The 59,109-nt window shown below is 41.8% G+C and overlaps 2 protein-coding genes, 1 non-coding gene and 1 pseudogene across 4 annotated transcripts in view; 1 reads left to right on the top strand and 3 right to left on the bottom strand.

Moving 5' to 3' along the window:
* Positions 1-17,605, top strand: part of VSTM5 (V-set and transmembrane domain containing 5) — a 33,519-nt gene extending 15,914 nt beyond the window's left edge. Inside the window, exons 2-5 of the mRNA XM_025357953.1 lie at positions 15,031-15,357; positions 15,471-15,611; positions 15,742-16,066; positions 17,562-17,605. Of these exons, the coding sequence (XP_025213738.1) occupies positions 15,031-15,357; positions 15,471-15,611; positions 15,742-15,785 (512 nt within the window). The 3' untranslated portion in view covers positions 15,786-16,066; positions 17,562-17,605. The remainder of the gene's footprint in view (positions 1-15,030; positions 15,358-15,470; positions 15,612-15,741; positions 16,067-17,561) is intronic.
* A 5,477-nt stretch (positions 17,606-23,082) lies between these two features.
* Positions 23,083-53,235, bottom strand: MED17 (mediator complex subunit 17). Of its 2 annotated transcripts, XM_025357238.1 has the most exons (13): positions 52,703-53,235; positions 49,605-49,771; positions 47,434-47,517; positions 46,987-47,206; positions 43,899-44,035; positions 43,728-43,812; positions 42,708-42,860; positions 40,938-41,068; positions 39,752-39,936; positions 35,230-35,367; positions 29,098-29,215; positions 26,852-27,011; positions 23,083-24,555 (listed from the first exon to the last, which is right to left on the bottom strand). In XM_025357238.1, the coding sequence occupies exons 1-13, from the start codon at positions 52,950-52,952 to the stop codon at positions 24,344-24,346; spliced, it is 2,040 nt and encodes a 679-aa protein (XP_025213023.1). In that variant the 5' UTR covers positions 52,953-53,235; the 3' UTR covers positions 23,083-24,343. The 2 variants fall into 2 exon arrangements, with proteins under 2 accessions (XP_025213023.1, XP_025213024.1); XM_025357239.1 differs by lacking the exon at positions 47,434-47,517.
* Positions 40,165-40,265, bottom strand: LOC112607515. Its single transcript, XR_003115852.1, has one exon. It is a non-coding gene; the product is annotated as a small nucleolar RNA U13 (small nucleolar RNA).
* On the bottom strand, positions 42,995-43,189 carry LOC112607543 (annotated as a pseudogene).
* Positions 53,236-59,109: the final 5,874 nt, after the last annotated feature.

The raw sequence follows: 59,109 nt of genomic DNA, 5'->3' as shown, positions 1-59,109 counted from the left end.
TTTTTTTTTTTTTTTTTTTTTGAGACGGAGTCTTTGCTGTGTCGCCCAGGCTGGAGTGCAGTGGCACGAACTCGGCTCACTACAAGCTCCGCCTCCTGGGTTTAGGCCATTCTCCTGCCTCAGCCTCCCGAGTAGCTGGGACTACAGACGCCCGCCACCTCGCCCGGCTACTTTTTTGTACTTTTAGTAGAGACGGGGTTTCACCGTGTTAGCCAGGATGGTCTCGATCTCCTGACCTTGTGATCCGCCCGTCTCGGCCTCCCAAAGTGCTGGGATTACAGGCGTGAGCCACCGCGCCCGGCTCTAATTTTTTTAGAGACAGTCTTGTTCTGTTGCCCAGACTTCAGAGCAGTGATGCAATCATAGCTCACTGAAGCCTGAAACTCTTGGACTCAAGTGATTTTCCCCCCTCAGTCTCCTGAGCAGCTGTGACTACAGGTATACACCACCACACCTGGCTTTTTTTTTTTTTTTTTTTTTGAAGATATATGGTCTTGTTTTGCTGCCCAGGCTGGTCTTGAATTCCTGGCCTCAAGCAAGCCTCCTGCCTTAGCCTTCAAAAGTGCTGGGATTACAAGCATGAGCCACTGCACCTGGCCATAAGAATTTATTTCTTACAGTTCTAGAGGCTGGGAAGTCCAAGATTGAGGGCCACATCTGGTGAGGACCTTTTTGTTGGTGAGACCTCTCTATAGAGTCCTGAGTCAGCAGAGGGTATCATGCAGTGAGGAGGCTTGCTGAGAGCCAAACTGCCTTATATAACAGACCCACTCTCATGAGAACCCACTAATCTATTAACTCACTAATCTATTAATCCATGAATGGGTTAATTCATTCACGAGGGCAAAGCCTTCATGACCCAATCACCTCTTAAAAGCCCCACCTCTTTATACTATTACACTAGGGATTAAATTTCTTTTTTTATTTTTATTTTTAAATTTATTTTTCAGACAGAGTCTTGCTCTGTCACCCAGTAGCGTGATCTTGGCTTACTGCAACCTCCGCCTCCTGGCTTCAAGCAATTCTCCTGCCTCAGCCTCCTGAGTAGCCGAGACTACAGGTGTACATCATCACATCTGGCTAATTTTTGTATTTTTTTGTAGACCCGGGGTTTTGCCATGTTGGTCAAGTTGGTCTCGAATTCCTGGCCTCAAGCAATCCATCCGCCCCAGCCTCCCAAAGTACTGGGATTACAGGCATGAGCCACCACACATGTCCAGGGGCTTAAGTTTCAACATAAGTTCTGGGGGACAGACATTTAAACCATAGCAAAGAGGATGAGCCCTCAAAAGATACTGAGAAACAGCAACCAGAGAGATGGGAAGAACGGCTGGTGAGTGTGGTGGGGCCAGAGCTACCACCAAAGCAGAAGGAAGTGTCAGCAGCATCCCAGGAAGAGGAGGGAGCCTGTATAGTAACTGTGGGAAAAGGAAGTGTCAATTTATGTAGTAAGATTGTCTGGCAGGATGGGGCCCTGTTGAGTTTGGTGATCTTGAGTCTACCCTGGAAACAGCGTGCTTTGTTGTGCTGAAGAGTGTCTGCCAAGGGACATTCTCCTGCAATGTTGGCTATTCATGTACAGGCAGAGAGAGAGCAAAACATTGTTAGTCCCAGGACTAGGGCCTTTCCAGGTAGATATGATGAAAAGGCAGAAAGTACTGGTGTTAAAAAGTGCTTAGATTGTGATGGGCGATGGAACTGAGGCTGGGTAGGGAGGGAAGTGAGGAGAATGGATTGGGAAAAGTAGAGGGAGTCAGAGTGGAAGGACTGACAAGGCCAAGGGGAGGAATTGAACAGTAAACAAGGAGAAGAAGGTGTAGTTAAAGCAGGCTGCTTTACTGGAGGCTGAGGTTGACTAGAGGGAGGATGTTCCCATAGATGAGATCACTGGATGGGCTGTCCATGGGTATGCTGGCGGGACACAGGGTGATGCTGTAACTTGCAGTAAAAGGAGTCAACATGTTTAAAGAATGAAGAGAAAGGACTGGGGACAGAGAGCTCACATTGTTGACGGGGGAGAGTGTGGAACAATCTCAAGGGAACAAGTTTTGTTTTTTTGGCAAGAGGTTGGAGAAGTGATAGTTTATACCAACATTTTCCGAAAGAAATATGCAAGGCTCACATGCAAGCCACATGTGTAAAATCATTTTATTTTTGAGACAGGGTCTCACTGTGTCACCCAGACTGGAATGCGGCTTACTGCGACCTCTGCCTCCTGGGCTGAAGCTATCCTCCCACCCTCAGCCACCCAAGTAACTGGGACCACGGTGCATGCCACCATGCCCAGCTAATTTTTGTATTTTTTGCAGAGATGGGTTTTGCCATGTTGTCTAGGCTGGTCTTGAACTCCTACGCTCAGGCGATCTGCCTGCTTTGGCCTCCCAAAGTGCTGGGATTACAGGCATGAGCCACCACGCCCAGCCACATATGTAATTTTAAATGTTCTAGTGGCCATATTAAAAATATAAAAAGAAATGGGTAAAATTAACTTTGAATATATATTTGGTTTAACCTGATATATCCAAAAACATTATCATCTCAACATGTAATCAATGGAAAATAAGTTATTAATTAGATGTTTTATATTCTGTATAACATACTAAGTACTAAGTCTTCAAATTCTGGTGTGCGTTGTACACTTAGAGTACATCTCAGTGTGGACCAGTCAGTTTCAAATGCTCAACAGCTACATATGGCTAGCAGCTACCATATCAGACAGTCCAGGTCTAGACTTTTGCTTTTTGTCGTATCTTTCTCCCAAGTCTTCACCAGCACTGAGCCATGTGCTATTTTGGGAAACATTAAAGAAATGTAAAACTCCACGTCTATACTTAAGTGCCTTACCTTATTAGGGGCAGCTGTGGGACCGTGAAGAGAGACTTGGGTTCCAGTCTCAGCTCTGAATTTTTACTTAGCAAAGACTTGGACACTTAAGTCTCTGAGCCTCAGTTTTCTCATCTGTAAAGTAGTGATCAAATAAGCAAGTGCCTTGGAAGGGAAAAGCATAGTGCCTTAGTCCGAGTCTCCTGCCTGCCTTCACAGACTAAGGTAATGCTCATGGAGTTGTCCATTGTGTATACGTAAAAAACATTTTCAAATGTGAAAAATCTAAGGCTCAGACTCAATCTTGGCATGCAGTATTTGTATTTTTATGGTCACAGTATATTTATTTTTTAAGTAATTTACAAACTTGCTAAAATATTACTATTGTTCAAAAGGATATAGAGTGAAATGTGAAGTCTTCTCCCATTCCAGACACCCCTTCTCCTCCCCAAAGACAACCACAGCTCCTGGTTTTTAGAATAACTTAGAGATATTCTATGCATTTATATGGATAACTGTGTGTCTATCTGTGTATGTGTGAGTGTGTGTGTATACACATATAATTACTTTATTCAAGCGGAATCATTCTCTATACACTGTTCTGCCCTGTACTTTTTTTTTTATTTTTGAGATCATCTAATGTCAACACATATAGATTTGCCTCATTCTTTTGAACATTTTTGTAATATCCCAAAACATGAATACTGATATGTTATTTACTGGTTCCTTACAAGTGAACACACAGGTGCATCTCCAGTCTTTTGCTGCTACAATTGACAGTACTGTGCCTCATGACAACACTGACAGATATATCTCTGCATCTATGTGCCCATCTTATCTGTAGGATAAATTATTAGAAGTGGAATTTCTGGGTCAAAAGGTATGTGCTATTTAAATATTTTTACAGATTGCATCATATGCCCTCCAAGCAGGTTCCACCTATTTACAATCACCACAGTAATGTTTGAGAGTAACCTCCATGCACTCCTGACAACATAATGTTATCAAACTCCTTCATCTTTGCCAGTCTGATAACGGCCAGGTCAGTCAACTTTTCCAGCCTTGGTTTCACTGGGCTGTGATAATGGTGTATAACATCTGATATCTAACAGGTGTTAACCAACAGAAATGGTGACTGTTGCTATTTTCGAGTGATTTTCCTGGTTTGGGTACAAATTCTGAAACCTGCTAAAGGAAACAGCCTGGTAGCCTGCACCTAAACCTGCATCTGTTTACATTGTTTGGGTTGGCTGACATCTGGGTGACTTCCCAAGACCATTAAACAGCAAGATCATGGGGAGCCCCCTCCAAGATAAGCTGAGCTTTGGTTTCTGAGCAATCAGGCACTGAGAGGGGGAATTACCACCTGGGCTCACCGGAGGTATGGGTACCTGTGAACTGTGTGCCCAGGCCAGCCATCAGCACTGTTCTTCACCACTAAACAGGGAAGCTATTACTTGGGGGTGCTGTATTGACCTCCTACACAAAGCTGTGTTTCCCAAATTACTGACAGGCAGGTATTTCAAGAATGGCATGAGTTGGGCAGCAACATGGATATTTTAATTGTGGCTTAAAACTGTGCCGCCGGTAATCCCAGCACTTGGGGAGGTTGAGGTGGGAGGTTTGCTTCAGCTCAGGAGTTCGAGACCAGCCTGAACAACATGGTGAAACCCTGTCTCTGGTGCACACCTTTTGTCCCGGCTACTAGGGAGGCTGAGGTGGGAGGACTGCTTGAGCCCGGGAGGTGGAGGCTGCTGTGAGCCATGATCGTGCCACTATACTGTAGCCTGGGCAACAGAGCAAGACTGTGTCTCAAAACAAAAAACGAAAAACTGCCAGGTGCGGTGGCGCACACCTGTAATCTCAGCACTTTGGGAGGCTGGGGTGGGCAGATTGCTTTGAGCTCAGGAGTTCAAGACCAGCTTGGGCAACATGGCGAAACCCCATCTCTACAAAATAAATAAATAAATAAATAGGCGGGCATGGCCAATATGCCTGTGGTCTCAGCTACTTGGGAGCTGAGGCTAGAGTATAGCTTAAGCCCAGGAAGCAGAGGTTGCAGTGAGCCAAGATCCCACCCACTGCACTTCAGCCTCAGCAGTGAGACCTTATCTCAAAGAAACAAATAAACAAACAAAAACCAACCAAACAACAACCTGTGCTGTTTCTCCTGCTGTTTGACTCTCAGCGGACTTGAAGCTGGGAAAAGGGTCCCTCCAATGCCTTCCCCAGCTAGATCCAGTAACCCTGAGCTCAGCGGAGATACTCCCTTCCTGCTCTCTCCCAGTTGACAACAGTTTGACAGGCAGGGCACACATCACCATTCGTTCATTCATGCAAGTATATTTTGAGCATCTACAAAGTGTCAGGCCCTGTCCTGGGCACTGGGAGTTCAGAGATGAATAGGACAAGAATTCTCTCTACAAAGATCTTGCGGTCTTGGGCAGACCTGCCTACGCTTGCCCACTTCTTACTACCCCTTCTCTCAGAGGCTGGCACAGGGCGGCCAGGGGAAGCAGGGTACCACTAGCTGTTCACGGCTGTTTAGGCTCCAGCCTTAGGTTCTCCCAAAGAACAAGCACCTGTTGGGGGCCCAGAGCAGTACCTATGATGTATGTAAATGGTAAGATTATGAATTCTGCCAGACTGTCCTTCCAGAAGCCCTGTTCAGATCATGTCATGGCCCTATTTGAACATTCTCCTGGGTCCTGTTCTGCCTCTGCCCTGCCCTCCCCCACCCTGCCCCACACTCTGTCAGCTTCCTTATCTCATGGCCACCCTGCACTTCTTAATCACCAAGTCCCAAATCTGAGGAGCCTTGGATCCCTCCTGCCTTCCTGGGTCGTCCTACTTTTCTCTCAGCTGAGACTGGGCTTCCTCCCTTTCCCACACTTGAAAAACCTTGTTATTTATGCCCCACCTTAAATGAGTGTCTTTTCCCTTCCCCGGCTCCTGCAAACTTCCCTGGCTCATTACCAGGGCAGTAAAAAGTACTCAGGGTTTGAATCTCTGCTCAGTCACTTACTGTGACATTGGGCGAATTACCTAACGTCAGGGAACTGCAGGCCAGCACCCGATGAGCCTGTCCCCAGCTGTTGAGGAAGCTGTGGCAAGTGCAGTGCTGAGCTCAGGGACAAGAGTGAGATCCCAACTGAAATGGGGGTGCATGGGATGCTGACCCCAGGAGATGCATTAGGGAGCTGGAGCATTAGGCATTGCTCAGTGCCCAGCCTGTTTCTGGGCCTTACATGTGTCATTGACCCTCATCCTCACAGGAGAGCTGAGGCTCTCATAGTTAAGAACTTTCTCCAGATCTCCCAGCAAGGAGGTCCCAGGGTAAAGCCTGGGTGTGTCCTGCCCACATCAGGTGTCTCCCCTACACCTCCCTGCCAATTGAAATGATCCTTTTGTAATGTCACTCGTCACTCACCTACCCCACTGTAACAGTTTTCTGAATTAGGACTCCTGAACCTTAGGCTCTGAAACCAGTATATGCTAGCTGCTTAATTAAAGGCTTGATAAGGATGACAATGATGCTTAGTTTGTAGTTCTCAGCTGCATCTGATGATCACATTTGCTGAATAAGTTGTTTTCCAGATAAATGAGGTGAAAATGAGTTATCCTAATTAAGATGTATCTCTATAACTCCTTAAATGCAGAGACTATATTGGCAAGATATTTGTCCTATCATTAGCTGATATTCTTGTCATCTCAACAGATGTAATTGTCATCTCAACAGTATTGACCTTTGTTGTGATTTCAAGAAATATATCCCCCTTCTGAATAATCAATTTTTTAAAAACTGAAAAGTACAACCTTTGTAATTTATTTGTAAGAAAAGGAGTACGTAACCTTTCTGAGTGTTATATTCCAGCCCATTGCTCGGTAGGTGGTTTCAGCTTCCTAGTACTTTTACTATTTCCTCTTGACAGCTTTCTGATTAGTTACCAGAGGGTCTCACCATCTTCAGGAATTCGGGAAGCCCTTTGGTTCAGGTTCCAGTGACTTCTGCCCTGCTAAAATCTTCCACTCTGTGACTTGTTCTTTCAGAGAGGCTTCCACATCTATCTTGGAAATGCCTAGAAATTTAGTTCCTCTCTGCTTTTCACAAATAATCCAAGTGAAGATGCAAAGGTAAACTTTTAAACTTTAAATTTTGGGCTGGGCGCAGTGGCTCTGCCTGTAATCCCAGCACTTTGGGAGGCTGAGGCAGGTGGATCACGAGGTCAGGAGTTCGAGACCAGCCTGGCCAACATAGTGAAACCCTGTCTCTACTAAAAATACAAAAATTAGCCAGGTGTAGTGGCATGTGCCTATAGTCCCAGCTACTTGGGAGGCTGAGGTGGGCGAATCGCTTGAACCCGGGAGGTAGAGGTGGCAGTGAGCCAAGACCATGCCATTGCATTCCAACCTGGGGGTGACAGAGTGAGACGCCATCTAAAAAATAAAAAAGTAAAATAAACTTTAAATTTTGCTGGCCAAGACTGCATAGTCTAATCAGGAGAACTTAAAAAGACTTTTTAAAGTACAATTTTTTTAAAATTATCAACTCAATAAATAACTGAAAAATTCAAAATTATATAAATAGCTTACATGGAAAATAAAATTATTCTGCCATTTGATCTCTGAGGGGCAATCCCTGTTAACAGTTTAGCATATATTACTCCAACATGTTTCCATTTTTCCATACCTAATATGTATATACTAGCACATATTTACACAACTATAAATGGGATCACATTAGGTATGCTGTTTTGTACTTTTTTTTTTATTCTTTGTTTTTTTTTTGAGATGGAGTCTCGCTCTGTCATCCAGGCTGGAGTGCAGTGGCGCCATGTGGGCTCACTGCAAGCTCCGCCTCCCGGGTTCACGCCACTCTCCTGCCTCAGCCTCCTGAGTAGCTGGGACTACAGGCGCCCACCACCTCACCCGGCTAATTTTTTGCATTTTTAGTAGAGATGGAGTTTCACCGTGTTAGCCAAGATGGTCTGGATCTCCTGACCTCATGATTCCCCCACCTCGGCCTCCCGAAGTGCTGGGATTACAGGCGTGAGCCACCGCACCCGGCCGTACATTTACTTTTTTAAATTTAGTAACATCACAGATGTCTTTCCTTGCCCATATAAAGCTCATTCTTGTTAATGGCTGCCTGCTGTCCTTTTTTTTTTTTTTTTTTTTTTTTTTTAAGACTACTCAAGAGCAGTAGTGAGAAGGGGAGAAAGAGCAGAATAAGGGGTTTCATCTGTAACTGACTGTGAACAATCAGTTGAGATAACTCACTACCTTCAGACCAGCCCATCCATTTTCTAAGTGAAATCTGATGTACTGAACCAACCTTCTTGAATAGAACACTTGAGCCAGGCCTGAATATTCGCCCAGTCACTAAGTTTCTCTGGACTCATTCTGGATTAATTTTAGCATGAGATGCAGAGGTGGTTACTCGTTAATTCAACTTTTTAAATAACTGACAAGCAGTTTGCTTTAAAACCATGAATGTTAATTTTTCATCTTTGTTATAGATTATTATTATTATTATTATTATTATTTTGAGATGGAGTTTTGCTCTTGTTGCCAGGCTGGAATGCAGTGGTGCGATCTCGGCTCACAGCAACCTCCGTCTCCTGGGTTCAAGTGATTCTGCTGCCTCAGCCTCCCAAGTAGCTGGGATTACAGGCATGTGCCACCACGCCCAGCTAATTTTGTATTTTTAGTAGAGATGGGGTTACTCCATGCTGGTCAGGCTGGTCTTGAACTGCTGACCTCAGGTGATCCGCCCGCCTTGGCCTCCCAAAGTGCTGGAATTACAGGCATGAACCACCGCACCCGGCCTGTTATAGATTATTTATTCCTAATTATATGTGATAATCTTTGACAGAAGGAGAAACCACTTTTTTCCTAACACCTAGTTAAATGCCTGCTTAGTCTGTCTAATTAAGAGGGAGTTTTTCTCAAGTCTTAACAAATTCAAGATTTAAATTATATCAAGTGTCTTTCCTGACCATGGTAATATGAAACTAGAAATCAACAGTAGGAGTAAAATTGGAAAATTCTCACATACCTAGAAATTAAACAACACACTCCTAAATAACCAATGTGTCAAAGAAAAAAATGAAAAAAATCTAGAAACAAAAATGGAAATAGAGTATACCATAATTTATAGGGTGCAGCAAAAGCAGTTTTTTTTTTTTTTTTTTTTTTTTTTTGAGACGGACTCTCGCACTCTCGACCAGGCTGGAGTGCAGTGGCCGGATCTCAGCTCACTGCAAGCTCCGCCTCCTGGGTTTACGCCATTCTCCTGCCTCAGCCTCCCGAGTAGCTGGGACTACAGGCGCCCGCTACCTTGCCCGGCTAGTTTTTTGTATTTTTTAGTAGAGACGGGGTTTCACTGTGTTAGCCAGGATGGTCTTGATCTCCTGATCTCGTGATCCGCCCGTCTCGGCCTCCCAAAGTGCTGGGATTACAGGCTTGAGCCACCGCGCCCGGCTGCAAAAGCAGTTTTAAGGGGAAAGTTTATAACTATAAACGCTTACATTAAGAAAAAAGATGTCGGCCCAGGCGCAGCGGCTCACCCCTGTAATACCAGCACTTTGGGAGGCTGAGGCAGGTGGATCACGAGGTCAGGAGATTGAGACCATCCTGGCAAACATGGTGAAACTCCGTCTCTTCTAAAAATACAAAAAAAAATTAGCCGGGCATTGTGGCAGGCGCCTGTAGTCCCAGCTACTTGGGAAGCCGAGGCAGAAGAATGGCATGAACCCGGGAGGTGGAGCTTGCAGTAAGCTGAGATCGGGCTAGAGCAAGACTCCGTCTCAAAAAAAAAAAAAAAAGTCAAGTAATCAACCTAACTTGACACTTCAAGGAATTATTAGAAAACTAATAGAAAAAGAAGAGCAGAAGAAAAGAAATAATAAAGATCAGGTCAGAAAACTAAAGGTTTGTTGATTTTATTTATTTCTGAATTTTTATTTATTTTTAATTTTTTTAGAGACAGGATCTGGCTCTGTTGCCCAGGCTGGAGTGCAATGGCATGATCATAGCTCGCTGCAGCCTGGAACTCCCGGGCTCAGGTGATCCAACTGCTTCGGCCTTCCAAGTAGCTAGAACTACAGGTGTGCACCACCACACCTGGCTAATTTTTTGCTTTCTGTAGATATAGGGTTTCACTAAATTATACCCAGGCTGGTCTTGAACTCCTGGCCTCAGATGATCCTCTCCCACACTGGCCTCTTGAAGCACTGGGATTACAGACATAAGTCACTGAGCCTGGCCCTTATTTCTTTTTCTTTTTTTTTTTTTTTTAAATCAACTCTTAGTTTTGTACATCTTTTCTATTATTTTTCTAGTCTCTATTTCATTTATTTTGGACCTTGACCGGGTGGTCAAGGCTGCAGTGAGCCAAGATTGCACCACTGTACTCCAGCCTGGGTGACAAAGTGAGACCGTATCTCAACAACAACAACAAAAAAAAAAAAAAAGAAAGAAAAGAAAAGAAAAAAAAAGCTGTCCCATTTACAATAAAATCAAAAACAATAAAATATTTAGGAATAAATTTAACAAAGAAGGCAAGAAGTCTATATGCTGAAGACTATAAGACAATGACGAAGGAAACTGAAGACACAAATAAATCGAAAGATACCCTATGTTCATGGATGGGAAGAATTAATATTGTTAAAATGTCCATATTACCCAACGCGATCTGCAGAGTCAATGCAATCCGTATCAAAATTTCAATGGCATTCTTCACAGAAATCAAAAAAGCAGGCCAGACGCAGTGGCTCACGCCTGTAATCCTAGCACTTTGGGAGGCTGAAGCAGGTGGATCGCTTAAGCCCAGGAATTTGAGACAAGCCTGCACAACATGGTGAAAACCTGTGTCTACAAAAAGTACAAAAGTTACCTGGATGTGGTGGTGCACACCTATATTCCCAGCTACTTGGGAGGCTGAGGTGGGAGGATCATCTTAACCCCAGGGAGGTCGAGGCTACAGGGAGCCATGATTGTACCACTGCACTCCAGCCTAGGTGGCAGAGGGAGACCCTGTCTCAAAAAAAAAAAAAAAAATCAAATTCATATAGAAGCACAAAAGATCCTGAATAGCCAAAGCAATCTTGAGAAAGAAGAACAAAGCGGAAGGCATCATGCCTCCTGATTTCAAAGCAAATTGCAAAGCTATAGTAAACTGAAATGGTATGGCACTGGCATAAAAACAGGCACACAGATCAATGAAACAAAATAGCCCAGAAACAAAGGCATTTATATATGGTCAACTAATATTTGACTAAAGTGCCAAGAATACACAATGAAGAAAGGACTCTCTTCATAAAGGGTGTTGGCAAAACTGAATATTCACATGTAAAAGAGTGAAATTGAACCCTTATCTTACATCATTCACAAAAATTAACTTGAAATGGATTAAACACTTAAGCGTAAGACGTGAAACCATAAAACTCCTAGAAGGGAAAATAGGGAAAAACTTCTTGACACTGGTCTTGGCAATAACTTTTTGGATGACACCCAAAACACAAGCAACAAAACCAAAAATGAGTAAGTGAGACAACATCAAACTAAAAACCTTCTGTACAGCAAATGAAACAATCAACAAAATGGAAAGGAAATCTACAGAATTCAGAAAAATAATTGCAAACCTGGAAAGGGGTTAATATCCAAAATGTAAATGGAACTCATACAACTCAATAGCATAAACCAAACAACAACAAAAAAGAAACAAATGATTTAAAAATGGGCACAAGGACCTGAATAGTCATTTCTCCAAAGAAAACAATACAAATAGCCAACAGGTACATAAATCGGTGCTGAACTGATCAGGGAAGTGCAAATCAAAACCACAATGAGATATCACCTCACTCCTCTTAGGCTGGCTATTGTCAAAAAGACAAGATGACAAATGTTGGTCAAGATATGGAGAAAGGGAGCCCTTTCACAGTGTCAGTGGGAATGTAAGTTGATATAGCTATTATGAAAAAAAGTATGGAGATTCCTCAAAAAAATTAAAAATAGAGGTACCAGCCAGGCATGGTGGCTCATGCCTGTAATCCCAGCACTTTGGGAGACCAAGGCGGGTGGATCACCTGATGCCAGGAGTTCGAGGTCAGCCTGACCAACATGGTGAAACCCCATCTCTACTAAAAAGACAAAAATTAGCTGGGCAAAGTGGTGGACACCTGTAATCCCAGCTACTCGGGAGGCTGAGGCAGGAGAATCGCTTGAACCTGGGAGGCGGAGGTTGCAGTGAGCCAAGATTGCGCCACTGCACTCCAGCCTGGGCAACAGAGTGAGAGCCTGTCTGAAAAAAGAAAAGAAAAGTGCCGTACAATCCACCAATCCTACTGGGTATATATCAAAAACAACTGAAATCAGTGTAACAAAGAGATATCTGCATGCTCTTGTTCACTGCACCATATTCACAATAGCCAAGACATGGAAACTACCTAAGTGTCCATCGACAGATGAATACATAAATAAAGATATATATGAATATTATTCAGCCATATGAAGAAGAAAATCATGCCATTTGTGACAACATGGATGAACCTGAAAGACATTATGCTAAGTTGCTAAATGAAATAAGCCAGACATAGGAAGACAAATACTGTATGATCTCACTTATATGTGGAATCTAAAAAAATTGAACTCATAGAAATACAGTAGAATTGTTGCCAGAGGCTGGGGCCAGTGGGGAAGAGGGAGATGTAGATCAAAAGGTCCAAACTTTGAGTTATAAGATGAACAAATTCTGGGGACTGAATGTTCAGCATGAGTGGTGATGGATATATTCATTAATTTAATTGTGATCATCATTACACAACAGAGATAAATCATCAGGTTGTATACCTTGAATGTATACAATCTTTGTCAATTAAATTTGAAAAAAATTTTAAAGAAGCTTTTCTAGGCTGGACACAGTGGCTCACGCTTGTAATCCCAACACTGGGAGGTTGAAGCCAGAAGTCCAAGACCAGTGCCTAGCAACACAGAAAGACCTCATCGCTACCAAAAAAAAAAAAAAAAAAAAAGGCAAGAGGTTTCTCTGGTCCAGAGAAAATATAAAAACCAGCAAGAACCAATCAGCCAGTTTCCAGTTGTATCAGCATCTCAGAAAATTGGAGTTGTTATTTTTATTTATTTTTTAGTTTTGCAGTTTCCTGGGCCAAAGTAACCGAAATGCTCAAAGTGAAGTTCCATGAGGGTGTGAAAAGGGCTGGTAGTCTCCCAGGATATCAACCTGTTAGTAACCTTGACCAACGTGGTTAACAGAATGTACACGAAATGCACAGAGGTTATAATATAGATTTTTCACTAGTTCTAAATATAGTTCTCTAAATCTTACAGCAGTAATCACTACTGCAACTGCTCATATTTGAGGTCAGAGAAATCAGGAAACATAGATACATGATTGATAGATAGTTGCAAAGTAGAGAGATGGGCTGGGCATGGTGGCTCACGCCTGTAATCCCAACATTTTGGGAGGCCGAGAAGGCAGATCACTTGAGGCCAGTCTGGCCAACATGACAAAACCCCATTTCTACTAAAAATATTAATGCAAAAAAAATTTGGCCTGGCGTGGTGGCACACGCCTGTAATCCCAGCTACTCAGGTAGCTGAGACATAAGAATCACTTGGCCGGGCGCGGTGGCTCATGCCTGTAATCCCAGCACTTTGGGAGGCCAAGGCGGGCGGATCATGAGGTCAGGAGATCGAGACCATCCTCGCTAACATGGTGAAACCCCGTCTCTACTAAAAATACAAAAAATTAGCCCGGTGAGGTGGCGGGCGCCTGTAGTCCCAGCTACTCAGAGGCTGAGGCAGGAGAATGGCGTAAACCCGGGAGGTGGAGCTTACAGTGAGCTGAGATCCGGCCACTACACTCCAGCCTGGGCAACAGAGCGAGACTCTGTCTCAAAAAAAAAAAAAAAAGAATCACTTGAACCCAGGAGGTGGAAGTTGAGTGAGCTGAGATCGTAACTCTGCACCCCAGCCTGGGCAACAGAGCATGACTGTCTCAAAAACAAAACAAAACAAAAAACAAAGTAGAGATCCAGGATTGGAATCAAAACTGTGCTGAAATCCCTCCTCTTCCATTTACTGGTTATGTGGGCATGTTGGTGTGCCTATGTAAAAAATAAAAGAGATGGCTGGGTGCAGTGGCTCACGCCTGTAATCCCAAAACTTTGGGAGGCTGAGGCAGGCAGATCATGAGGTCAGGAGTTTGAGACCAGCCTGGCCAACATAGTGAAACCCCGTCTCTACTAAAAATACAAAAAATTAGCCAGGTGTGATGGCAGGCGCCTGTAGTCCCAGCTACTTGAGAGGCTGAGGCAGGAGAATCGCTTGAACTCAGGAGGTGGAGGTTGCAGTGAGCTGAGATCAAGCCATTGTACTCCTGCCCAGGCGAAAGAGCAAGACCCCATCTCAAAAAATAAATACAATAAAATAGATAAGGATTGTAAAGTAGATAACATAGTAACTGGCACAGAAAGTCTTAAATATAGTTCTCTTCCCTATGTTAGCTTTTAGATGTACCTAATTTTTCAAAACACCCAAGCATCGACATTCCTATTAGGAAAAGGCTCATGTTTCTTGTTGCTGTAAATATTTGGTCATTCACTTATTCATTTACTCAGCAAACATTTATTGACCAACCACCATGTGTCAGGCATTGTACTGGTTTCAGGGACCATAGGGATAAAGAAACATGATTCCTGCCCTCTGAGGTCTGGCCTGGAATTTGACCTCTGTTTTCTTCTTTATTCCAGTCGTCTTAAACTCTGCACTTTGTTCTGTGTTAAAGAATAACTATGTCACACATTGAGGGCTTGAGTGAGAGGGAGTGATCCAGAGAGTCACGAGAACAGTCCTTGGGCATCAGAAGGGCTCCCATATACTAGGAGAGAACCTCTGTAGTCCACCTTGCTACAAAGGTGTCAGATTCCTGGTTGAAATAAAAGGGAGCATTCTACACAGAGTTTCTTCAAAATAGAAAAAGGTTGCTCTGTGTGTAGAGCTCTCTATCTCCAGGGAGCCTTGTGTCTTGTTTAGCATTATCACTTAAGCACCAAAACCTAGAACAGTTCCTGGTATATAATAGGCACACAATAAATATTTGTGAAATAGATTAACGAATTATATAAGTTCACTTCAGTATAAAGCCATATATATGTGCCCAACATCCAGCATATCATCCTGCAGGTCAGGGCGTGTCCCTGTACATTCCTCAGGCCACCATCAATGCCACCGTCAAAGAAGACATCCTGCTCTCAGTTGAGTACTCCTGTCATGGAGTGCCCACCATCGAATGGACGTATTCGTCCAACTGGGGAACGCAGAAGATCGTGGAGTGGAAACCAGGGACTCAGGCCAACATCTCCCAAAGCCACAAGGACAGAGTCTGCACCTTCGACAACGGCTCCATCCAGCTCTTCAGTGTGGGAGTGAGGGATTCCGGCTACTATGTCATCACCGTGACGGAACGCCTGGGGAGCAGCCAGTTTGGCACCATCGTGCTGCACGTCTCTGGTAAGACATCCCCGGGCCCCGGGCACCCCTCTGAACGGTGAGTGTGTGGGAGGTCGATTTCACAATATTAAAAGAAATGTTGTCTTCCCCCTTCCCTCACCCTCACTCCATAGAGATCCTCTATGAAGACCTGCACTTTGTCGCTGTCATCCTTGCTTTTCTCGCTGCTGTGGCCACAGTGTTAATCAGCCTCATGTGGGTTTGTAATAAGTGTGCATATAAATTTCAGAGGAAGAGAAGACACAAACTCAAAGGTAACTCCCTGGGCCTTGTGATAATCCATGAGTGGTTTTGAGGCCAGAGGTGGCATGTGTTACCTTGTTCTCACCAAGAAAGCACTATGTGGCTTGATTTCCAACTCATTGACTTGTCTTTGTTTTACAGAAAGCACAACTGAGGAGATTGAGCTGGAAGATGTTGAGTGTTAGCCAAGGCTGGGCCTAACTGCATTCCTACCTCAAGAGGAAACCATTCTCCAACAAAAAGAGCAAGCACAGCTATTATACCCACTGTGTGTGGTCCTGTTGCAGCCCGCTCCTGACAGGACAGCAGGAGATTAACAACATTGACTGCATGGAGTTGAGGACTGTGGATGGACAAAGCTAGTTTTAGGACTCACGCCAAGTTCAAGGAGAAGAGTGATTGAGGCCTTGAACCAGGAGCTTTGCTTGGCTGCAGCGTCACAGCCGTGCTGACCCATAACCAATGGGCGAGTGCACGCGTTGGCTGCTTGCTCACGACACTCACTCTGGCGTGCAGCATGGCCTGTTGTCAGAGTCCCTGTATCAGAGGCCAGAGGATTTCCAGATGGGTGTGCAGCCAGCATTAGAACATGCTTTCTGTGCTCCTATCTGCTCTGCAACTGCTGTGCCTACCAGTCCCCCATCTGGTATCCCACAAGCAAGCATGATTGTGGGAGCTATCGTGAGAAAACCTGAGGCTTTCAGACAATCTGCTGCCTCAGAGCAGAGGTGAAGATACTGGGGGTGGGGGTTGGTGCTGTTGTGCTGCAGTGAGCTGCTCAGAGGTGAGGCCCGGTGGCTGGGAGTTTTATGGGGGAGGAGCTCAGTGGACTCCTCAGAGGCCAGCTTTGCATACAAGGAATAGAGAGAAAATTGTCTTTCTTTTCCTCCCTCATTCCAACGTTAATTGGATTTTCCCTCCCATGGCTCAAACTTAGGCCACTGAAGTAAAACAACAGCTCATCTTAATTGGATTTTCCCTCCCATGGCTCAAACTTAGGCCATTGGAAGTAAAACAGCAGCTCATCTCTGCTATTGGCAGCACCTGGCCTCCTGAAGCACTGGATGCCACCTGTGTGAAAGCTGAGCTTGCACAGTGGGTGATGCAGCTGGAAAATCAGTCATCTCGGGCTTTGGATCTGTCCCCCTCAGACACTAATGCTTCAAGTCTCAAGTCAGGCCCTTGCCCTCTCCTACCTGGGCTGAGGAACGCTTGGCCTTTGCCTACCTCACAGTCAGGGTATCAAGAGAAGCCCACAGTATGCACAGAGTTCTCTGAGCAACTTATGAAAAGCATGAGGCTTCAAGGATCTGGAAAGCTATACTGGAAAATGCTATTCTGGGTATTAGAAATTGATGAAATCACCTAAGGTCTTGGGGCTACAGGTGAGATTTGAGGACTGGACCACAGCTGGCTGTGGCCATTATTCCCTCAGGTTGTTGGTCACCATGTCCACCTGTTTCTCCATCCCAACTTCCATTTGACAAGCTCTAAATGGAGGCATGGATTTATCTTCCATTCTCTTCTCTCTCCAATATTCATAGCTACAGACCAAAAGTACCACCCGATGATGATGTGTTCCTAGTCCTCAGCTACAAAGTCACCCATGCAAAGGTTAAGAAGTGCTAGAACATTCCTTCCTCTTCTCCCTCCTTTCAGGTCTCCAATGTCCATATCTTCTCTATGTCCTATGTGGCAGAGAAGGATTTGCTTGGATAAGTTACAACCCTTTCCCTCAATATTGAATCCAGAGTTGTGGGAAGGGATCTCTCAGAATAGTCAGACAGGAACTGTCAGTATCCAGAGCAGGACTCCCATAGCACTGCTTGATTCAAAAGGCGAGAGCAGCTGGTCTACACAACAGATGTGTAGCTCTAGCACCTGACAGGTAGAAGATACCCTCAAGGCGCCTCCTGTAGACACACGCGTAAACTCACACACTGTGCCCTTTCCCCGTGCAGCAGTCAAAGGAACCAGGCCCTGGGCCAGGACAGTTTCCAGTGCTATGAAGAAACGAGGTGAGGAGTATCCAAGGGGCTCAAGGATAATCTGCTTTCTTTCTTTCTCATCTTTCACACAGAGAGGCACCAGCAGGAAAGCAGTAGGAGCTGGGTGGCTGCTGGGGGCAGCATGTCCTCTTCCACACTACCTGCCTTTGAGAACTCTGCTCTTCCACTTGTCCGAAGTCAGGGCTGGCAATCTTCATAATCAAAGGAGAGTTGGAAAAGAACACCACTGAGAGGCCTCCACGGCAGATGTCAATTAAATTGCCCCCCAAAATCTCATGAGAGTTTATTCACATCAGTAGTGTGGGAAGTTACAATTTTTTTTTTTTAAAAAGCTTCTTTCCCTGGCTTTCCATTTCTTTGAAAAAAGGGTTTCTTTTGAATTTTTAAAGCTCTGCCATCCTGAACATTCCTGTGGAAAGTTTTAAAATCCAAAGCCTGAGGTTTTTGTTTATTTTTCAAATAAATAAAAATCACAGAGATTAGCTAGTGTAAATGTTAAGCTATAAATTATGTTTCAAACTGTGAAAAAAAAAAGTGTTTTAAAGAATGAATGAAATAAAACCTGAAAATAAAGCCCTCATCCTTTGTGTGTGTGCCTGCTCCTGCCAAAAAATCAGAGGCTCTGGGTGCCGTGTCCTGTCAAGCTGAGCATAAACAAAACCCTTAATCACAGCCAGGTCTGGCACATATTTTAAGTGACAATGCAACTAATTACACTGGTTCGAACAGTAAACATTATTTAGCAATTCAGAAAAACTACACCTTATCAGCACCACCATTCTCCCCCAATTGTAGCTAGAAGACCAATTTGAAATTTATGCTTTCAGAATATTAACTGCAATTCAATAGTGTTCTTCCTGCTTCTGGAATGGGCCAAAAGTAGGAAGTAACAATTGTACCACTTGTTCAGCAGTGGATAAGACACCCTACAGAACACACATGCTTTGTCAACAGACTGTCCTTTCAGAGGTTATGATCTTAGAACCCCAAAAGGTATATATTGTACTTTCTCATTTTATGGTGTTGCGGGTATGCAAGGAGAGCTCATGTCCTCTGAAGGCCACGTAAGATGGTAAATACCTGAGAGCATTTTATGCTTACTCTGATTTGAAGCAATACCTCACAAAGGTGAGAAGCAAAAGCAGTGAGAGAGAAGTTATCAGGATATCTTGCCCCAGGCAAGATGCAGAGACAAACCCTATAATTCCGAAGAGTTGGGTAAGTGTAACAAGGGATTGAGAAGAGATGGCAGAATAGAATGCTGGAGAGGTAACCAGGACAAAGGAACCAAATATGATAGGGTGAATCCCCAGGGACGTGATTCACATGCTGCCTCCTTGACAACACTGGAGAGGATACTGGGGGAAGTGGAAACTGTCTCACCGGCATCAGCTTTTACATATCCAGCATAGGTTTCTTCTGCCCAGTTTCCAGGGAAGCATCAGACACATCCATAGCTTACTAAAGCAGAGCAAATCCTTGTGATCACTGTTAGCACATCTATCCCCAACTCAATTCCCGTTAATGGTGTGAGTTGCCAGCGTTTGCATCTCTCTGCACCCCTGAATCCACCCAACCTGGCTGTCAGCTTTTCCAATTCTTGAGGAGAACATTTCCACTGCCCTTTAAAAATTAAGTGGATATTTTTGGTTTGGCTTACAGAGATGATAAATCCTTCTTTAAAATTCAAATGTCACTAAAGTCTATATATATTAAAGTAAAAGTATCTTTGGCTAGAGTTAATTAACAAAAACTAAATAAAGTAAAAGATCTCTCTCCTTCCCTCAATCCAGAGGAAACAACAGTCAAATTTGGTGTGTATCCTTCTAGACTTGCTTATGCATATATGAACATATCTGTGTATATATATGCCAAATATACATATTTAACCTATTTTCTTTATAGTCAAATGGGATTCTATCATATATATTACCCTACAACTCACCAGTCTTTTCTTAATGTGTCTTGGGCATTATTTCATGTCTACCTATTCCAAAACTTCATTCTTCTTGCCTATACAAATGCAGTCCATAGTATGAATACACTATTTTTTTTTTTACAGAGTTTTGCTCTTGTCACTCAGGCTGGATTGCAGTGGTGCCATCTTAGCTCACTGCAACCTCCGCCTCCCAGGTTCAAGCAATTCTCCTGCCTCAGCTTCCCAAGTAGCTAGGATTACAGGCGTGCACCACCATGCCCGGCTAATTTTTTTATTTTAGTAAAGACAGGGTTTCACCATGTTGGTAAGGCCGGTCTCGAACTCCTGACCTCAGGTAATCAGCCTGCCTCAGCCTCCCAAAGTGCCGGGATTACAGGCATGAGCCACCGTGGCCAGCTGGTATTTTTGAACACACTGTAATTGTTCACTGAAAAATCATTTTTTATTTCAAATGATATAAACAAAAATCATCTTAGGCAAACTTACTATTGTATCAGGCTAGTTCCTTCAACCAAGATGGCTTCTGCCTGTTAAGTAATGCATTCAATTCTACCTCCTGTGAATCTCTTGGTCTTTTAGGGAATTCAATGTTCCACGATTTCAGTGGGTTTTACCGAGTATTGGTGGAAGATTTTTTGGAGATTGAGTATTGGTGGGAGAGAGGGTAATGATAATGTAAAATAAATCTAAAGTTTTAGTGTTAGATTTGGTTTTATAAAGTAACATTATCAAACCAAACTGGGGTCTGCTCACCTGGCACAGCAAAGCCAAGCACTGATGTTGGGACTGCAGCAAGAGAAGTGAGGTATTTATTGTAGGGCACCGAGCAAGAACTCCAACTCCTCAATGGCTTACAGGTAAGGGTTTTAAAGGTGGGGAGGCAAGGCCAGGTACAATGGTTCACACCTGTAATCCTAGCACTTTGGGAGGCCAAGGTGAGAGTATCCCTTGAGCTGGTTTGAGACCAGCCTGGCCAACATAGTGAGACCCTGACTCTACAAAATATTTTTAAAAATTAGATGTGTTGGTGCATACCTGTAGTCCCAGCTACTTGAGAGGCTGAGGCAGGAGGATTACTTGAACCCAGGAGGTTGAGGATGCAATGAGCAGCTGATTGCACTACTGCACTCTAGCTTGGGTAACAGAGCAAGACCCTGTCTCAAAAAACAAAAACAAGAAAACCCCAAAAAACCCACAAAGGTGGAGAGGCAGAGGTTACAGGCAAAGTCATAAATCAATACATGGAGGAGGCTGTACATTGGTTTGATCTAAAAGGTGGGATATCTCGAAGCAGGGCCCAACAGGTCATAGGTGGATTCAAAGATTTTCTGATTTGCAATTGGCTAAGAAGCTTTGTCTAAAATTTGGGTCAAAGAAAAGAATGTTAGCTCCAGCTCACAGGCTTGACCTCCTCAGGCCCCTCAGGAAGAAATTCAGAACAAAGAACAGCAGTGCAAGTTGTCCTTGCTTATCTGAGGCCCACATGACAGCAAATCCACTTGGTGTTTTGAGATTCTGAAAACAACTCAGGGTCATATTTTAAGATGTTATCTTTAGTTTCTATAGGGAACCAAGCATCTGGACTCTTAACTTCCTTGGCAATTGTTTTAAGTTACTATTATCTTCTTGCTTATCAAGTTGCTTGTTTATATCTCAGGACTACCCCGGAAATTCCCTCGAAGGAATTCAAGATTTTCCTTAATTTTCATGCTCAGGGCGCCCATAGGCCTTTAAGAAAGGGTTCCTGCTCCATCTCACACATATAGGTAGGTTAAATTCCTTTGATATTACAGGCTCGTGCTTGTCCAGGTAGTTCCCTCTGTAAAAATATTTTTCCCTCGGGTGCCTCATGTTCTGAATGGATTTTTTTCCTACTAAACAAAGTGGACTTACTAAATAATTTAGTTGCCCCTGTTTTTATTCATCAGCAATATCTAAGGAGGCCAGGCGTGGTGTCTCATACCTGTAATCCCAGCATTTAAGGGCCAATTACAATTCCAGATCAACATGAGATAATCAGGTTATCACTCTGATTTGATGGTATTCCAGCAAAGAAATCTGATGAAAAGCACTCAATATCTTCACCATATATAAAACATCACGCAAATGTGAATACATGACATTCTGAAATGCTTTCTCCTAATAAATACAGCTGGTATCTCAACCATTTTTTCTAATTGGCTTGACTCTTAGAAGCACACTTGCTTAATGCATTTTATTTACGTAGCATTTTAGAATTTAACATTTATTACCAACCTTATTGAAACTTCTCAACCACCACTGAGGTTAGTAGAGGAGGCATCTCTATCTTCATTTATATATAAGGAAACAGATTCACAGAGAAACGTTGCCAAGTTCATACAGCAAGCCAGTAATAGAGCCAAGATTCAAACACAGCTCCTTGCCAACCTGTTAATACTTGTTTAGGGGCTAACTGGTTTTCTTCAAACTGTCTCCCAAGTTTCCACAGCACATCCTTCAAACTCCAGGAAATTCAGGTTAAAACATTAAACTAGAAAATGTAAATAAACATAAGGCACAAGAATTGCTACCACAGCAACTAAGCTACCATTTTCCCACACATTTGCTTTAGTTTCTACAGTTCTTTAGGTGGGTACTGGCTATTCACTACAGCGATGTGACCAAACAGAGAAAGTAAGATATGAAGACCGTAAAGTCTTTAGTTATCCCAGTCTACTTAGATGGGGTTTAAAAGAACAGATGGTAGTATCTGCACATGTATTCTCAGCCATTCTACTCAAAGTGTGGTCCTGGTCCATCAATTGTTACTGATTCATGACAAGCAGAGAAATAAAAAATAAAGCATTCAGAAATGTTTATATTTGCGGGGCCTGGGCACTGTGGCTCATGCCTGTAATCCCAGCACTTTGGGAGGTCAAGGGCGGATCACTTGAGGCTAGGAGTTCAAGACCAGCCTGGCCAACATGGCAAAACCCTGTCTCTATCAAAAATACAAAAATTAGACGGGCGTGGTGGCACACACCTGTAATCCCAGTTACTTGGGAGGCTGAGGCATGAGAATCACTTGAACTGAGGAGGCAGAGGTTGCAGTGAGCCAAGACAGTGCCGCTGCAGTCCAGCCTAGGTGACACAGTGAGACTCTGTCTATAAATTTTAATATTTGATGCAATTTAATTAGGTTATAATCAAATAAATGGGGCTTTTATTTTGTATCATTTCAAAATTTCATTTTAGGAATTCATTTTTATTAGTTTACCAAAGTATCAATCTACAATGGTAGAAGTTTACATAAACAAAAACTGGTCATTCAGCAGAAGTCTCAGACTCACTCTACTAGTGTGAGCCTTCGAAATCACATAAAAGACTCCTCATGTGAATGGAATTGTACAGATTAGCCTATTGGCCAAAGCAAATTTTGTGGGCAACAATAATTTTTGAAGCACTCAAGATTTTTAAATAACCGCAAATTCATACCAATTATTTTAATTTCCATGGATAGAAAGATGCAAGATCTTGATCAGAAGGGGAAAAAAGCACAAAGTTGTTCTATCATGGCCCACAAGCTCCATTTTTCTTTAATGAAAACACGGTGGAGAAATACAAAGGAATTGTATTACTGCACAGTCATCTTACAAATTGTTAAAGCAGGATGTCTGTTTTAAAAATTGAAAGACTTACTTAAAAGGAGACCTCACCTATATGACATTACTTTCAGTGGTACCAAAAGGTTTATAAGCCTAAATCTATCTCATATTAATGGGCACACTTTAGGCACTATTTCCAAGAAGTGCAAACCTGTTCCTTGGAAAAGATAATCCACTAATGCATTAGTTTTTTCCCTTTGAAAAAGCAGAGAGCTAATGGAAAGGCCTTAATTGGAGAAAGCAATCCAGGGCTGCTGGGTGGAGGCTGGAGAATGCCAGGTGGAAGATTGGGCATGAGCCATGCACTAGGTGTCTCAAGTGATGAGGTCATTCAAGTGGGAGAACAGACCAAAAAATCTTGATGCCCTAAAGAGATAATCTGCCTCCCATGCCTTCAGCTGTCCCTTCTGAGGATGTTCTTAAATTACCTATGTAGGTTAGACCCCAGGCAAGCTTAAAGCAGACAACTGGAGGAAGAGGTTATCAAGAGTTTAGAGAGTAGGCTGGGCATGGTGGCTCACACCTGTAATCCTAGCACTTTGGGAGGCAGAGGCAGGTGGATCACTTGAGCCGAGTTGGAAACCAGCCTGGGCAACATGGAAAAACCCTGTCTCTACAAAAAATACAAAAATTAGCCAGGGATGGTGGTGCATGTGTATGGTCCCAGCTACTCGGAAGGCTGAGACAGGAGGATCACCTAAGCCTGGGAGGTCAAGACTGCAGTGAGCCATGATCACACCACTGCACTCCAGACTGGGCTGCAGAGTGAAATCCATCTAAAAAAAAAAAAGTTTAGGAAGTATTTGGGGGAAGAAAAAGTATTTGGAGATTTTTTAAACCACACACTTTATGTGATGTCCACATCAAAGAAGGAATATTTAAAAAGCAAATAGAAACGCTTAAGTTAGTAATATTTTAAACTGCATGAAAAACGTATTATTTTACATCTTGTCATACTGTATATACAACTGTACATAAACTTCTGCATTTCAAAGCACTTGTCATTTATAAAGTGAAAAGTTTCAAAGTGCTAAATAAACATTTCCTAATTAATTGTTTTTAAAAACAGCACTCCTTTGGAAGTTATCTCTTCTTTGTACTTATAGTTGATCTGTAAACATTTCAAGTCAAAGTTTCTGGAAACTTCTTTAGGAAACATCTGGAAAAAATCATAGTAGACAAGGGCTAAGTGCAGACATAAGCAGCTCCATTTTATAAACAAAGTTTCGACCTTCCATTTTATTCCACTGAACTTCTTTGAATGGCCCACGAAGATGACTCCATTTGTTATCTTGTAAAACATCACTTTTTGGAAGGTCTTTACATTGGTTACGGGGAAACTGAACCATAATCTTGCTGCCACTTTCAGGTCCGTTACGAACTGTGGAGAAAAACCAAAATATCAATACACTCTAGTTTACCAAACTAGAAATAATAAGGATAAATCCCACAACTTCATTCTACTGTGAATACAAAAACTCTGTCTGCCAACTTAAACATTCTTGTTAAAAAGTGCTTTTTCAGTTTCAACATGCAAGAAAAAAAAATTCTAACTTCTATATAAGAGGATGGTATAAATATTCAGGAGTTATTATTTGTACCACAAAGATTAAGCAAGATGGGTTTTGACCTAGGAATGTCAAATGTCCTCTATAATTTCAGGAAATCCCTTTTTGTTTATTTCTACATGCAGCACTGAAAAACATGCAAAGCTTTTTTTGGGAGGCAGTTAAAAACAAGGTCTCACTATGTTGCCAGGGCTGGTCTCAAACTCCTAGGCTCAAGCAATCCTCCCACCTCAGCCTCCCAAAGTGCTGGGATTACAGGCGTGAGCCACCACACCTACGACATTCACCTATTTTTTTCAATACATTCCTTTGATAATGTAATCATTCAATGAATTGTTAATACATGCCTAATATGTAATGAAACCTCAACCACTTAAAATCAGGACTGAAAGGGATGAAGGAAAGATTATTCTGAATTAAGAATTTCAGGTTTTAATGAGGTTTTAACTATTACTTGGGAAAGAAGAAAAGGGTATTTTTAAATTCCTAGCAATCAAGATCCAGCAATGACCAAGCTTGCAGATTCACAAGCTGTGATCCTATGGGGAAATATTTCTAACTACCCACTCCTTCAAATATAGTCATGAGCTGCGTAACATTTCAGTCAACTGCTTTTGTTGTGCTACAACTGTCTAGAGTACTCAGTACAGTAACATGCTGTACAGGTTTGTAGACTAGAAGCAACAGGCTATGCCATGAAGCCTACATGTGTATGTAGTAGGCTGTACCATCGAGGGCTGTGTAAGTGCACTCTATTATCACACGATGAAATCCTCTAACAAGACATTTCTCAGAACCTGTCCCTGTCGCTATGCAACACATGACTATATTTTTAAAGTAGTCAGAGCAGATATCAGAAATGAAGATCACCCTAAAATCGTAAGTGCTTCAAATGTAAATTTAAGCTATGTAATACTCATGCAAGTGCCTATTACGGTGCCTACTTGTAGAAGGTGCTTAATAAAATACTTCTCCTCGGCCAGGTGCGGTGGCTCATGCCTGTAATCCCAGCACTTTGGGAGGCCGAGGTGGGTGGATCATCTGAGGTTAGGAGTTCGAGACCAGCCTGGCCAACATGGCAAAACGCTGCCTCTACTAAAAATACAAAAATTAGTCAGGTGTGATGATGGGCACCTGCAGTCCCAGCTACTCGGGAGGCTGAAGCAGGAGAATCGCTTGAAACTGGGAGGCAGAGGTTGCGGTGAGCCGAGATCACGCCACTGCACTCTAGCCTGAGCGACAGAGCAAGACTCCGTCTCAAAAATAAATAAAATAAAACAAAACAAAATACATTATTTAAAATGTTTTTGTTTATTTAAAAAATTTTAAAAACTGTTACTATTTTTTTATGTGAAAAAAATAGTATCTTGCATTAGATACTATTAGATACTCCTCTCCCATCCCTTTACTATTTGTAGGAACAGATACTTTTCTTTTTCTTTTTTTTTTTTTTTATATTTTTTTTTAATTTAAGAGGGGAATTTTTTTTTTTCTTAACTTTTTTTTTTTTTTTTTGAGACGGAGTCTCGCTCTGTCACCCAGGCTGGAGTGCAGTGGCCAGATCTCAGCTTACTGCAAGCTCTGCCTCCCGGGTTCACGCCATTCTCCTGCCTCAGCCTCCCGAGTAGCTGGGACTACAGGCGCCCGCCGCCACACCCGGCTAAGTTTTTGTATTTTTAGTAGAGACGGGGTTTCACCGTGTTAGCCAGGATGGTCTCGATCTCCTGACCTCGTGATCCGCCCGTCTCGGCCTCCCAAAGTGCTGGGATTACAGGCTTGAGCCACCGTGCCCGGCCTACAGCAGTATATTTTTTTAAAGTTTTTATCCATTAAACTTTGGGACTGCAGGAGTAACAATGTTGATGACACTTTTCAGACTATCTCAGGAAAATGTGCTGCCAATCTAAACATTTGTTATAATTACTAGAAAGAGAAATAATAATCTCTTGCTCTGAATAATAGCTATGATCAAATAAACATTCAGTGTAAATACAACATTAACTAATTTATTGCAGAGATGAATTACTCTTACCAATATTTAATTATTAAAACTAAACGTTAAAGCCAAACTCCCAGTGGTCCCTTCTCATTCAAAGCAGCAGAAAGTACCTGAAATAGCATAGTCCCCACTCGGGGAGGCCACCGTGATGGCAGATGCATTACCAATGCTCTCTATGGGCCCAAGTCCCACATGATTACTGAAGCTCAGTACTTGCCAGCCCATAACCTTGGCGAGTTGCTGAACCGCATGTACCTGGTGCTGTGACATCTGTGAACGAAAAAGGACACTTGACTGACAACCAGCAGAGATATTTGCAGTGACTTAACATCATGACCATAAAGTAAACTTTTGTTGGGGTGCTGACTGACTAGTACAGCAACCCTATCTTAGGTGTGAGGAATCCTCCTGTGTGTAACGTAAGGGGAGGGAATAAGACTCCATCTTCCACTGCAAAAGCAAAAGTTGTCTGATACTTGCTTCTCCTGCCCACTGGCAGCTTAAGCACAGACATGTGACATAAATTTGGCCAACTGAAGGTTCCTGTCTAGATCACTGAATAGAGTGCAACATTTACCCCTTCAAATCCACTGTCTACCTTATTTTCTGCCCTGGGAGGCTGACACACGTGGTTACATTAATACTTTCTTACGTCCTCTGGCTTTGGGCTGGGTTCAGGTAATGGGAGCCATCCAAAGGGAGCCAGAAGGACGGCAAGGAAGAGTGAGGTCAGGGTATTTATTCCCCTGGCATCCTCCCTGTGAGGTTGTCTAGGCTGGTTGTATCTCTTGACTGGCTGCTAGGCTTCTCAAGATGGACTGTTCTACATGACTCTCCCCCTTAGGGTTCCTGTAATCTGTCCTTCCTCTTAACTTTGGCCTAGCAATGGTGACCACTAAACCCCTGGGGCCTGGTTACCTGGTTACTATGACTAGCAGCAGGTTACCACACTATCCCTGGTGGCTCTCCTACACCCATACCTTTGTAAATAGATTTTTAGTAACTAGGCCCTCCTAAAATTATCCTCCTGAGTTTGCCACCTATTTCTTGTTAAGACTCTGACTGATACAATGGGGGCAATTTAGAATGCATTCTGTCACCAGTGCTGAAGGCAGCAGTGCTGGGACAGCATTAGTGCCATTCCCCTGGCCATGGGTCTCATATTGAGCGTTGATCCCTATCCATTTGTAAGCCTTGTTCTCTAGACCTCCCATTGATTCTGGGACCTGCTCAATAGTGTTCTAATATATTTTTGTGTGTGTGCTTAAGGTGACCAAACCAATTTGGATGTAATTAGCCAAGAGCTGCCATACCTAACAAATGAATTTTATTTACTTGGCACCAAAGAAGCAAATCAGTATAAAAGATCATTGCTTCTGAGGTGGAAACTGTTTTTTTTTAATGTGAAAAAAAAAAATACTATCTTGCATTAACATTTCAAAAACCTACCCTTTATCTTATAATTTAGTATTTTACTGGGTCATTAAAAACTCCATGAAGAAATTAGGAAAAATACTGTCAGATATGAAAAGAAAGGGCTAGAAATTTGTCTGATGTCACAAAGCAAGTTTGTCGTAATGCTGGGGCTAGAACACATCCCTTTTTTTTTTTTTTTTTTTTTTTTTTAAAGAGATGGTTTCTCGCTCTGTCCCTCTGGGCTGAAGCACAGTGAGACCAATCATAGCTCACTGTAACCTCGAACACCTGGGCTCAGGCAACCCTCCTGCCTCGGCCTCCCTAACAGCTATGACTATAGTTACATACCAACACACCCACCCAATTTTCTATTTTTGTAGAGACAGGGATCTTTCTATGCTGCCCAGGCTGGTATTGAACTCCTGACCTGAAGTGATCCTCTCACTTCAGCCTCCTAAAGTGCTGGGATTATAGGCACAAACCACCATACCCAGCCTCAAACCCATCACTTTCTATACTGCCCCTTGGACTAGAGGTTAAACTACTTTATTTATTACGGATAATGGTCATTATAATTTTTTATATGATCTCCCTTTCTCTAGTTTTCTTCAGTTTCTACAACAACTCTGGAGATGTTGTAAACCTTATAGATTTTGTAAACCTTCACAAATATGACATGAGGGGAAAAAAACTTGCCAGTCTCAGAACTGGTCCTGCATCTTAAGATAAACTATGTGAAAACCTAGGACAGCTTATCAGTACTTTCAATTAATCAACAGGTTGTAAAATGTGCATTAGAAATTAAACAGAATTTAATTTCTACTGGAAAAAAATTTTCTTCTTACATAATTTATTACATTTTTAACTACTTTTTAACCAATTTGTTCTTTAAGCAGCTATGCGAAGAAGGAGGGCTTAAAACACAACCTGCGACTGTTACCTGAGACAGAAGAAAATCCTGTAGCTCCTGCTCCTGATAAGACAGTGTGATTACTCTTCCATCTCTATGTACAACTCGAATCTGCTCAACTCCAATATTCAATTGCAGTTGGATGGACCTTTATAGACACACATACTAAAAATCAGAGATGTTCAAAATTATCTTATACAATATCATAAATAATAAACCTCAACATCAAATTAAAAATTATTATTATTATTTTTTCAGACAAAGTCTCAGTCTGTTGCCCAGGCTGGAGTGCAGTGGCATGATCTCAGCTCACTGCAACCTCCCTCTCCTGAGTTCAAGAGATTCTCCTGACTCAGCCTCCCAAGTAGCTGGGATGACAGGCACCTGCCACCACGCCCAGCTAATTTTTGTTATTTTTAGTAGAGACGGTATTTCACCATGTTGGCCAGGCTGGTCTCGAACTCCTGACCTGAAGTGATCTACCTGCCTTGGCCTCCCAAAGCGCTGGGATTACAGGCCTGAGCCCCCGTACCCGGCCAAAAAGAAAACGTTTTAATAACCCACACCAACATCCATAGAGGAGATGCAGGGATCTTCTTAGGTTCAACTAAACAGACTCACCCCAGAATACCATAGACCACACCGAGTACCAGTCTACCCAGAAGGATGTGAAGGGACCACAGCTTGCCAGCAGGCCATACTGTCTATATAGCAGCAGAACACCTTTGCTGCAAGGAGAAGAGATCCACATTGGGTATATGTGGGATCTGCCCTAACAGGAGCCATAAGCTCTTGTAACAACTCCATAGGCATGGTTTCCACAAGCTAAGCCCAGTTTTAAAAGTCACCACTATCCAGGGAAGTCCAAAGGCATTCCCATCAGTTATTTAAAATTTCTCCCGGTTCAGATGCATTTTACCAATTTGAGATCATTTTTACTATAAGCAATGTTGCCTAGTAATACAGATGACATCTTTCCTTAACAGGTTTCCAAGGGATTAGCGCCAGCGTTAACAAAGAGCAAATTCTCATACAGAAAGAGAAACGGTTTTGTTAACTCTTTACCTTCTCCTACTGAAAAAACTGGCAAACAAGTCAGAATATATATACTCCATTAAGTTGGCTTAGGCCAAATAAAGAAACTCATACAATAGCCAGTAAATAACAAGCAGATCACTGCACTCTTCCAAAGGAAATTCTAAAATTTCAGCGTGTAATACATCCAAGAAACCTGAAATCCCCTAATAACATAGATGAACAAAATGCAGGAAAAAACAGCTTTATATCCTCTCACATTTGATAATAGCGCTTGTTTCTAACTTTGTTTTAAAGTAAGTATTTCACAATAAAGCATTTTGGTGATTGTCTATATAAAGTTGAAATTTAAAAAAAAAAAAAAAAGATGCCGGGTGCAGTGGCTCATGCCTGTAATCCCAGCATTCCGGGAGGCCGAGGCAGGCGATCACAAGGTCAAGAGATCGAGACCATCCTGGCCAACATGGTGAAATCCCACCTCTACTAAAAATACAAAAATTAGGTGGGCGTGGTGGCACACACCTGTAGTCCCAGCTATTCAGGAGGCTGAGGCAGAAGAATTGCTTGAACCCAGGAGACACAGGTTGCAGTGAGCCAAGATCACACCACTACACTCCAATCCGATGACAGAGCAAAACTCCATCTCTTAAAAAAAAAAAAAAAAAAAAAAAAAAAGACAAGGTCTTGCTATGTTGCCCAGGCTGGAGTGCAGTGGTTTTTTCCATGGTGCCATCATAGCGCACTGCATCCTTGAAATCCTGACGTTGAGTAATCCCCTCCCGCCTCAGCCTCCTGAGAGGCTGGGACTTCAGGTGTGTGCAACCATGCCTGGTTTAAGTTGTAATTTTGATGAACTAAAGTTTACACTGTTTTCTCAAAGAAAAACAAAACTCAAAAGGCTTAAAGATATATACATCATACATCTAACAAACATTTTAGAATTCTTTTCTTAAAACAAGGTGTGAAGGAACAGGGATTCTTATCACTCACTGTTGGTGAATGCATACTTGTGGCAACCAATTGAAGAACAATTTGGTAGTACTAATTAAAAATTTAAATGTCCTTATCTTTTCTTTGAGACGGGATCTCACTCTATCACCCAGGCAGGAGTGCAGTGGCACAATCTCAGCTCACTGCAACCTCTGTCTCCTGGGTTCAAATGATTCTCCCACTTCAGCCTCCCAAGCAGCTGGAACTACAGGCATGTACCACCATACCCAGCTAATGTTTCTGTTTTTAGTAGGGACAGGGTTTCACCATGTTGGCCAGGCTGGGCTCGAACTCCTGGCCTCAAGTGATCCGTCCGCCTCAACCTCCCAAAATGCGGGGGATAGAGGCGTGAGCCACCGTGCCCAGCCAAATGTCCTTCTGTTTTAAGCCAGCAATTATACTCATAGGACTTTACCCTATAAACGGATATACCTGTATATGTACAAATTATTTGGCTGATACTCAACAAAAATGTTCAGCAACAGAAGACTGATTAAAAGTTTGGGACATATAATGGAATACAAAAAGGCTGTAAGAAAAAAATGAGGTAGACCTATGTGCTAACAAAATAATGTTTACTGACTCATATACTACTACTGAGCAATAAATTGTTTATTATGTGTACCTGTCTGTATTTCTGGACCTTATGGCAACATGAATAATTTTAACTCAGAATAATGCAGAATAATCCATATATTTTAAACCTTGTTAAAACAGTCCACATAAAATAGTCCACATTTACTACTCTGTAAAGCATTTCCTGTATACAGTTTTTCCTAATTGATTCCATTGTATTCTGATCATTAAACCTACCTGCATAAGTTGAACTATTTCTTTTTTTTTTTTTTTTTTTTTTGAGACTGAGTCTGGCTCTGTCGCCCAGGCTGGAGTGCGGTGGCCGGATCTCAGCTCACTGCAAGCTCCGCCTCCCGGGTTCACGCCATTCTCCTGCCTCAGCCTCCCGAGTAGCTGGGACCACAGGCGCCCGCCACTTCGCCGGGCTAGTTTTTTGTATTTTTTAGTAGAGACGGGGTTTCACCGTGTTAGCCAGGATGGTCTCGATCTCCTGACCTCGTGATCCGCCCGTCTCGGCCTCCCAAAGTGCTGGGATTACAGGCTTGAGCCACCGCGCCCGGCCAAGTTGAACTATTTCAAAAAAATACTACAGAGTTTAAAAAGCACGTAAATTGCAAATGACTGCTAATACGTATAGAGTTTCTTTTCGGGGTGATGGAAATGCCCAATAATTAGATGATGATGGTTATACAACACAGGGAATACACTAAAAACCACTGAACTGTGTCCACTTTAAAATGGTGAATTTTGTTATGTGTAATATGTTTTTAGAAAGCATACAAAACTGTGTAAGAGAGGTAGGGTTGCATGTCTTCTACATGTATATGTAAAAAAAAATTCTTTTTAAAGAGAGGTAGGGTACAGGAACAGGTAGGATATATATGCTTGTAAGTACATAGACATTCCTAGAAAGATGTGGAAGAAACTGTTTTAAATGACTGATCCAAAGGAATTCTGAGAATTATTTTTAACTTTCAACAGCCTAAGTTGAGCCCAGCTGTGATGGTTAATACTGTCAACTTGATTGGACTGAAGGATACAAAGTATTAGTCCTAGGTAAGTCTGTGAGGATGTTAACATCCTCATCCAAAGGAGATTAACATTTGAGTCAGTGGGCTGGGAAAGGCAGACCCACCCTTAATCTGGGTGGGTACAATCTAATCAGCTGCCAGCATGGCTAGAATATAAACAGGCAGAAAAATGTGAAAAGAGAGACTGGCCTAGCCTCCCAGCCTACATCTTTCTCTCTGCTGGATGCTTGCTGCTCTTGAACATCAACTCCAAGTTCCTTAGTTTTGGAACTTGGACTGGCTCTCCTTGCTCCTCAGCCGGCAGATGGCCTATTGTGGGACCTTGTGATCGTGTGAGTTAATACTAAATAAACTCCCACGTGTGTGTGTGTGTGTGTGTGTGTATATATATATTTTCAATTAGTTCTGTCCCTCTAGAGAATCCTAATACACCAGCTACAGAAGATGAGGAAAAGGGCATTCTACTACTGCCTTCTACTTCTCCTCCACTCTTGATTCTGTCAAGGCTACATCATCACTAACTTTTCTTCATGGAAGTTTAGCACGTTTACATTGGGACCTGTAATCATAATCCCACAGTTTTAGTCTTAGTTCTAAGTATAAACAATTCAATGATGATAACTTTCTCTTTTCCTTCCCATTGCACTCAGTCTCTCTTAACTTTTTACTACGGAAAATTTTAAACACAAACAGTAGGAGGGCAAAAGGCTTATCGGCAAATAAATAATAAACACCAACAGAAGTATAATATAATGAAAGCCTATAATTCCATCACCCAGTCTTAACAGCTAAAAATGCAATCCAAACTTGTTTCATCTATGTTCAACACCTACTTTCTCCCACCCCACCCTCAAATCACCCCAATTATTTTATTATTTCTTTAGACAGGGGAAGAAAACTCTATGACTCTACTTTATTCCACCATCTTTCTCTGGAAGTTTCAGGACTAGTTTCCTTCCCATTGTGTATTCTTTCATACTCTACATCTGCTCTCACACTTATCTACTATTTTTTCATTTTTTAAGTGAATTAAAATCTCTGCATTAAAAATAGCATTATATTGGGAATGACTGTACATAGGAAAAAATCAAAAAGAAAGAAAAAAAATAGCATTATAAAAGTATTTTCTGCCCCTACTCCCAAGGGTCATTATTCCGTGTTTCACAGTATGTTTTGCTTTACTGTGGCTAGTTACGTCTGTCTGAAATAAAGCAACTAAGAAGGGTATGGTAGTGCACACCTGTAGTCCCAGCTACACAGGACGCAGAGGCGGGAGGACTGCTTGAGCCCAGGAGTTTGAGATCAGCCTGGACAACAGCATTGTGAGACGCCATCTCAAAAACACAAACTGAGACAAAAAGGAATTAAACCAACTAACACTTTAAAAATAAAACGTAGTCACAGACCCTGACAAATGTCAGGTGTTAAATTTCAAAGAGGCTCAAAAGGTAGCCTAAAAAGTCCTTTAATGGCTACTGGCCAATTGTATTAAGTCGTGATTTGTGAATGTAAATCAAGTAGACTGCATTCCTATGAAGGCTGGGGACAAAAACCATCTTACCTCCTTCACAGACACACAGTTATCAACCCAGTTTTTAGGGCATAATCATGAACTGGATTAGACCCAGGATCAACACCAGGTCATGAGAGCTATAAAACTTAGGCTGTTCTAGGCATAACATGCAGTACAGGCTAGAATACAAATGGCCCTGTTAACTTCAAATGTACTAGACCTGCCATAGCCATTAGGCAAGAACTGAAGCAGACCTGGAGTCTCAAGAGGTAAGGCAGCCTTCTGCTCAGTGCTGGGTTTCATTGTTTACCCCAGCTCAAATATGTGACATTTACCTAATAGAGACTAGTTTTTAGACATTCTTACCTCTCATTCTTACAATGTTTAAAAACAGACTTTATGAATTTTCTCCTAATAACTAATTGCCATAAAAAAAAAACCAAAAACAAAAAAACAGTCGCCGGGAGTGGTGGCTCATGCCTGTAATCCCAGCACTTTGGGAGGCCAAGACAGGAGGATTGCTGAAGTCCAGGAGTTCAAGACCAGCAGGGGCAACATAGACCTGTTTCTCAAAAAAAAAAATTTTTTTTAATTGGCTGGGCATGGGGGCACACACCTATAGTCCCAGCTACTCAGGAGGTTGAGGCAGAATTCCTTGAACCCAGGAGCTTGAGGCTGCAGTCAGTTATGAACATCACTGCACTCCAACCTGGGTAAAAGAGTGAGACTCCACCTAAAAAACAAACAAACAAAAAAACACTCTCTTTGGGAGGCCGAGGCGGGCAGATCACGAGGTCAGGAGATCGAGACCATCCTGGCTAACACGGTGAAACCCCGTCTCTAATAAAAATACAAAAAACAAAACAAAACAAACAAAAAAACACTCTACAGTTTATATAATTTACAGAAATGTTATGCCACCCTAGCAAATAAAAACCAAATGCTTAATACAATTACTCAGCAAACATCAACATCCATTAACATATTAAATACAAAACTTTTATTTTGGCCACTTACTTGCATATTTGCTCATAGCCTTGTGATGTGATTAAAACTTTCACACTAGATTCATAAACATCATTGATATTTGACCAATGAGCTTGTATCTGAGGATCCTCAATTCGGCTTGCTAAGCTGTCAATGGTTGCAGCAGCTCTTTTAAATACAAGAGGTTAAAAAACTTTTTAAGTCACCATACAAAATGATAGGACTATAAATGATTCATCAATGTTATGAAAATTTTAAAACTACTTTTTAAAACTACCACTATGTGTAAGGCAGACTTTAAACGAAGGCAGAGGTAGTTCTAAGAACCCTTTCATACTGCTTGAATGTGTAGGTTCTCAGCTTCACACTACAATACACTCTCATCACACACCCCTGATTATCACGATTCATGATAGATTTATTCCCTTTATTCATTTTCTTCCACTCAGAAAAGCTTATCAGGAAATGAATGAGAAGGATATTCGATATTCTAGGGTATAAACCTAATATAAATCATTCATAAATGTCAGTATTTGATCCCTGGTAGAAATGACTTGGGACATACCCACATTTAGACCCATTACTGTAATGAAATTATAATCATATTCAAGAGAAGCTAGAGATTTTTTGCACAATCAAAACCTTATACTCCAAAAAAAAAGAAAAATATCAATACAAACGAGAAATAAGATTCATCAAGTATTCATTATATAGCAAGCATTATAGTAAGTGCTTTCATGAATTATATCATTTAATCTTACTAACATATCATTTAATCTTAACCTTATTAGGTAGGCACTATTATTTCCATTCTTATAAGAGGAAAAACTTTAACAATGTTAAGCAATTTGCCCAACGTCACATAGATGTAAACTGGGATACAAAACCTGGGAGTCTAAATCCAGAGCCAAAAACCTGGGAATGTAATTCCAAAGCCAATAATCTTATACACACTAATCAACAGCCAACACTTAGAACCAAAGCATAAATCATTTAAATTAACCAACCCTCAGTTTCTAATTATCTGATTTTTAACATTTTACTGGAAAAAGAAAGAAAGGCCTGGAGGTGGCTCACACCTGCAATCAAAACACTTTGCGGGGACAAGGAGGGAGGATCACTTGATACCAGGAGCTCAAAACAAACCCAAGCAACGTATCGACAACCAGTCTCTATAAATAAAAAGAAAATTAGCTGGCACAGTGGTGTGCATGAGTAGTCCCTGCTACTTAGGAGACTGAGGCAGGATATCACTTGAGCCCAGCAGTTCCAGGTTACAGTGAGCTTTGACCCCACTACTGCACTGCACTCAGAGTAAGATGTTGTCTCAAATTTTTTTTTTTTTTGAGACGGAGTCTCGCTCTGTCGCCCAGGCTGGAGCGCAGTGGCCGGATCTCAGCTCACTGCAAGCTCCGCCTCCCGGGTTTAGGCCATTCTCCTGCCTCAGCCTCCCGAGTAGCTGGGACTACAGTTACCTGGGACTACTAGCCACCTCGCCCGGCTAGTTTTTTGTATTTTCTTAGTAGAGACGGGGTTTCACCGTGTTAACCAGGATGGTCTCGATCTCTTGACCTCATGATCCGCCCGTCTCGGCCTCCTAAAGTGCTGGGAAATTTTTTTTTTTTTTAAGAGACGGTCTCACTCTATCACCCAGGCTGGAGTGCAGTGGTATAATCTTAGCTCACTGCAACCTCCACCTCCCAGGTTCAAGCGATTCTCCTGTCTCAGCCTCCAGAGTATAGCTTAGACTACAGGCGTGTGTCACCACGCCTGGCTAATTTTTCTATTTTTAGTAGAAACGAGGTTTTGTCATGTTGGTCAGGCTGCTGTAGAACTCCTGACCTCAAGTGATCTGCCCTCCTTGGCCTCCCAAAGTGCTAGGATTACAGGCATGAGCCACCATGCCATGCCCCACCTCAAAATTTAAAAAAAAAAAAAAAAAAAAAAAAAATTTAACTTTAAAAGAAAACGGGAAGAAATGAGAAGAGCCAGTAGGCACAAGGGGCTTTTACATTAACAGACTTAGGGTTTGGTCTGCTGCTACAGTACTGGCTTCTTACAATACATTCTGAAATTTATTTTCCTTTTTCCTTGGTGTGTTTCCCTGACAGTGCTTCAAAATTCCTATAGAAGATATGTATGTGTGTGAGCATTACAAGAACTATTAAATTGGAAATAAAATTATCTAGCAATGGAAAATTGGGAAATCATGAAGTATTTATATAATAGGATATTATACAGCTATTAAAATACATTTAAAAACGTTTAATAAAAGATGAAAAACTTTATAATACAATATTAAATGAATGTAAGGTATAAAGTTTTCGTTTGTTCTGGTGTCACCTCTGAGGTATGAACTCAGAAGGATGTAAAATTTTATAATCTCTGATTTCGTTTTTAAAGACACACATACACTCTGACATATATACATAAAAATCTATTAGCATGTCAAGAGATCTCACAGTGCATGGTATCATACACATCAGTCTTTTTTTCCTTTTTTAACATATGGCTTCGCTCTGTCACCATAACTGGAGCGTACTAGAGTGATCACAGCTCACTGCAGCCTCAACATCCCAGGCTCAAGCGATGCTCAGCCTCCCAAGTAGCTGGGACTACAAGTGCATACCACCACAGCTGGCTAATTTTTTAAATTTTTTGTAGAGATGGGCCATGTTGCCCAGGCTGGTCTCAAACTCCTGGAATCAAGGGATCTGCCTGGCCTCCCTGAATGCTGAGTTTACAGGCATGAGCCACCACACCAAGCCCAGCTATTTTTTAAAAGACTTCCTGGCCAGGCACAGTGGCTCACGCCTGTAATCCCAGCATGTTGGGAGGCCAAGGTGGGCAGATCACTTGAGGTCAGGAGTTCGGGACCAGCCTGGCCAACATGGTGAAACCCCATCTCTACTAAAAACACAAAAATTAGCCAGCGATGGTGGTGCATGCTTGTAATCCCAAATACTCGGGAGGTTGAGGCGGGATGATCGCTTGAACCCAGGAGGCAGACTTTGCCGTGTGAGCTGCACCACTGCACTCCAGCCTGGGTGACACAGTGAGACTTCGTCTCAAAAAAAAAAAAAAAAAAAATTTCTTGTAGAGACAAGGTCTCACTACATTGCCCAGGCTGGTCTCAAACTCCTGGGCCCCTGGGCTCAAGCAAGCTTCCCATCTTGGCCTCCTAAAGCGTAGGGACTACAGGGGTGAGCCACCATGCCCAGCCGGGGTCTTTTTTTCTTCACTAAGCTTTTTGCACACCAGAAAGAAGTAACATTTTTAAAGCTTTTGCTGCTTCCAAGGCTACACTTACTACTCTGAAATTTATAATGGTTCTAAAAATAGCTATTTTTATGCTGATCATTTATTTTGGGGAATATTTAAATTTATGGTCAATCAGAAATTTGAAAGACTACTCAAATTATCAGCTTTTTAAGCTGAACTGTATTAATGGTAAGAAACAGTAACCTACCATATAATACTTTATTACTTACAAGAAACTTCTACATACATCATGTAATATGACCCTAAGACCCCACTCCTATACCTCCTATTGACAGGGGATTAAGTGGGGGACCATAGACACTAAATCCCTTGCTCGAAGTTATTTAGCAAACGATTGAGCCTTGGCTTACACACCTTTCATCCCTAGTGCCCTACTCCTTTCACTGCATCATGTTGTCTTCTCTAACATGTCTCCCTAATTCCTTTTACTAAAACTTGAAGGACCTAAATTTCCACTTTAAGACTACAAACTCATGTACTAAAAAAAACTGTATTAACAAGAAAAAGACTAGAAATCAAAAATAAAATATCATCTATTTAATGACAATGCCCATGCCTGAAATTCTGGAGTACTACCAAGGCATAATTACAAATGAAGTAAAAACAGGCCTTTTCACTAAGTACCAATAATAAAATAGAAAAGCACCCTTTAGCACTGAAAAAGATACATTTATATGTAATCATGCCACGTTATTTTGTAAGCAGTATATATAAAGGAAAAAAAAAGAGCTTTGGTATTACATAGACCTGGGCATAAATCCTGGTTCCGCAACTTTTTAGCTGTGTAACCTTGAGAAAGGTGCATAACTTCTTTAAGCCTCAATCTCATCAGTAAAAACAGAGTTAATACTTCCTGCCCCAAAGAACAAAGATTAAATAAGTTAACACGAAGGAAAGTGCTCTCCAAACTCTAAAATGTGCAAGAAACAAAACATACAGAAACACTCAAGAAAAACATTTAAATCAGTTCAGAAGTAAGTATCTCATGGCTGGGTTACTGAAGAAAGTATGGTGTTGTAAGGCACATTCCTAGTCAGTTGTCTTTGCAAAAAAGTGACAGTGTTAGAAAGAATACTGTTAGATCAGACATGGATCTAAGTCTTCCCCAGGCTTGACAGGACCCAGTCTATGACCATAAATAAACTCTCACCACTTCCTCTGCCTAAAATTAAAAAATTAAAGCATCCCAAAAAAGTGTATGAAATAATAGAAGAAAACAAACTGCAATTTCAAAGAAAAAACAGAAAACAGTATCTTTGTTCAACCTTACCTACTCCTTAGAAAAATATGCTTTGCTTGTTTAATTATTTTTTCCAGAAGCCCTTCACTGGACTGTAACGAATTAATTTCATTTTTATCAAAAGCTTGAGGACCTGAAAGTCTCATTCTCTTGTGGCCAAAAGGTGCACTTGCTGGATGAGGCATCATGATGGAACTCAAGGTCTGTTTATGAAACTAACAAAAACAGTCATTTTAAATAACCAATATCCACATTAGTAAATGCTACACAATATTTAATCAAAACATGGCTGACATCTTAGAAACACTGAAAGGAATGGATTTGAACCACATATGAAAACAATCCAACCTTGGAGAAAAATGCTAGCATCTACTAGGTCACACTTAATGCAAGTCTGTAAAGAGAAGGGTCCCTCTCAAGCTGTAACTTTTTTCCTTTTCTCATGTCAGATGGGTAACACGTCGACATCCTAATAAGGTTTGAGGGAGTCACAACTCACTCATGAGCATGAAAGCCCAATCATGCTTCTGAACCACAAAAGGATCTCAAGCTTTTTTATTTTAAAAGTTTTAAAATATAAAACAATCCTCTTCATTGAGTCTCATAAATAGAACATATACAATCAGTAAATAGTTCTTTCACTATACGTATCCTAGATTAGAGGTTCTCAAACCCGGCTGCCTATCTGAACCTCCTGAGGAGCTTTTTAAAAACAACTCTTGTATCATCACAATCAACTGAACCAGGTTTTGGGGTTGGGCAGGGGAGGTTGTAATATATACTTCTATGAAATTTCACAGGATATTCTTTTGAAATTACCCTGGCCTGTGAACCAGCTCCCTGGAAACAGTTGCAGATGATCTACAAGTAGAACATGTCCCAAAATAAAACTAGTCTGTTCACAGACTCTGGCAAGACATTTTCCCTTACCTCCCCCAGTCAGAATCACCCTTCCCTCTGCACTTTAGCACCATGTTTCTTACACCTCTACTTTAAAACCTGTATATCTCTACCACTAGAAGGTATGCTTGGGAACAGGGACAGTATTCTGATTATCTCTATTCCCCTAGGAAACAGCAAGGATCTTTCATACCAGACAATGAATGTCGGTGCTACGTGAATAATCAAGACTCAGCAGAGGAGCGGGATGCTTTGTGCATACTCACTGCCCTGGACATGCTCACCACAGTGCAAAGAAAAACATTTATTTCCTTACCTCTCTAATCAGTAGATGCAAATTATGCTCTAGGACATAAAGGTGGTCCTCTGGACATTGCTTCTCAGTAGTAGATTTTTGGGATTTCTTATCATTTGAGGAATGGCACAAAGAAATAGATAACTGCAAGTCTATTTATAAAAAGGAGGAGGACAGATGTAAATAACCTGAAATATGGAAAGGTACAAACTGTCTTCATAAAGTATAATCATAGCTCATTTTCAAAAGGTATATTCTAAACTTGAAGATCAGACCTAATGATTAACATCTGTATATCAAGATTACTATTCGGCTGGGTGCGGTGGCTCACGCCTGTAATCCCAGCATGTTGGGAGGCCAAGGCGGGCAGGTCACAAGGTCAGCGGATCAAGACCATCATGGCCAACATAGTGAAATCCCGTCTCTACTAAAAATACAAAAAAATTAGCTGGGCATGGTGGCGTGTGCCTATACTCCCAGCAGCTTGGGAGGCTGCGGCAGGAGAATTGCTTGAATCAGGAGGTGGACAGGTTGCAGTGAGCCAAGATCACACCATTGCACTCCAGCCTGAACAATAAAATGGAAACTTTATCTTAAAAAAAAAAAAAAAAAAACTATTCATGAATACAATAAACTACCATGTATTTTAACAATTCAAATTCTGTTGACATATAATACGGCTGCTGCCCTTGAACTGTGGCTAAAGACTGGTGAAAAAGCTATATATTAATTCGTTTTTTCCTTTAAAATAAGAGTTGATAGTCAGTCTTACTGCGTAAAAGACAGTCTTCCCTGCTCCCATGAGAAGTAGGATGGAATTTCTCACTGCTAAAACCTACTTCCTTCTAAAGACGACAATCCTTAGAATTCACGTAAAAAACAAGTGCAAAGCTAAATACAAACTGATCCCCAGGGCAAGTCTACCTGCTTTTGAATAATACAATGAAAATCCAGTTTCTACAAATTTGAGACTATTATAAGTAAACTCTTTTTTTTTTATTTTTATTTTTATTTTTTTTTGAGACAGAGTCTCGCTCTGTCGCCCAGGCTGGGGTGCAGTGGCCGGATCTCAGCTCACTGCAAGCTCCACCTCCCGGGTTTATGCCATTCTCCTGCCTCAGCCTCCCGAGTAGCTGGGACTACAGGTGCCCGCCACCTCGCCCGGCTAGTTTTTTGTATTTTTCAGTAGAAATGGGGTTTCACCGTGTTAGCCAGGATGGTCTCGATCTCCTGACCTCGTGATCCGCCCGTCTCGGCCTCCCAAAGTGCTGCAATTACAGACTTGAGCCACCGTGCCCGGCCTTTTTTTTGTTTTAGTAGAGATGGGATTTCACCATGTTGGCCAGGCTGGTTTCGAACTCCTGACCTCAGGTGATATGCCCACCACGGCCTCACATAGTGCTGGGATGACAGGCGTAAGAGTAAACATTTTTAAATTGGCCTCTCATTTAGACAATAAGGCAGGATCCCTGAAAAATCTCCCTTCAAAGCAACTGTTGCTAAATAACTGTAGCTATGCTAGCACAAATTTTCTTTTCTCTTGACCACAATAATGACTACATAAGTGCAAATTTTAAATATGTAGCTTAAAAATCCAAGGGTCACACTATTTAGGACAGAACAGATTCCACAGTGTAGTTTGTGTTACATGCTTTACTGGCTGTCACTATGGATAGCACACTATTTTTTTGCTCTCCTTATTCTCCCAACACACCCTAAGAGCTACCTTCTCTGTTCTATTCCCCAAAACACAAAGTCCTGTTCATAAAGTTGAAAAAGGGCTGCTCTTACTCGGAAAGGGCTGAGAGATAATCTGGTTTTTCACCACAATGTGAGGGATTTGTGATTTAATTTGAACAGCTTCCCGAGAGAGCTGTGCAAAAATTTCTTTACATAAGAGAACATTCTGTGCCGCTTCTAATTTTGTCTGCCAATGTGGGGAACCTGAAAGACAAGAAATATATGTATCAATTATCTAACCATATTATGCATTAACTAGTTTAAATGGTGATCTGAATACATATGACAAAAGTTTAGAAAAACACTACATTACAGTATATTCTTTTTTTTCTATTCAGTCTCTATAGAGACTGTCAAAAATTGCCAATGCCAACTGTTAAAATCATCCCAGCAGGGTATTGAGAAGTTCCCTGCCACCCCAAGCTTTCATTCCTGAAGAAGTTGTTTCAATTCCTGAAGACGGAAGCATCAATTAGCAATAATCATGCCACAGATAAACCTCATTGGATATGATACTACCACTGTGCAAAGCTATATTCTTTCCAAATTATAAAAATCTCACTTCTTTAACAGAGAAAACCAGTAAATAAGTCCAATCTTTAAAAAAAAGTTGCCGGTGGCTCACGCCCTTAATCCTAGCACTTTGGGAGGCTGAGGTGGGTGGATCACCTGAGGCTGGGTGTTCAAGACCAGCCTGACCAACATGGAGAAACCCCATCTCTACTAAAAATACAAAATTAGCCAGGCATGTGGTGCATGCCTGTAATTCCAACTACTTGGGAGGCTGAGACAGGAGAATCGCTTGAACCTGGGAGGTGGAGGTTGCAATGAGCCGAGATCGTGCTACTGCTCTCTAGCCTGGGCAACAGGAGAGAAACTCGGTCTCAAAAAAAAAAAAAAAAAAAAACCTGCACAGCCATTCACTAATGGTTTATTGACAAATTTTAGAAGTATATTTTGAATTGTTCTTACTTCAAAATATCTATTTTTCCTACCTATATTTATCTTCAGTTTATTTTAAAACGTCAGCTCAAATAAGACCAGAAATTAGAGAATAGAACATAACCATACCTGGTTTGGATTTGGGCAAAGGTCGTTTGAAGAGGTTAACGGTGCCGAGGTCGCCTATATCTGGAGCCTGTTTTTGTATTGAAACCTACATGACAACAAAAACAAAAAGGGTTAACAAATTAACTTCAGGCTATTCATAAGAAATTACTTGAAAAATATTTTGACAAATACCTTGATATATGCAGACCCCTCTAAATCACTTGGAATTTGGACATCAAGAGGACAGTAATCTTCAGGTATCTTTTTATCCAGATCAAGATCTGTATTCTTTATTACTTCAAATGTACCGTGATGAGGAAAGAGAGATCCTAATGTTGTATGAAAAATAGGAAAATAAAAAACAGTTACCATATTATTCTGACACACATTATTAACTATATAATACTTGACATCCACATCACTGAATCACAAAGTTCCCACTAAAAAACATGTTTTGGGGGAAAGGGTGAGGAGTGGTGAGCAAAGGAAAGAAAGATAACAGTGTTGGGAGGGTAAGTTATTTACCTTAAAAAAATAACACTTCTTAGTCTAATGACATCATTATAATAAGAATTCCACAGAAAATCCAAATTGTTTTATTCTAATGGAGTATTGATAAAAATGGGTGTACTCACAGGGCGAGTGCAGTGGCTCACGCCTATAATCCCAGCACTTTGGGAGGCCGAGGTGGGCGGATCACCTGAGGTCAGGAGTTCAAGACCAGCCATGACCAACATGGAGAAACCCCCGTCTCTACTAAAAATACAAAATTAGCCAGGTATGGTGGCACATGCCTGTAATCCCAGCTACTCGGGAGGCTAAGGCAGGAGAATCGCTTGAACCCAGGAGACGGAGGTTGAGGTGAGCTGAGATCGCACCATTGCACTCCAGCCTGGGCAACAACAGCGAAACTCTCTCTCAAAAAAAAAAAAAAGAAAAAAAAAAGGGTGTACTCCTAGAAAACAATCCCTCAGATTGAAACCTTGGGGATGAAATACTTCTGGAGCTTAACCTCTCTACTAAGGTTTCAACTAAGTGCTCTGCATCCAACAAACAGAAAGACAGAGGATAGTGCACATAGCAACTTTTTTTCAACCAGTCTCCTACATTTTTTACTTTATTTTTTATTATCTTTTTAGAGACAGGGTCTCCCTCTGTCTCCCAGGCTGCAGTGTGGTGGTACAGTGACAGCTCACTGTAGCCTCAAACTCCTAGGATTTAACAATCCTACCACTTCAGCCTCCGAAGTAACTAGGACTGCAGGTACATGCCCATCACACCCAGCTAATTTTTATTTTTTATTTTTTTTTTAGATATAGGGTCTATGTTGTCTAGTCTGGTCTTGAACTCCTGGGCTCAAGCAATCCTCCCACCTTGGCCTCCCCAAGTGCTGAGATTACAGGCGTGAGCCACTGTGCCCAGGCCAGTTCCTAGATCTTACTTATGTGATGTGTTTTTGTGTAGTTCAGAAATTTGGGTGAGTTGCTCTGGGCCACTGAATTATGTAAGAAATAGATGGTTCAATGTAACTGGTTTTATAACAAGGGAAGATGCTAAAGATTTTCTTGCAATTAAAAACAATGTGACCGAATCCTTTCATAATCATGAGTGACTACCCCAAAGAAAGAATTAAAGTTCCTATACACAAATTATTTGTGGAAAAGAAAATATCCAAAACGAGAAAGCACTGCTTCTACAGACCACCTATTAAAATTTTTAAATGGTCTGGTCATCTTTAATTCATCTTTATAATAAGATTTAACCTTCAGGATTCAAAATACCCCTATTAATAATAGTGTTGAAGCATGTCATTCCTCCAGTATTTGACTTAACCACCTTAACTTACCTTTTTTTAATTTTAGGATAATGATAGCTTACTCTGGCAAATGAATCTTTCAGGTATCACTCTACCATTATCTCAACTATCAAAGCCAAGACTCCTTGCCTCCTCCCCTGATATTCACAGCTTTTACCCCATTGAGCTATGAAGTTTTTCCATATAGCCAGTCCCTCTGATTGCCTCAGCAGCTTATAAAACATTGCCATTATTACCCTGTAAAACCTACTATTTGTTATAGCTCAACAACTAAGAATTTATATCAAAAAATATGAAGTCAACATCATCAAACTTTAGTATGCCCCCAAAAGTTGCATGCCCTAAGTTAGTGTTGTAGCCCTAGTTTGATGGGAAAAAGGAAAGCAAACGTTTCTGCCACCCTTTCTCTTCACTCAGGACATAAAAACAGCTTAGCAGATTTATGAGAAAAGAAATAGTAAAGAATAGAAAGTTTCTTTCCTCCTTTCATGTCCAGTTTTTTTTGTTTGTTTAATTCTCAGAAGAACACTTGCATCAGGTCCAGTTTTTTTGTTTGTTTGTTTTTTGAGACAAGGTCAGGCTGGAATGCAGTGCTGCAATCTCGGCTCACTGAAGCCTTGACCTCCTGGGCTCAAGGGATCATCCTGCCTCAGCCTCCTGAGTAGCTGGGACTAACAGGCATGCAACACCACGCCCAGCTAATTTTTGTATTTTTTGTAGAGACAAAGTTTTGCCATGTTGCCCAGGCTGGTATTGAATTCCTGAGCTCAAGCAATCTGCCCACTTCAGCCTCCCAAAGTGCTAGGACTACAGGTGTGAGGCACTGCACCCGGTCATGTTCAGTTTTTAAGGGTTACAGGTAAGGCCTTGATTGAGGAGTGTAGTTCTACCTCATTTCTAACAAAAAAGTCAATTATGCTTCAAGGTGTGCCAGCACATAAACCCCATCTTTGAACTTTCTGTTAAGTGTACCTACAAGGTTTTGAAATAGAAACTAGGCTATTTACTATAAGGCTCTAATAAGAGTGGTTTTGGCTTAAATGAACAGAAATTAAAATTTTGAAACACAACACATAGCTGAGAAATAATATATTATAGAAGGATGTTTAACATTATATTTACACAGAAAGCACAGTTTTTTGTTTGTTTTTGAGATGGAGTCTCACTCTGTCCCCCAGGCTGGAGTGCAATGGTGCGATCTTGGTTCATTGCAACCTCCACCTCCTGGGTTCAAGCAATTCTCGTGCCTCAGCCTCCCAAGTAGCTAGGATTACAAGTGCATGTTACCACGCCTGGCTAATTTTTTGCATTTTTGGTAGAGACGGAGTTTTGCCATGTTGTCTGGGCTCATCTTGAACTCCTGGCCTCAAGTGATCCACGCACCTTGGCCTTCCAAAGTGCTAGGATTACAGGCATGAGCCACCGCGCCTGGCCAGAAAGTATAGTTTTTAATAATATTCATACCTGCACTTCTGTAGCTCAGATCTCCAAGAATTTTATCTCCAACTTTTCGAAGTTTCCAGTGTTGCCGTAATCGCAAAAGCTCAGAATTGAAGTCTCTTTGTAGCTTGTTTTCTTGGTTTTCAGTAACTGATTTAGTCAGTCTTTCTGCCCCCTTCAATAGGATTTGTGCTGCTCCAGCAAGTGACTTCTTTTTAGATATCAACTGCAACGTCTGAGGATTCTATCAAAAACAACACAAACATGCAGTTCTGCAGGATTTTTAAATGCCTCTAAAATTACATATTTCATCAATAATAAAATGAAGTGAAAGAAGAGCAAAAAAGAGGGGCAAGTACACATAACAGTGGTTTTTATAAAATAACCTTAACCTATTTATTTGTTCAACTCACCCAAAGCTTTACTTATGTTAAATCAAAAACACTACAATGGCCTCTAGCCAGAACTTACCATTGCATCAACTTTGTCCAGCCTGTTAGCATCCCCTCCTAATGTATTGCCATTCCTCTCCTTATATATTGCCGCCCCCCTATCCTGTACATACACATATAGAGTTATATATAACCTTTTTGGCACTCATTATACTTCTGATTAACATCTATAATCTCTGCTTCAATGTAACCTGCATTGGTAGAAACCGCTACATCCACAAACCCTAGAACAATGCCTGGCACATAATATTTGATTTAATGAATGAATGAATGACTGCAAGGGGTATAACTGTAAAATTATCTTGTATTTTGTAGCTTACCATAGGTTTATATCTTACCATAAGCTATTAAAGTGCTTTTGGAATTAAGACTAAAATCACGAGGCATTAACTTTTTTTCTTTTGAGATGGAGTCTTGTTCTGTCGCCCAGGCTAGAATGTAGTAGGACCATCTTGGCTCACCATAGCCTTGACCTACTGGCTCAAGCGACCCTCCCGCTTCAGCTTCCTGAGAAGCTGGGACTCCAGATACGCAACACCAAGCCTGGCTTGTTTTGTTTTTTGTTTTGGTAGAGACAGGGTCTCGCTATGTTGCCTGGGATAGTCTCAAACTCCTGGCCTCCTGTTTTAGCTCCCCAAAGTGTTGGAATTACAGGCATTAGCCACTGCGCCCTGCCATTGTTAATATTAAATGTACTTCACTGAATCCTAATTTTTTGGAAAACTGATCAGAAATCAAAATCTACGTATCATATATACATACATAAATACCCACCATTACCATAATTTGTGTATCTTACTAACCAGTTTAATAAAGTTTTCTGGCTGTATGAGAGTCAAAAATCACATAAAAAGCTTCACAAAAATATCAAAATAATCTTTTGATCATATTGAGGAATGTAAATAAAAGAGTTCCTGGAGATCTTAAGAAATTCCTGGAGTCTCCTTTCTGGGAAAAGCACAGAATAGTAGAAAAGGCAGTGGGGCTATGAGTTAGGTGCTGGAGTTCTAGTCTTGGCTCTCTAACTACTGGCTTGACAGCAACTTGAACATATTACAAATCTCTTTAAGCTTTAGTTTTCTCTCTGTAAAATGAAGAAAGCCAATTTAGGGAACTCTATTAGTCCCTTAGCACAATGTTTCTAGATTCTGAAACTATTACTATGTGAGCAATTCTATTCAATTAATTGTATTTACAAATGGGTTCTAACAGTCATTACTTCCTCTCCATGACTAATTTGGTTACGGTCCTGACACTTGTTTTCCTTAAGGACCCACGCAGCCTCAATGATTTCAGACTATTCACCAACTCCTCTTTCTGCTGCTTCTCTTTCATCTTCAAATGTTCAAAAATGGAATATATTGTTTATGAAATATCAGCAATTCTACCCAGCTCTCAATATGCTCCATAATTTGGCCTAACCTTTCTAATCCATCCCCTAAAAAAAAAGGAAGGAAGGATTAGATGGAAAAACAGGGACTTAGAGAAAATAACTTCTTAATTTAAGGTCACACAGTTAATGAAGGCAGAGGCAGGACTTGAATCCAGGTCTACCTGATTCCAAAGCCATTATATCATCACATTTTTGTGTAATATATCACAGACCAAGGATCCAGGCTATAAGAATTTGTTAAGATTTGGTAACCTTTAAAGTATTACTTCTTTTTTTTTTTTTTTGAAACGGAGTCTTCCTCTGTCACCCAGGCTGGAGCGCAGTGGCGCAATCTCGGCTCACTGCAACCTCCGCCTCCCGGGTTCAAGCAATTCTCCTGCCTCCACCTCCTGAGTAGCTGGGGCTACAGGTGCCTGTCACCATGCCTGGCTAAATTTTGTTATTTTTAGTAGAGACAGGGTTTCACGGTTTTAGCCAGGATGGTCTCGATCTCCTGACCTCATGATCTGCCCACCTCAGCCTCCCAAAGTGCTGGGATTACACGCGTGAGTCACCACGCCTGGCCTTAAAAGTATTACATTCTTAACGAACCTTAACTCTTCCAAGAATCACAGGTATATAACACAAAAATAAAGGAAATGCAGTTGTATGGTTTTGTTTTAGACCAGTTAGTCTTTATATCTTCATCTGGACTTAATTTTGCAAGAAAGGAAAATGGAACAATATGCACAAAGCCAAAAAAGGGTCCTGGGATTTAATAAATAAAATTTTATTATTCAATTAAAGTCCACAAATACCTGTTTTGGAGGAAGTGCATCCTGAGAGACAGGATCAAGAGTCATAAATTTTTTATCCCTAACAATACTGAGAACGTCATAGAGAACACACATTTCTGTCAGGGCACTTCTCAAATTGTTCCTCACTGAGTCCCAAGGCCAAAGGGAAGGTTGAAATTTTACCACTCCTAAAAAGAGAGAGAAAGAAAAAAAGAAATACAGAAGTATTCATTACATTGAATGGCAGACAGCTCACTTAGTTTTAAAAAGTACTAAAAGGAGAAATAATGAATTTAATTTCAAATTGTTCTCTTGCTTATCCCATCCCCTCCACCCTTTCTTATTTATATCTTTGTTAACATTCACATTAGCATTCCTACAATTGCAAAATGAATGACATCTATTTTCACAGGTCAAATTTATCATTACAACATTATAGACTCAAGTATCTTTCCAAATTTATGTAAACCTTTTTAATAATCTTCTTACAGTTTTTAGAACTTGAATTTACAATTGTATACATTTTCCAAAATACAGAAAGGTACAAAATGAAAATGACCTGTAATGCCAGCCACTATTAGCATATCTTCCTTTTAACCATTAAAAAAACATATTGTTATTAAATACATGAACATTCACCATAAAGAGTTCACGATAAAGCATTAGAGGGTAAAAAGTGAAAGTTTTCCTTCATTCCCCACCCCTGATTCCCCTCCTGAGAGGTAACCACTATTAACAGACGGAGTATACTCTTTCAAAGGTTTTTCTATGCACTTACATACATCTATTTCCAATTTTCTATTACTTGCTTTTTGCCCCGCCCTCACTTAATATTTCCTAGAGACACTTCCATGTTAGCACTTATAAGTCTACCTAATTCTTTTAACACTGTATGATATTCTGGAACATGGATGTACGGTATGTTTAACCATTTGTATTTAATGGACATGTAGATTGCTTCCAACAGGTAGATTGCTTCCAACAACGCTAGCAGTGGTAAACACCTTGAATATATACCCTGTATATGTGCACCTTTTTCTGCAGGTTCAATTTTTAGATGTGGTAATAGTGAATCAAAGAAGATACACATTTAAAAGTTTCGGCTGGGCGCAGTGGCTAAGGCCTGTAATCCCAGCGCTCTGGGAGGCTGAGGCAGGGTGGATCACCTGAGATCATGTCTTTAAGACCAGCCTGGCCAACATGGTGAAACCCTATCTCTACTAAAAATACAAAAATTAGCCGGGCAGGGTGCCGCATGTCTATAGTCCCAGATACTAGGGAAACTGAGGTGGAAGAATCCTTGGAATCCAGGATGCAGGGGTTGCAATGAGCCGAGATCGCACCACTGCACTCCAGTCGGCAGCAGAGCAAGACTCCGTCTCAAAAAAAACAAAACAAACAAACAAACAAAAGTTAAAACTAAATTTTGGCACATACTAAACTGCCAGATTGTCTTTCAAAATCACTATCAGTTCACATTCCTAACCGTGAATATTAAAAATCTTTTCAATTTCTGCCAATTTTGTGCATGGAAAGAGTATCTTCATCATGTTTTAATTTCCCAGTCCCTACTAATGAGATTGAGTCTATGTTTTGTTTATTGGTATCTGAAGTCTCTCCTCTATGAGCTATTTATATCTTTGGCCCATTTTTCCAGGGTCATCATTTTCTTTTCAGTTTGAACGGACTTTTTGAATACAGAAGATATCAACTAAATGTGTGTTATATGGGTAGAACTTCTCCCAGTCTGTCATTTATCTTTTTACTTTGCTTATGGCATCTTTTCCCATTGTTTTTAAATTTTATGTAAGTAATATATCTATCGTTTGTAAAGTAGGTGGGTGAGTGTGTGGTTGTGTGTGTGGCTGTTAGGGTCTTGTTCTGTTACCCAGGCTGGAGTGCGGTGGCACAATCATAGCTCACTGCAGCCTTGATCTCACTGGCTCAATCCATTCTCCTCCTTCAGCCTCCCCAGTAGCTGGGACCACAGACGTGCACCACCACGCCCAGCAAATGTTTTTTAATTTGTAGAGACAGGAGCTCCCTATGTTGCTCAGGCTGGTCTTGAACTCCCGGGCTCCAGCGATCCTTCCATCTTGGACTCCCAAAATGTTGGGACTATAGATGTGAGCTACCATGCCTGTCTCGTTATTTCCTAAATTAAGAAGATCTATCCTACTCCCAGAATAATACAACTATTCTTTCATTATTTCTTTTAACACTTTGTTTTGCTTTCTTCATTTGGCACCTCAATCCTCAAAAATTATTGTGGAAATAATTTTTGTGTGAGGTATAAAGTAGTATTTACGTTTTTCTGCAAATGGACTCCTAATAATCCTAACAGCACTGCCCTGAAAAAACATCTTTAAATTCCCATTTACACCGAGTCTGCTGCATAATTAAATTAAGAATTGTGATTTTTTTTTTTTCAAAAATCCTTGACAATAATGAGAATCTGAAACCCACTCATTGTTTCTTCACTTCCCTCCTAACCAGCCTCCTTCCTTCCAGTTTTGCTTTCCCTATAATTCATTTACTGGAAAGCATCTAGAGTAACCTTTAACAAAATCATGTCTCTACTTATCCTGCGAAAGTTTGCAGTGGTCTCAACATTAGTCAAACGCTTATCATGGCCTACTGGGCTCTACAGGATCTGGACCCGCCTACCTCTTGGACCTCTTCACACATTCCAGTCAACACTGACCTCTTTTCTGTAGGTGCTACTGTCATCATCCACACCGCACAAGGATGCAAAGTAACTCGCCAAAGGTCACGCAGCCGGCAAGGGGCAGAGCCCCGATCTAAGACTCTTAGCCACTAAGTGGGCCACATTAAAGGCCTTCTACAGAGAAGCATTCATTTAAACATTTCACCGTTTGACAGTGTCTCAAACGCTCCCACTCAAGGAGACCCGCAGGAGTACTGCGTAAAGTCATGTCCTAACTTGTCCGGCAGCAACAAAAAGATGACGACCAGTATCCTTACGCTTCCACTCGTGGGACACTCAAAAGTTCTCGCACGCACAGGATCTCCCCCACCGAGGAAGAGGAGGAGGGCAGCCACCCGGGCGGGTGCTGGGACCCAGACCGGAGGACTCGGGCAGCGGATGCAGGGTTTACCTTCCTCGTCGTCCTGGTCTGCGCTGGACCCGGCGCCCGGCCAGTCCTGCGCGTCGCCCTCGGTCCCCGCCGCCTCCTCCTCCTCGGACCCCGAACCCTGGCTGAAGTCGATCCGCTGGGCTAGACGCGCCAGATTCTGCGACATGGACAGCGGCGGTAGGTACGTCTCGGTGCCATCGAGGCCCACCTCATGGACCTGCTTCTCGCAGGCCGATTCGATGCTGATCCGCACTGCGCGCACCCCGGACATGCTGGCGGCGTCGGCCAGCGGTAGGACCCCCACACAAGCCAAAAAACGAGGTACGGAGAGGAGGCCTCCCAGCGAAGAGCCGGGAACCCAGCACCCCGGAGCCGCGGTGCCTCAGAAGACCCTCGGGAAACCGAAAGCAACGCTCAGGCTGGAAACAAAAGAGCTGGCCCAGCAACTTTCCCAGAACGCACTGCAAGCTCCCCTCCCGGCGTCTTTCGGAGCAAAACTGAGCAGGCGCGGAAGCTCCTGGACTCCCAAGAGCGCTTCCGGTGAATCACCATGCAGGGTGGGGTAAACTTCCCGGCCCATAAGAGGCGTGGCCGGCAGCGGGAGGCAAAGACCGGTTCAGGAGCCAAGACTGGCTCTCTGTTTTTAAGCCTGCCTTTGTTTAAAAAGCGGATGAGGAAAGAAAGCCTACAGAGGCGAAAAGAGTCAAGGAAAAAGAAATTAATGGATGCTTGTATCTTAGCAATGAGAGTCCTGTTGAGAGAACTGAGATCTGATGGCGCGCGCCTGTGGTCCCAGCTACGCGGGTGGCTGAGGCGGGAGGATCGCTTGAGCCCAGGAGATGGAGGCTGCAGTGAGCCGAGATCTCACCACTGCCTAGGCAACAGAGTGGGATCCCTTCTCAAAACGAAAGTTTTTTTTAATTAGTAAGAAACTTTTTAAAGATTATCTGAAGAGTTAGAAATTAACGGCATGGCTTGGGGGAAACAATTGTGCTTATCACCACTTAAAATTATACTAATTATTTGGTTTCATGTTAGTTATAACTCTATGACAGCCAATATTTGCAGCAGACATAATAGGCTCTGGCATGTAATAAGTACTTAATATTTATTTTATGCCCGAGTAACAATAAATAATGTTGATCTCACTTTTTTATTAGTGATGGGGTCCCGCTGTGTTGCCCAGGCTGAGTGCAGTGGTTATTCACAAGTGCTATCAGCACACTACAGGCTGGAGCTCCTGGGCTCAAAGGGTGCTCCTGCCTTAGCCTCCTGAGTAGCTGGGACTATAGGAGTGTGTCACCATGCCTGGCCTACAAATAATATTTAAAAGATTAAGAAGAAGTGGTATAACTTCAGTCTTTGGGTCTCCAAGAATGTATTTCATTAGTAGGAAATCCACAGAAAAAGATGGATTATCTTATATTACAAACCTCTATATTTCATTTAAGGAATTATATATACTGTTTATCGTGAGTGTTGACCAGGTTTTGTTCTGACCAAGATATATCTAGGTTTTGAACTACTTTCCTAAGGTATTTAGGGAAATACAGTTGCCCTGGTGTTAGTCCCTGCTGAAGAAGAAAGCAGATGGCCGTGTGTGGAGGGGTTTGAATTTTCATGAGAGAAACCTGTTTCTGGCAAGCTGCACAGTCTGTCGCACAATCATGTTTGAGAACAGTACTTGCTTTTCGTGTAAATTGGTAAAAAAAATTTTTTTAACTTTATTTTAAAATCTGATTAATAGCCAGGCACAGTGGCAGTCTAACAGCAGTGCAGACAAAAACAAGACAACAACAAATGAACATGATTCCCAGAATAAGTAACAGCTTTTGCCACCAAGTCTTCAAGATCAAAACTAGCTGCTTAGCCAGTTGTTTAAAGATATATTGAATCTGAAAGTTTACTTGTTGAGGTTTTCATATTATCCATTAACGTAGTCACATTATCTGATTCATCTGGGATACAGACATAACACACAGTTTTTATGATAGTGCAGGTTCGTCCCTGGGCTTCAGTGAGTATGTCAAAAGTCATATGGTTTTGTAATATAGCCTTTTCTGTAAGAGTAACTTTATTGTTTAATAATGGAATACCCATGTAGCTATAGTTTGGGTATAATTGGTTAGGACCTCTATATGCCAAATAACATCTTCAACACTCAGTTGTGGCATGAAGATGGAAGCTAAATGATCATACCAATGGAACACAGAATGAACCCAATGAGATCATAAATAAGGAAAATGTGCAGGTTTTGGCAAAGTACGAACTACTCGACCATATGGTTAAGCATAACCTGAAGAACATCATCCTAACTATCCTGGAAGTAACCATGGCCATAGGTTAGTGCCACATAGCCAAAATGTTCCATTTGGAGCTAATCAATAAATACATTAAATGGCATGCTAGTCAGTACTTTGTAATATAATGGTGTGAATACATAGTTCTTTGGGTATCCATCCCGTATCTCCAGTGCTTTTGGGCCAGATATCTTTGGTATGATTTCTCTGTTCCCAACATAAAGGGGCAAAGTGGCTGGGCACGGTGGTTCATGCCTATAATCCTCCACTTTGGGAGAATGAGGTAGGTGGATCACCTGAGGTCAGGAATTCGAGACCAGTGTGGCCAACATGGTGAAACCCTGTCTCTACTAAAAATACAAAAACTAGCTGGTCGTGGTGGTGCATGCCTGTAATCTCAGGTACTCAGAAGGCTGAGGCAGGAGAATCACTTGAACCCAGGAGGCAGAGATTACAGTGAGCCAAGATCTCACCACTGCACTCCAGCCTGGGCAACAGAGTGAGACTCTGTCTCAAAAAAAAAAAAAAAAAAAAAAAGGTCGGGGGTTGAGGAAGCAAGGGCAAGGTGACTGAGCTGACAGAAGGAGGGGTAAGCCAGATATAACCATCCCAAATTTGTGTTATACCATTCTGAAATCAAGGTGTCTTATCTCTTAATTGGGGCAGTGTCATTGTTTCATTACTTAGTTGGAGCAGTGCCAGCATTAAAGTTAACAACTAGTTTCTTTTAGTAAGAAGCTCCTTCCATGCCTTTTACTCTGTAAAGGTTTTTTTTTGTTTTGTTTTGTTTTTTTGAGATGGAGTCTTGCTCTGTCATCCAGGCTGGAGTGCAGTGGTGTGATCTTGGCTCACTGAAACCTCCACCTCCTAGGTTCAAGTGATTCTCCTGCCTTAGCCTCCTGAGTAGCTGGGACTACAGGTGCACACCACCACAACTGATTAATTTTTGTATTTTTAGTCGAGACAGGGTCTCACCTTGCTGGCCGAGCTGATCTCAAACTCCTGAGCTCAGTCGATCCGCCTGCCTTGGCTTCCCAAAGTGCAGGGATTATAGGCGTGAGATACTGTGCCTGGCCTGTAAAGTATTATTAATAAGATAGTGACGTACTTTATCCTTCATCATTCTAGTGTCAAGCACCATGACTGTTTAACACAAATATATTTCTGATATTCTATGCAATATCTTCTCTTCTTGGAGCAATATATTTCTCTCCTTGGAGAGAAGATACCCACCAGGAAAGCCAAAACTACTGGAAAAGGGCACGAGACCACATATTCAACCAGCATTTTAAAAAATAATCTATTAGCATAGTCCTAAGCCCATTGCAAAAAGAGATTTGCTTTATGGGCAATAGTTAATGATAGTAGTGCCAATACATGAAAACTAAGGACAAAAAGAAAGAAGTTTAATGGGAGCTTGTAAAGGAAAGTCTTCCCCATGTATTAACATTTGCTAATATTAAGCATTTGTTTAGATACAGCCCTGGTTTGGAGACTTGGGTTTTAGCCACCTACATCAGATGTTATCTTGTTCTAGACCTGTCATTGACTTATTTTGAAACAGAGATCACCTTCTGGGGAAACAGTCCCTCAGGAGATGGAGCCTTCTTCAGATGAGAAATGTGGATCCAGGAGTCTATTCCAGTTTTTGTTTTTTGTTTTTTTGAGATGGAGTCTCATTCTGTCATCCAGGCTGGAGTGCAGTGATGCAATCTCAGCTCACTGCAGCCTGTGCCTCCTGGGTTCAAGTAATTCTCCTGCTTCAGCATCCCCAGTAGCTGGGATTACAGGCAGGTGCCCACCACCACACCCAGCTAATTTTTGTATTTTTAGTAGAGATGGGGTCGTGCCATGCTGCCCAGGATGGTGAACTCCTGAGCTCAGGCAATCCATCCGCCTTGGCCTCCCAAAGTGCTGGAATTACAGTCGTGAGCCACCACACCCAGCCAGGAGTATATTCCTTCTAATATAATAGCAAAAGTGTTACTAAGAAGCACTTGGTAAGAGCCCTTCCACTTGGTTGGAGAGAGTCCTTTAAAGGATGTTGTTTCCAGTAGATACAATCTCCTGGATGAAAATTGTGGGTCTTGAATTTTTCATATCCCTGGAGCCCACTAGGAAATAATCTTTCACTAGGTAATAATTTTAGTTAATTGTCTAAAGTTAGAATAACAAAGGAGTACGTCTCCCCTTACAGTTAAGGAGTTACCATTTCCTGGGACAGATTCATAGGTATGTGAGTTATTATTTCAAATGGGTACAACTGATGTTTTCTAAAGGGGTTGATCTTGGGTTAAACAAAGCCAACTGGCCTTGGGATCTTAAAAATTTGTTATTGGCCGGGCACAGTGGCTCAAGCCTGTAATCCCAGCACTCTGGGAGGCCGAGGTGGGTGGATCACAAGGTCAGGAGTTTGAGACCAGCCTGGCCAATGTGGTGAAACCCCTTCTCTACTAAAAATACAAAAATTAGCCGGGTGTAGTCCTGGGCACCTATAGTCCCAGCTACTCGGGAGGATGAGGCAGGAGAATCGCTTGAACCCGAGAGGCGGAGGTTGCAGTGAGCCAAGATCGCGCCACTGTATTCTAGCCTGGTGACAGAGAGAGACTCCGTCTCAAAAAAAAAAAAAAAAAAAAAAAAAGACTTGTGTTATTTTTTGTCAATTTAGTGTTTTCTTTTTGTAAGGACAGGATCTCACTATGTTGCCCAGGCTGGTCTGGAGCTCCCAGGCACAAGGTCTGGAGCTCCTGGGCTCAAGCCATCTTCCTGCCCTCGCCCTCCCAAAGTGCTGGGATTACAGATATGAGCCACTGCGCCCAGCCCAGCTGAGTCTTAATTATTCCATATGTATGCCCCACCAATCCAGATAATTGGGAATGATAAACACAATTAAAGTGCTGGAGGATGGACCAAATTCTACATACTGACTGAATTCTGTCCAATAAAATGAGTACCTCAGTCTCTATTGAGTTCTAGAGGAACTCCCTGAGTTGGAATAATCTTTTCTATAAGAATTTTACTTACTGCTGGCTGGGCACGGTGGCTCAAGCCTGTAATCCCAGCACTTTGGGAGGCTGAGGTGGGTGGATCATGAGGTCAGGAGATCGAGACCATCCCTGGCTAACATGGTGAAACCCCGTCTCTACTAAAAATACAAAAAACTAGCTGGGCGTGGTGGCGGGCGCCTGTAGTCCCAGCTACTCGGAGGCTGAGGCAGGAGAATGGCGTGAACCCAGGAAGCGGAGCTTGCAGTAAGCCGAGATCACGCCACTGCACCCCAGCCTGGGCGACACAGCGAGACTCCCTCCCAAAAAAAAAAAAAAAAAAAAAAAAAGAATTTTACTTACTGCTAAGGAGGTCGCTCTTTGGCATGGAAATGCTTCTACTCAATGAGAAAATGTGCAAATCACTAAAACTTGTATCCTTGTGACTGTGTCAGCTGAACAAAATCTAATTGCTATACTTCCAAGTGGTCTTCGAGTAAAGGAAAATATCCTTGGGAACTGTGTAAAAGGTTTCCCTGGATTACATTTTGGGCAGATAGGGCAGAAACTGTATACCTTATGAGTTATAGTCAGAAAGGGTTCCAAAAATATTGTTTTCCCCAAGCAACTATTTTATCAGGGCTCCAATGAATTAGATCATGTACACAGGTTAAAAATGATTACTGTGAGGGTGGGTGCGGTGGTTCCTGCCTGTAATCCCAGCACTTTTGGAGGCTAAGGTGGATGGATCACTTGAGCCCAGGAGTTCAAGACCAACCTGGGCAACATGGTGAAACCCCATCTCTACAAAAAATACAAAAATTAGCTGGGCATGGTGGCATGCTCCTGTGGCCCCAACTATGCAGGAGGCTGAGGTGGGAGGATGACATGAGCCCAGGAGGCAGAGTTTGCAGTGAGCTGAGAATGCACCGCTGCATTCTGGGTGGCAGAGTGAGACTCTTGTCTCCAAAAAAAAAAAAAAAAAAAAAAGATTACTGTAATTCAACAGAGAATATAGGCAAATTGTTTGGCCCATGCCATACCTCATCTTTGATAGAGTATGTTCCCCACTTTGTTTTCTGGTCTATCCAATGGGTTCCTGATTTTAACTTTTTTTTTTTTTTTTTTTTTTTTTTTTTTTTTT

Source organism: Theropithecus gelada, chromosome 14 (assembly GCF_003255815.1).
Source record: "Theropithecus gelada isolate Dixy chromosome 14, Tgel_1.0, whole genome shotgun sequence".
NCBI classification, from domain to species: Eukaryota; Metazoa; Chordata; class Mammalia; order Primates; family Cercopithecidae; genus Theropithecus; species Theropithecus gelada.
This window is presented reverse-complemented; position numbering and strand designations above follow the sequence as displayed.

Bases quoted from the DNA above. Each gene is read 5' to 3' on its own strand.
- MED17 (XM_025357238.1), bottom strand. From the start codon at position 52,952: ATGTCCGGGGTGCGCGCAGTGCGGATCAGCATCGAATCGGCCTGCGAG. The intron at 47,207-47,433 runs GTAAGTTCTGGC...TGTTTTTGATAG, and splicing joins TGGACAAAGTTGATGCAATG to AATCCTCAGACGTTGCAGTT. The intron at 24,556-26,851 runs GTACTTTCTGCT...TTTTCTCCACAG, and splicing joins TGGGGACTATGCTATTTCAG to TTCGTAACGGACCTGAAAGT.